Source organism: Ptiloglossa arizonensis, chromosome 9, assembly GCF_051014685.1.
Source record: "Ptiloglossa arizonensis isolate GNS036 chromosome 9, iyPtiAriz1_principal, whole genome shotgun sequence".
Classification (NCBI taxonomy): domain Eukaryota; kingdom Metazoa; phylum Arthropoda; class Insecta; order Hymenoptera; family Colletidae; genus Ptiloglossa; species Ptiloglossa arizonensis.
Genome location: NC_135056.1, coordinates 19,177,496 through 19,249,584, shown reverse-complemented (window position 1 = coordinate 19,249,584; position 72,089 = coordinate 19,177,496). Strand labels below are relative to the sequence as shown.

Genomic DNA, 72,089 nt, shown 5'->3' with positions numbered 1-72,089 from the left:
CTCGGGAGCCGTCTCGGAGGAATACTCGCGGAGATCGTTCCCGATCGATGCGGTTTCCTCGGTTCTACGAGGAACGCGTCCGGTGAAATCGGCGAACGAACGAGCGGTGTGCGTTTCCTTTTCTTCGGTAGGGCCGACCGTTCTCGATTTATCTTGGACGCGTCGGTGTTTTCCGCGTCGACGGTCGCGTGGAACGCCAGGCGGAAAACGTCGGAGTTCCTGCGGCATACCGAGCGGAAAATTACAAATAGTTGGTGAAATTCTGGCGTCCAAGATCCGATACGGGCCGGAAAGTGGCAAGAAGCGCGGCCCGTATGAAGAAGAACGTCGCGTCGCGTCGTCGTCGTCGTCCTCGTTGTCGTAGTCGCGAACGAAACAAAGAAACGAGGGGAACCCGCGAGAAGATAAATAAATGGAAGACGTACGGTTCGGTTCTCGTAAACATATTCCGGGCAGCGGAATGCGCGCCGCGGTCGGAAATATCGCCGGAGAGAGAATAATTGCGACCGTTTGGAATTCTACCTTCGACGGACCGCGTCGGATCGGGCATTTTCTCCGCCGGGGAGAGGGAAATGGCAAACGTAACCGGAATAAATTTCGCGGCGATTTTTCAGCGTTCGTTCGTCGGATATTTACGAGCCCGGAGCGAACGGTACGCGCCGGGAGAATCGTTCGTTGAATTAGCCGCGCGAAGGAGCAACAACGAACCGACCCTCGCCGGATGAACATTTTACGCTACCGATCGAACCGCGGTTCCGGATCCTACCGATTCTTCGGACTCGGTTCGAACCGACTTTCTTCGCGCCGGTTTCCCCTTTTACGATCGATTATCCTTTCTATTACCTTTGCGCCGTACGAACGGGGCCACTTGTCTCGAGAACGAACGAACGAACGACCGAGTAACCGAGGCATTCGACGTTTTAGAACGTACTTCTGGAATTCTATTGTTTCTCCAACGAGTTTAAGTCAGAGCCGTGCAATCTCCAGTCGCATCGGACCTTGGGATCTCCGGAAGGGGCGGCATTGATAATTTCTCGCTGTCGCGGTACTACGTTCCGGTTTTCCTCGCAATATTGGAAACTCTCTCGCGTGCAAACAAATCGAATCGCGTTGGAAAAGAAAGAAAAAAAAGAAAAGAAAAAATATGAAACGTCTCGCGCGCCAGTTTCTCCTTCGGTTCGCCCGTGCCCCTTTCCTTTCTTTTTTTCATAATTGATTATAAATTCTCGCCGTTACGGTGCTTTGTACCGGTTCTCCGTGCAATATTGGGAAGTTTCTCGTATACAAATAAATCGAATAAAACGTCGAGGGGTAAGGGAAAGCGTAAGGCGAGTTCGAGTTCCTCGGAATGGAATTTAATATTTCACAAAGAAGCTGGTTGCCCGAGCACCGTGGACCAGGCCGCGTTCGCCTGTTTACTTGCCCGCGATTGCCAAGAATGCGCAGCGTCGCGCTCGGATGGCTTTTGTTTCGCGAAAGGAAACTTCATCGACCCGGTACACGAGATTTCCGCGCGCAAACTTTCCGCGCGATCCCGACCGCGTATGCACACCGAACGCTGGAATCCACCGCGCCGGAATCGACTCTGCAAGACGTTTCGCGTTTCTTCCGTTACCCCGGTCGCGTTTCCTTCCTCCGTTGTGTCTTGGCGACCGCTTGGAAGATGGCCAAGCAAAACCTCGCGACAGGTAACACGGGAGAAGAACGGAGAAATTTCAGAGCGCGTCTGACCCGTGGTTCAAAGGCGTGGACGAAAAAGAATATCGATCTTCGACTGCGTTTTAAATGTACTCGATACTCGCGAACCTTGCGTACAAGGTTCTCGCGTTTCTCTTTATTTTCCGTGTCGAGTATCCATCGTTTCATCTCGGTTTAGATCAGTTCTCGTCCACGGTCGTGTCTTGGCATCAAGGTTGCAAGATCGAGCAAACGTATTCGATATCCTAATTCATCGTAAATTGTCGTTGACTCTCGCGTTACGAGCAACTCTCCCGATGTATTTTCTTCCGTAAGTTTCAATATCGCGTGCTGCGATCGTAGATTTTCCGTTCTACGAATTTCAGTTCCAGCTTCTTCTCCGTGTACCAGTGAGCATCCAGAATTTTCCTCGTAGTTCTCGTTCGCGTGGCTCCGACTACTTTTAGATTCGATCCGGGTTACATTGTCCCGTGCTGTGCTTCCGTGCGTCCAAATGTGTTTCGCGGAAAAAGGAAATTTCTATTTAGGGTTTTAACCCTTTGACAATCGGATCGAATGGATTTCTTCGAACAAAATACGGTAACGCGACTTAAATTCATTTCGCCAACTGTACAATATCTTGAACGATTGATCGAAAACCGGTACGTATCGAAAGACAAAACTACCGCTCGAGTTTGGATCTTTGAAAGCTCTGTACGCGCTGCGTATAAATTCAACGTCGTTTCGTTTCCTCGAGTCGAAGGTTCGCGTAAAAAATGTCTTCTCCGAGCTCGATGCGTGTCTCGTTTCCGGTGTGAAATTCGTTTGGATCGAAGGAGCGGTATTCTCGGTAAAAATTCGCAGAGACACCGTCCGCTTGGTCGTCGTCGAGGCGAGGTAATACCTTAAACAATTTGCGGAACGCCGAGAGGGCTCGTAGACGGGCGCGAACAGGGTAAAATTGCGGCGGCTGGTGCAGATTAGAAAGGCAAACAGTCGCAAAGTTGCCTCTCGGCCGGGAAAAGAGGAGCGAGGAGGCGCCGGGACGGCCGTAGCGCGAGTAAGAGAGAACCGCTTGAGGAGAAATTCAAAGCGAGCGAAAAATGAACGTGTCAAAGGGGGCTATTCGAAGAAAGGAAATCGTAACGAGTTTGCGCAACTTTCCGCCAAAGTTCCCGGCAAAGCGAGCCGCGAGCACCGTTTCCGCCCCGCGACGAGGGTAAAGCACGCTCGGCGGGTGCACGGAGCCGAGAAACGGAATTCAAAGCTGCGGCGTGCCGCGAGGGTCTCGCGATCCTTCGTCTCGCGATCAAGGAATTTACGCGCGCGTGCTCTCCACGCTCGTCCGCTCGTTTCCTCGCGCGTTCAACCGTTAGATCAACCGTCTCGCTCTTGTAGTATCGGATTTTCCGCGTTCGCTTAGGCCTACTTCGAGCGTATGCCTGAACAAGATAACGCGCGCGGTTGGACTTGAGTTAAATTAAACATTTGGCGCCGATCGGTCCGCTAGCTTTCCTGGAAGGCACGAGTATCCTTTACAGGGGGTCTTGCTCTTGCGCGACGACTGAACGTGAAAACGCATGGGGATGAAAGGAAATACATGTGGTTCGGAGAAAGTGAAGAGTGTTTGGGAAATGTGGGATTATGGAATTGTTTGGTACAAGAGAAAATGTAAATAGGACGTTTATTTTTAGATAAATATATTACAGTGATGCAGCGAAGTATGGTTATGAACAACTGAACAGATTGTATCGATCACGTCGTCACATCAACGGAAAAATAGGAAAGCCGGTATCGAGCTCATCCACCATTCCTTGACTTCTCAAGTACTGCATGGTTTAATGTCGTTGTATTCCAACAGGAAAGACGAGGTGACCGAATGTCTGAAGTGAGAGAGACCGAGGATTGGAATGCAAGAGAACGAATGGGAATGACTATACAGAGCGCGAGAAGAACACAGTATGAAATAGTATGACAAAGTATGACGACAGGAGTAGGTCCGAAGAGTGTGTCGCGGACAGTATGACTGTAAAGATGATAAGACGAGACAATTGAAAGACGTACCGAGCGAAACTAACCACCGACGCTACATCTAACACTATTATCACTGTAATTTATAATAAATATACATATAATGTCTTATTTCGTCTGCAGGTTCTTGGTGGAAAATGGGTTGAATTGTTTCTATAATAACAAAGAAACAACATTCAATGTTATTATTCACACCGTTCTTTTCCTGATAACTTTTGTCACATATCTCTATCCTTTACACTTTGTTTTCTCTTCTCTCACTCCCGCCACATGTCTACTCATTCACTTGTCTTCCTACCAATCGAGATCTAACTTATCGACGCTAACTTCGCTATAACCGAGGGTGCTTTCCTTACATACATATATCCATAAACCACGCACGAGTACAATAGTTATTTGGGGTCTCGTACGGGGATCGATCGCTCAAAGATCTCTTCTCGAGTGATTCGAAGAGAGAAAAACAACACTCTTTTCCACGCGGAATCGACTCTTCGATCGAGCGAGCGGCCTCGACGACGAACTCGGTCGCGTCATCGACGATTTTTCCAACGAGAAATCGATCCACGGTCCTCGGGCATCGAAACCAACCGCGACGATGCCTCGAAAGTTCGAAAAACAAAATCGGTAAATACCTTTGATCGAGCTCAAACGGACCGTGCGAAGAGAACGGTGAACGGGCTCGAATAACCTCGCTAACCCATTGATAATACTCTCGCGAAGATACAATGAGAGATAGAACACTTTTTAGTTCGCATTGCTAGCTGCAGCATCGATACACCGCTTTGAAGTTCGCACGATCGGTTTTTAAATCCACGGCTGTCCCGTCGGCGATTCCGGCTGGAAAAAAAAGTCTAAATACCGACGGGGAGGATTTCCGTTCGTGAATCTCCGACGCGAACTCGATCTTTCGACCGATGCTGCGATAAATACGATTTTTGGGAGACGGAGGATCTTTCGATTCGAGGTTTAACAGATAACGCGTATTTTAAAAAGGATGGTTCGAACGAAGTGTGTCTCTACTTTTAAATTTTCCATTAAATACACTCATCGTCGGTGAATACGTGAACTCGTTGATCGTTGATTACTCTCGCGAGTAAAAAATTTAACGCGCCCGATACTCGGAGAATCTCTGTAAATCTTCGAACAAAAATTGTCCGCGTTAAAGCGTCACGGACGAACGTGATTCGATACGCGAATACTCGCTCGTTAAAGGTTAACAAAAGTACCGGGGCCGTAGGAGCAAAAATATATCCAGTTAGCGTTTTATAATTCGTAGTGTCGCGCGCGTGCCGTATCCGTTCTCACGGGACGCCGAGCGTTTCCCTGGAATCGTAGTCCCGTTTACACACAGAGGGAATTCGAACGATCGGGGCCAATCTTTTCTCTCGATCGTAAAGCAGAATTATTCACCCGCACCTCTATAACCCACTTAACCCCGGCCTTCGTCCCCGTCTCCCCCTTCCAGAACAGGAACCCTCTTCTTCGCGCGCCTCGACCTTCTTTCCGATCGGTTTAGCCGACACCACGATCGATAATGAAATTCTACCTCCAGACGGTATGTGCCTTCCGGAATTCCATTGCGGGTCTCCAGACTGTCCACACCTGCCAGGACCCCGCGATTCCGAAACGTGACACGAATCGTTTTTCGAACGTTCGCTAAACGAATTGAAATTATTTTCGACCGTCTCGTTCTTTCCCGAAAGCTCTCCCAAAGTACTCTTCTCTCTGTTGCACGGAACACCGGATTCCCTTTCGAGAACATCCGTGCGAGAAGGATCTGCTCGAGGACGATACGTTCGACGAATTTTCGAGAATGAAACGGAAACGAGTCCGTGCGAGTAAGGGGTGCAACGATCGCACGCACCCCGCCGTGGATCGGTCGACGTCGCGACGCTCGAGAATCCGGGTCGAACGAGCGAAAAAGAGAATCGACAATAGCGGGGGTGAGTGGCACAGACCGGTGAGGCGAGGAGGACAAAGACACGTCCTGCGGGATTAAAGCAAAGCTCTGCGAAATTGCACGAAAGCCACGCAGTTTCAATAAACCCGACCGCCATGGTTAAAGGCGGCTCGTGATGGATATTGATTTTAATTTGAAATAAATCCGCTCTCTTTCGCGTGCTGGTTAACACGACGGGAACGAGGGACGCGGAGGGAACGCAGCGGTAAAAAAAAAAAAAAAAAAAAAAATCGGGGATAGACGAGTTTCATCGATGATTGGAAATGGGTTCCCGCGAATAAACTTCCGAATATCGGTGGGAAAAAGACGAACGAGGCGCAACTGGCCCCTCGAATGAACCATCGACGCGAAACGAGCTTAGAATTTTCGGGCAAGTTCTCGAGAAGAACGAAGAAACGGTGTCGAGGGTGGCTTCGATGTCGAGGGGCTGAATAATTGGAGAAACCAACGACTTTGGATATGCGTACTCTTTGAACCTCGATCGTGTACGATTTTTGTCAGTTTTTTATAGTAAACGATCACCGATTAGAAATTTAGGGAAGTCAATCTTTGGACGCTGCAAACGTCATACGTTCGACGCTCGAGCGCGAATATAGTTCATTCGCGAATAAATGTGCACGGAGACTTTCGCATAGAATAGAGTTCTATTTCTCTAAATTTGAAAGTAGATTGTTCTACAGAGTCGCGAACAAATGTACACGGAGACTTTCACATAGAATAGAGTCCTGTTTCTTTAAATTCGAAAGTAGATTGTTCTATAGAGTCGAAAAAAATAAAGAAACTCATCACCGTGTAAATTGAAGAATACATTTTGCAACCTGCACGTTTGAACTCTCTCTGCAGTGTTATGAAAAAATGTACACAATGCTCTTCGCATAGAATAGAGTCCTATTTCTCTAAATTCGAAAGTAGATTGTTCTACAGAGTCGCGAACAAATGTACACGGAGACTTTCACATAGAATAGAATCCTGTTTCTTCAAATTCGAAAGTAGATTGTTCTACAGAGTCGAAAAAAATAAAGAAACTCATCACCGTGTAAATTGAAGAATGCATTTTGCAACCTGCACGTTTGAACTCTCTCTGCAGTGTTGTGAAAAAATGTACACAATGGTCTTCGCATAGAATAGAGTCCTATTTCTCTAAATTCGAAAGTAGATTGTTCTACAGAGTCAAAATAAAAAATAAAGAAACTCATCACCACGTAAATCCAAGAATGCGTTTCACAAGCTGCACGTTCGGACTCTCTTTGCAGTGCTGCGAAAAAATGTACACAATGCTCTTCGCATAGAATAGAGTCCTATTTCTCTAAATTCGAAAGTAGATTGTTCTACAGAGTCGCGAACAAATGTACACGGAAACTTTCACATAGAATAGAGTCCTATTTCTCTAAATTAAAAAGTAGATTGTTCTACAGAATCAAAAAAAAAAAAATAAAGAAACTCATCACCGCGTAAATTCAAGAATGCGTTTCGCGATCTCTCGGCAGTGCTGCGAACAGTTTGCCGCGAAGGTTGACGCAGAGAACGAATCCACGTAGGGAGCATAGATCCCGTAAACGAGAGAAATGAAATTTCCTTTCCCCGGTATCGAATATCGGGGGAATTACACTGCCGTATCGCGCACGGTTTCTCTTAATTAACCACCCCTGCGAAGAAGAAGCGTTCCTGGTTCACCGTTTCGCTTGTTCGCTGAACCTCGGTGTCTTTCGTTCGCGCGGGAAAACATTCCGGGCGGGGAAACTCGCGTTAATCCGTGCACGGAGAGTTTGGAAACTCAGCCGGTGGATTTCACGTTACCGTTTCTCCGCGTTCTCGACGTCAAAATCCTCTGTCCTCCCCTGTACGCGTCGATCGAACGAAAACGATTATTTTCTCGTTTTCCTTTACTCTCGTCGTCGTCGTCTTCGTCTTCGAGTTCCGTGCTCCGATTTGCAAAGGAATTCTCGTTCCCGTTTCATCGGGAGCGAGACAATAATTTTTCAAAGGGGATAAAGACGACGAATCGCGAGCGAGGTATCCCGCGAACCGTACGGCGGGCGAGATAATTTGCATTTAAAATTATCCGCGCTCCTCCATCGTTGGGCGGTAGTTTCGAAAAACTCGCGCGCCTTGTCCTCCGTATTTGCACGTTGATTGGCTCGGTGCGTCGGTCAAACGTAATGCAAATCTTGGAGTCGGTCGTCTTGGTCGTCGTCTTGGTCGGGTTGCGCGCGGTGGTATAAATTGGCTGGGAAAAGGACTCCTGAAAACGATTCCCTGCGCGAACGACGAAGCGAAACGGGTGAACGAAAGAGAACGGTGACGAGAGGAGGTGGGCTGGTTGGATGGAGGGGCTACGGATTCCGTCGTGGAAAGTCGGACTCGACGAGATCTCCATGATTCTCCGAAAGGTATGGAACAATCTCGTCACGCCCGGCGCGAAAGAATCTTGACAATGCCGCTCGAGAGAGCGAACGGTTTTCTACCTGTTGGACCGTTCAGCGTTTTGCGCTATCAAATTCAAATTCCGAGGATGGAATTCGCCGACAGCGTTTCCGGGCGTGCGGCCACCGGTGTCACGGATTCTTTCGCGAGAACGATCGCAGGCGGCGTGCCGCGCGTTCGTTCGTTGTACGCGCCGCTTCGCTCGAGAATCGAATTCACGCGACGACGAAGCGCGTGGTACGCGACCGGTGAGTTTTTATTAAAAAATCGTCCCCTCTCCGCGCGTGCAACTCAACCGAAGAGCGGTGAGAGTTCGATGGGCGGTACGGAGAGTGTTCGCGCGAACCCATTAGGACTCGGTGTTTCGGGAGAAACGCTCGTTCGCGGATCGTATCTCTTCGCCCGTGACGCTAAACGTTCCCCGTGCTTGCATCAAACTCCCATTAATCATACTCTTGGCTCGACGCAACGGTCTGGCGACGACGTTTTTCTCGAAGCGTTTCGGGCTTCCCGATCGCGAGGTTCCCTTCGATCTCCCGGGGTCGCCTCCGAGACGAAATTACGTCCCTCTGGAACACCGAGTGCCGAAAACCCGAATTCGCGGCGTACTCGAGCTACTGCCGGTTTCGAAATATCGCGATTCGATGTCGATCGTGAACGACGAAAACTCCGAGGCGTCGCGAATCACCGTAATTACAAGCCCGAGGGACTAGTCGAAGGGTGAGCCGAAAAATTCCCGTCGCGCATTCTCGATCGACGTAATACTCGAAATTCGTAACGCGTGTTCAAGGTGGGACGCGACGAGGGTAACATTTTAGTTCCAGCGTAACCCGAACGCGGAAAACCTTTTTGTCGTTCACGGTATACGATCTTGTCATTCGGTCGGCGCACCATCTGCCAGCTCGAGCTACTCGACGATAGGTGGAATTAACACCGTGGACACTCCGATCCCTCGTACTCGAAAGGTTCCTCCCCTTCCCCTAAATCGAGGGCGACGAATCGAGCTCTTGAAAATCGGTCGGTCGCCTCTACCGGGTGAAACGATACCGTCACCGCAACGGTATCGGTTCGCGCGAGGGGTGTCTCGTTCGCGTCGCGCCTCTAAAGCGGACGATGGAAGCGGGATCGTCCAAGTCGAATCTCACGAAGTCAGATTCGACGTGATCGGGATCGACGAAATTGTCGCGTTGGCGGAAAACGTGGCGGTTGGTCGCGCGAATCGAGAACGGTTCGACCAACAGGGACGGTGTACTCGATTCCGTCGAGATGAGGGGTGACACGGTTGCCAGTAGTACCATCGCGTTCCTCTTACTTGCGGTCGCGCAACCCACCCACCGTTCCACCTTAGTTTCCGCTCGCGAACTTAGTTCCCTTCGCCGCTGTTGCCTTAATTACTAATTATTCTTGGAACGGTCGCGCCAGCAGCTAGGCGACGAGCTGGCCCCGAAAACCGGTCCGACGCAGTTAGGGGATAACTCTCGTAAACGAGCAGACGGTCCGACGCGTCGCTCGAGTTGGATTCCGATGTCCGTCTTCGTTGGGTAGCGACTACCCGATGCATCGAATGTCCCGGGAACGTTCCTCGTCGTTTCTCCGTAACGCGTGCGCGTTGTCCGCGTTCCGTCTGGTCAGTTACCGTGTACGTCGATAACGTCACCGTGTAATATGCATCGATCATACGTGGACGTAAATGTCCGAAACGCGATATACCTGCGCGATACGTCTACCGTACTCGCGCACCGCGAATATTCTTCGTTCGTTTTTACTCGACTTTTGCGTTCTCGTTCCATCCCGATACCAGAAAGAATCGAATCGACTTCGATTAACCGGTCGAGTTCTCCGCTGCGAGTTCTACCCACCGTGCTTGCTCTTTGACGGGCTTCGCCCCCCGAACAGTCGAGAATCTGGATAATCGAACTCCGGTTAATCGAGAACCAAAGTCATTCTATACGGTATAAAGGTCCGATTGTGTCACCGGGAGATGAACGAGCTTCGTCGAAAACTGTTTCGCAATCTCTCTGGTAGGAGACGCAACCTCCGTTACGGTTAAGGAAAACGTACGTGTAATAGAATTCTCGGCTTTCCCGCACCGATGCTCGCGCGATTCGAGCTACCGATAAAGCTAACGGTTTTAAACTCCTCCTGAACGAATAAGAAAACGGTTCGTTAAAAGCGGTTGCGGTAGTCCCTTGAGAAGATCTCGAAGGTGAAACTTTCGTCTCGATTTTCATCGTTCGGGGGTTGCAATTTTCCTCGACGATTCACCGTTCTCGGTAATTCGTTCGTCGGGTCGAAACTTGTATCGAGTTTTCGGGAACCATCGAACGAATTTCGGCTCGAGTTACTCGACGACCGCTGTCGTTGTTCCGTTGGAAATTATTTTCTCGGTAAGAACGCGATGGCTCGCCGAGAACCGTCACTCGTTGTTGCGTCGCGTTGCCGGCAGCTCGGTACAGAGGGTGAGGGCTCGAAGAGGGACTGGCCGAAGGGTGGAGGGAGCAGCAGCTAGACAAAGTAGCTTCTCGGGGCTTCCTTCCTATTATCTGTGCTTGGCGGTCCGCTCACCCAGCGTGCATACAAAGCAGTATTTATAGCCAGAGCAGCGGCGCGTGCGCCTGGAAGGCCGAGTTGAACAAATATTCGTCCCTCCGAGTCAAAACACGATCAACCCGCTTGCCAGTTCACGCGGCCCGCAGTTTCGGGCTTCGAGGAACGTATCGTCGCGGTCTTTCGCTCGTGTCCGGGTTCTCGCCACCTTCCCGGAATCGCTCGGGGCAACCTCGTGGCGGGAAGTCGCGACGATTTCCGGTAACGGCCACCGAAAAATACCCAACCGGCGTGTAGAGCCGATTCGAGGAAATTTCGAGGCGGTCACGAGCCACGGTAGACGCGACGATACAATATTTACGTTTCGATAACCGGTACTCGCGACAAGGTACAACGGTTCGACCGTGTACAGGTAACGTAAACATGGTACGGTGGAACGCGCGAGATCTATTTCTGCGGTGAATCGAGAACGCGAGACCAACAAAGAGACATTCGAGTAGCTCTTGTGTACGAACTATCACCGAAAAGTCACGATACTTTGCGAAAATATCCGACCTCGTCGCCTCGACACCGAACAGAATTAACCAATCGCGACGACGACCGAACTTTCCTCGACGAGACCGAGACGAGACGAGTCGAGTCAATCGCGACAAAGTCACCGAACGGATACATCCCAAATAAATTGAAGTTTACGGTAAACGCGTAATCGACGATCTTTCTTCTGAACTGGACTACGCTCCGTTAATTCGAAGCGTGCAATCGTTGTAGCAACGCAACGCGCGACGTTTCTGCTTCCTCGAGCCTTCGACGCGTTGAAATAAAGCGAGGCGGATAGAAGGTAGAAAAAGGAAGGCAGAGCGTTTCATCCGGGGTCTGCTGGTGGACTCATCGATAAGGCATCCTAGCAGGTCCTGTATAGTCTTGTACCTCGAGATATTCGAAGATCGGTAAGGGATCGTACGTGTACCGATCGGAGCAGTGAGTGTTGAAATATACAAATAATAATTTATACGATAATAGACACAAAACTATTTACTTTTACTAATTATTATCTTTTCTTTAAGCTTAAAAATTGGAATATACCCTCTTAATTTTTGATTTATTTCTCTGGCTAATTCGTTAAGGTGAATTAATCTATTTTTTATAACAACCTTAATAAAATCAGTACCTATGATTATCATATATGATTTCGTATAGCACGAAAGTTTCTTACGAGAAACGATCAGTTTCTTTCTGTCGACAAGCTCGAGAAGTACCGCCACTAGTCTGAACAACATTGTCGCTCGACAGTAGCCAAGGTTCGACTCGGAACAACCCTGTCCTCTCGCATTCGAATGATCGAGGTCGCGCGGGAAGGACCCTTGCTCCGTTTTCCGGCAATTGCGAGGAAGTTCGCTCTCGGGTCGTTTTTGCCGTTGAAGTTTAACGCAATCCCATCAGGGATAAGACGGGGTGTTGCTCCGAGGGCGGTAAATAGAAAGCGTCGAGAAAACGATTCCGGTTTGCACGGAAATGCAGCTAGCTACGTGGCCGCGGCGTTCTTATTTATTCGTTCGGTTGAACGTCTCGGTTGCACCGTAATAATATACGGAACAGCGATTCGGCGGGAGCTCCGCGCGGCGTATTTTTGTATCAGTTGCGAGCGGAACCGAGTTGGCGTCGGTGGAAGATCGTCTTTCGTAGCGTCGGGGTCGTTAACCCCCCCCGTCCCGGCCACGTTATTCGACGCGAAACAATTTCAGGACCGTATCGAATGATTAGACGGTGGTTGTAAAAAGCGGGGGCTCACCGGGGTAAAAAGCTAACGACAGCGAGCGCCCGGAACTGCGGCGAGAAAGATCGTTATCGGTTTCCAGTAAATGACAATCTCTGAATACCGGTTGCGTTAAGCGCCGGCGGTGGATCGTAAACAGGGTTGTATAATGTCGGGGGATTCCGTTCGGCCGGGAAGTTTCGAGCGTAAAGGGAGGAGGTGAACGGTTCTCGTTGAATTCGTTCGGTTGTCGCGCAACCTAGCGGAACTATCGGTGCCCGTAGTCCCGCGCGTGCATCGCGGTGCATACGCGGGTATCGTAAAACGAACCTCGTTGCACCGCGTTGCGTTTCCGAGCGCGTTCGTTCCTCGCTACCCACGACCCCCGCGGTGGAACCGTTTCGCGAACCAGATAAAGACGACGATCACCCGTCTATGGAAAACGTCGAAGCTAAAACCGAACGACCGATCGAAATCGAGACCGTTGCGCGAGAAATACGCGTATCCTTCCATCCGCCCCGATCCAGGGGACTTTCTCCCTAACCGTGTATCTGGGAGAACGGTTTCATCCGTGGTCCAAAGGAGGAAGCCTCGCTCCCGGCTCTCCGCGAGTTATACGCTACCCGATATTCGACTCGAGATGTAATTTTGTCTCCGGTAACCCGCATACCGGGAAAAGACTACAACGATCGTAACAATCGTTCCGTACAACCGAAACTCTCTCTCTGTCTCTCTCGATCGTGATACTCAGAGGTCGGCGAATTTATGAAATTTTACCTCCGTTCGACCACGGAACGATACCTTCCCGCGCGAACAATATTTCCCAAGGAAGACGAGCACTCGCGATAAAAGTCCCCCTGGCGCGGAACTATCCGAGCTTCGAGATTTCGTTTCGAGTCGGTGGAATTGCTCCAGTTACCGCGTTATACTTCTCGTCGCCACGCGGTTGCGCGTCTTAACGAATCCGTGAGTTTCGTCGAGGCGATCGAGAACGTCCGGGACGTTCACTAACCGAGACAACGTGAAAGTCGTGACTCTTGAAGGGCTCGAAACGTTTCGCGGAGTTACTCGCGGCTCGATTATCGTCGAAAACGTTCTTTAAAATTCAACGTGGTGATGCTCGTTACGCGCGGGTCTCTCCTAACCAGAGAAATCGAACGGTATCGTTCTGGCGCCCTCACTGTGTAACCGGTCAAGTAAAATAAACTGGAACGGCCAAGGATCTCGTTCTTCCGGAAATAATTTCGAAAAAACGTAGTCTCCGCGATTTTCGTACACTTTGGTAAGAAAAACTTGCAACAACGACGTTCGAAAGACTGGAGACGCTCCAACCGACCGCGAAAGGTTTCTCAAAGTCCAGGTGTTCCGCGAATTAGCATCGAAACGAAGATCGGAGAAAATCGAGAAGCGAAACGAATCGGGGAACGCGTCGGAGGGAATTGATACACCTTTCCGCGAAACTTTTTCCCTTCGCGAGGCTTCATCGATCTACTCCCGAGGAGCGATCCCGCGGGGGAAAACCGCGGTCCGATAAACTTTGCAAATTACACCGGCGCGGGAAGGTAACGCGGCCAATTGGAGGGCAAGGGCCGTGAGAAACAAAAACCGGGCGAAACAATATCCGGAGAAATGAGAAAAAATACGGTTAAAGTGACTTTCTACGGGCCGGCAGGTTGGTTATCATATTTCACCGGCGGTCCGCGTAAATCCGCGTAATTTAAATTTTAAAGTGCAAAACAGTTACTCCGGTGTTTTATTTCCGGCGGTTCTCGGCCGTGCTCGTTTCGCCGTGGCGAGTTTACCGAATCTCGGAGCTCGTTCTACCGGTCTCTCGTTACGAATGAAACGCGACAGGGATGGTCCGCGTCACGGTAAAGTCCTTTTCGAGAATATTGGCCGTTCCATTTTACCTCTTTTCTTCCGTAACGCGCCCGAGCCGACAGGAGCGCGATCCTTTCTCGGTGTTCTCGACCGGAGTTTTTTTGTTTCCACGAGAGGCCGGCCGGCCGGTCGCTCGATAGACGAAGGCGTATTGCCAGCTTGCGTTTTCTCGACCCTGTCGTAACGAACGATTGGGACCCCAACGCTCCCGAATTTAGGGGGACTGTAATTGTTACTTACGCAGAGATACAAGAAGTTCTACCGATTAATGCTCAACGTCGCCGACCGACGAGCAAACTACTGCCACTGCTGCGCGAACTACGGGCGTGTACTCCGTAACTCCGTCGTAGATTTTCTCTACTCTTGCGTGAGTGAGAATTATTATTGCGTAAAATTTACAAAGGGAGAAAGAAAATACCGAAGTAACCCGAGTTAATAATTTAATTGGTACGAGTTAATGATTTAAAACGAATCCAATGCCGTCGATCGACGACGCGTGCAGGAGTTGGACGGTGCTCGCCCTGCTACCTTCTCCCGTTCCTCCCAGTCGGCGATTTACAGAATGAAATCTGGCCACTGTGGGTATATCCGACGACGAGAATACAAGCGCGACGAAAAACGGTAAATTTTCATTCTACGATCGCCACTCAGAACCGGGCGTAGCCTTACAGCGTGTACAGGGCGAGCTTTATATTTTGCCAACAACGGCAATTGGCAGTCCAGGGAAAGGACACCCAGTCGTAGGGAATGAGAACGAATGAACGGCAGTCGAAGAAAAAGATGGCGCGTTGGAAAAAGCGGAGCAAATAAGGAACGGTGAAGAAATCCGAGGAAACGAGAGCGAACGACGCGCGCCTTGATTTTTCGCGCGTCCGAGTTCAAGTTTGAAACTCGTTTTTCGCGTCTCGCCGTTAAAGACTATATAACGTGCCTCGTTTCGAATAGGCGAGGTTTCGTTCGCGACATTGTTTTCACCGTAAAAGTATCGTCGACGCTTTGAAAACAAAAAGAAAAGAAAAAAATCGTTAATTCCATTTCGCGTTGAATTCGCGGTGTTTAAAGGTCGAGCGGTGCTTCCGGCGTAGCGGTCGCCAGCTCGTGTCGTATTTCGCGCTTCGCTGGTTCGAAAGGGGTTCCTCCCGGTTGGCGGGGATGGCGACGATCGTGGAACGAATCGAGTCCGGCGATCGTGCGAGCAGAATTTACCGCGTAGTGTTCGACCGGCGACCACGCTCGTCGCGAGTAAGTTAAAACGAACAACCGTGGAAAAATCGAGAGACCACCGTGGGTGGGTAAGACGCGACGGGGGACATCCTTCGATGGATACGATCGTCCAAAAGACTCGGAGAGTGCGGTACAAAGGAGACAGAAAGGAGTCGGAAGGGTAAAGATACGGCGCAGAGGGAAGGGAGACACGAGTACCCGTAAACGTTGGATGAAAGCTTTCGGCGAGGAAAAAGAGGAGAGGAAAAAGGTGTCGCCGAGGAAACGGAATCGAACGATGGAAAACGAAGGGACAAGAAGGAATACGAAAGGGAGGGGGGAGAGAAGGGACGAAGAAGGTAGAAAGGAAACACGTCGAACGACAAGTGCTACTTCGCACGTAAATTCCAGCTTCCAATCTCCTTAGCGATGCAGTGGCTCCGCTCCGGGGCGCACGGTCCTGGCTTCTTCCGCTTCGCATCGGGGCGTTCGCCGCTTTGCATCGCTTTCTGCTTTCCGGAGCAACACGGAAGGTTGGGCGCATCGCGACCCGGTTACTCGGCTTCCAACTCTAAGTGGGATTTATCGGTCCCCGCTGCGAGCGAGCAAGAACGAACAACGCGGTCGGCTTCGTCGCGCTGAAACACCGGCTCGATATCCGAGATTTCTCGAGATCAGTCGCCAAGACGAACCGGAACACCGGAGTCACGGCCGATACGGTGAGTTTAGCCGCGACGCGAAACGGTCTCGCGGTGTCTCGTCGCGCGATCGAACTACCGTCTCGAGAAAACCGACCGTGATGGTCGGACGGGAACACGATGGACTCGATCGATTTTATCCAACTTTCCCCGAGTCTCCAACATCCGTCTATGGAAACGATCGAATTGCGCGCAGAGTCAATTTCTTTCGACAATTACCGAATCTACGCATTTTGATCGCGAACCGTTTCGAAAGACTCTCCAAGCAAAGGCATTTTCTTTCTTCTACGTTTCTTTTCAACGCAATTTTGCACAAAGTTACCTTCGTATTTACTACACACGGTCCTGTAACTCTTCCTCCCGTGCTTGTTTGTAGCTCGTGCACACCTTGTTTTAGCCAGGTACGCGTAACGAGCGCTCGAATATTTTCGAGAGCGGTGTACGCGCAACTGGCAATTTACGGGTCGAGAGCGTTACGGTAACGAGTTCCGTGAACGGGATAGCGACTTACCTCGTTGTTTTTTCGCTATCGTAACCGTGTTGCCGCGTACGAGGAGGACGCAACGCCCCCGTAAGTAACGAACTTTGCGTATCCGCGATAAACGTAATCGGTCGTTTGAAGCGCGTTCCGCTCCGGTCGGCGTTTAAACGCGGAAACCACGCCCCGAATCGGGCGACGTCGTGTCGATAGTAACGGGCCGTTTGACGCGGACCGGAGGCGGCCACGTTGAAAGCACGTCGGTGGTTCGTTCCGGAAACCGTGCGTCCGTGTCCCCGGCTAAGGGAAACCTTTAGTTTCCTCTTGGAAGAGGGAGGAACAGGGAATTACCCTGGGATTCTTGGAAGTCGGCATACGGCGAGCGAAGGATCAGAGCTTCTTGGCAGAATTCTGGCAACCGGTTTTGTCCGGCTATCCAAGAATTCCGGTTTACGAGTTTGCCCCGGGGGGCTCTCGTGCAGAATGACGGCAATTTTCGAGACGATTCCGAAAACCTCGAACGGATCATCGAGATCGACGGGAGCTTCTCGAAGAGTATCGTTGTTTCGCATCGAGTTATCGATGCTCTTCCCGTAAATTGGATCGAAAAAGTAACTTCAAACGCACGGTCGACCAGATGAATCGAAACTGCGAAACAGATGTCGGTCGAAGACGCTAAAGTTCGAGTTCGAACATGGAACGACTCCGTTTTCGCTCGGGAACACCGTGTACGCGGACAGGTATTTTTCCCGATGAACCATTGACCCCCGTTAAATCCCCCTGTAGCGCGCGACGTTTCTCGCGGCGCCACTACACCCAATTACCCTCTCCGTTTTATATTTTTCTTGGCCGGTAGTACTCGCTGCGCGGATCTTATCCGTAGAGAGAATCATAAATAAACAGCGACGTCGAGGGAGGGCTTTAAGAGCGAAACGGCCAGGAAAGAGGATCAAAGGGAAAACGTAGCGCTCCGGGAACACGGAGAGCGACTCGATTTGAATGCAACGGCAACGCGAGGCCCCGCGATACGCAACCTACCTAAGACGATGCGCTGCAGGGGCTAAACCGAGCGAAACGAACCAAACGAGCTAGTTACCGAACTTGCGAACGCCCCGTGAATGGAACGGGATCGATCGGCCGCGGCCCGTTTCGATCGCGATCGAAACTCGGGGGAAACCAGAGAACCGAGAGAGAAAGAGAGATAGATAGATAGATAGAGAGAGAGAGAACGTTGCGGACGTAGCTCGAGTATCGACATCGGTCCCGGGGCTTTCCGTTAGGGACGACGTTGCAATTTGAGCATCGACGCGTCGCCGCAGTTCCGGATACCCTTGTCCAAGTCGGACGGGACTCCGATACAGGGCTGGCCTCTTCACAGGGTGTCCTTGCACTCGGACCCGCGCGTGTTGCTTCATCGGCTAATCGAACGCCACGGACTGCGAATAGCTAACCTATTTTGGAGTTGGAGATTGTAAGGGAACGGGGCTCTATTTCCCCGTGAATTTAGGTCTCGTTTCCGAACCGAGAGACGGGAATGAACGGTCGCGCGGTTTACCGCGTCGGGATCGAAGTAGATCGGATCTTTCCAGAACTACTGCATCGTCATCGACCACCTCGTGAACGTCCCTATAATTTTTTTCGCTCCGTTAGGGATATCAACGATTTCAAAATTTCAATATTTTCCGATCACGCGGACTGCCTCGCGACAGGGAACGATTAGACGCAACGCAACGTATCCGAACGATGTTCGTTTAGAAGCATTCTCGACGATGGTGGTACTACGGGTATCTCGAGACGTCCAGCGAATCGAGAGGAATCCGATACCGTGGACATCTTTCCGTCTACCCCCGTGGTAGTTTCGAACGCGTAGAAACGAAAGTATCGACCGGTATCGTTGTCCCGAGTAACGTGTCGCGTGCACGGGGAACATCGGTGTCGTGGTGGGTTTGTTTGCACGAACACGAAGTAAAATATCATCGGTGTCGGTGGTCCCGTGCGATGTCTCTCGCGAGGATCGACGCGTCGCGCGTTCGAGTGACACGCGGTACCGAACGTGTTAATTACATACCGGAGGGAACGTCGATGTTTCGCCAGCGGCAACAAAGGACAAGTTTGGCAAGACAAATCGACCGGGTAACGTAACGAATCGCAGCCCCCCTCGACCCTACCACGGCCAAGTTTCCCTAACGGTCGGGCTTTTGTCTCGAGTGTGTTCCCGATAATTCAAGGGCGGCTCGTTCTTTCCTACGAACTTTCAACCGCGTTCTTCTTCCGAACGGTTTCCCGTTTCTTATCGCTGGACGGGAATTTTTTCCGATGTATCGAGTCGCGTCGATCGGTTCTTGCTCTCGTGTCCGTTCGACGCGGTTTTTCCACGCTCGGAGAAATTGATCGTCGACCCGAAAGGGAGCTCGACGTCTCGATATCTCGCTCGTGGCGAGATCGTTAACCCTCGAAGACGATCGGTTCGCGAAAGCTACGAACCGAGCCCGTAGCTACGCACCCGCTCGAATTAACAATTAGCCAGCCCGCGTGGACCGATAATCAACCTACCGATGTCCAAGTGACGTTGCCCCAGTTGACGAGCCGTTACCTTGCCAATTACCCTGGGAAACGAACGTTTCTCTTTTACGCTCGCTCGTAAAAATAACGATCGACGGCGACCACGAGGAACGGAATATTCGATTAATATCGCTCCCCGCGGAGCTGTATTCTCCGAACGCAGCGTTTGGCTAAACACTGCCGCGAATAAAACGTTGGATCCGACCTCCTCGCGAAACTCGTCCTCGATAACGCGCGGGGTGAGTCGAAATTGCCAACATCGGCAAGATCGTCCCCGAATTGCTCGGAAGCGACCCCGTGAAAGCTGCGCCCAGATTAGCGAGATCCGACTTTTCCACGGGACCGACTGTGTACAGAACCGAGGGTGGCCATGGCGACCTTATCGATAGAATCTGCGACTTAGCAAACAACCTCGGTCGCGGCACGGACTCTTTTCCCGACTCGAAGGATTCCTCGGACGGGGCTGCATCGTCCAAGATACCGATTTATCTCCCCCGTTGGGAGACGACGCTCGATCGAAATAAATAAACGTTTCACGGTATACTGGGTAGATTCTGCTCGGTGGTGGTGAGTGTTCGTTGGTCAACGATTTCGAATCGGTGGGACGAGTTACGATCATTCCTGCGCGTAATGTGCGTAAATTTCAACGCGTTGAAAGGTATAGGTACAGGTTCGATACGTAGGAACGTGGCGCTAGTCGGAAAAAAAGACGCGCAGCCAACGAGAGAACGAATAATACGGCGTGGAGAACCGTAGATACGTCCCGAGTTCGACAAGGACAAAGCCCTTTCCTTCGAGGATACTCTCCGAGTGTTCCGGTATTCGCAAAGAAAGCCGGGAAGAGCGATGGGAGAGATTTTCTTTGAAACCGCCGAGAGTCCGTTCCGAGGTAACTCGAGGGAGAATCTCAACTTTGCAGGCTCCCTCGAGTGGCTGTCCGTGGCTCTCGAATCTCGCCCGTGATTCGCCGAAAGCGTTAAAAGCCGATCCCTATTCTCGCCTCGACTTTTTTTTTTCTTTTTTTTTTTCATCGCGATCGAGCGGTGCGCCGCGAACCGTTCGGGAACTCGTGTTCGAGAAACGGCTTTATCGCCTCGGATCCGTAACCGTGATTTTCGAGGTGGTCCTCGCGGACGATGTTTGCGAATCGTTTGCTACTTTGGAAATGGAAACCGACTCTGTGGATCGCGTTACGCGAAATAGATCTATAACCACTTTCGATCGCGTTAATGGACAAAGGGTAGTAAATTCGAAACGATCCGAGGAACGAATCCCGTGCACGCACCGTCGTGTATTATTCCGTTTGTCGGATCGAGTTCGCGAACGCTCGATCGTGGAACCGATCCAACATACACGATTCGAAATCGAACGTTCGATTCACGTACCGCGCGAAATTCGTAAGAATCGCGCGTGACGAGACCGGCTCGAGGAATCGATTCGTCACCGGTGAACGTTCGTTCGCGCGAAACTCCCTCGTTTGTTCGCGGCTGTTTGCCCTGTCCATTGAACGGGGCGCCGAAAACAGATTCCAATTAAACGCGTTTCCCCGCGAGGAAAAAAATTGGGGAAAAAAAAGGACACCACCGGATGGACGATGACCTCGATCCACCGAAACAATAGTTGCTCTCGATTCGTGAGCATTGAACGGCTCGGCTCTTCGCGAAGAATTTCGAGAGCAACGGACAGGATAAATGGAAAAGTACCGGTTGTCGTGGGATTCGAGCGAGCCTCGATTCGGCGATTCGCCGCGACCGCGGAGTCACTCGCGTGGCCCAATTAATTTCACCTGGCTCGAATCGAACACCTTTTGTTCCCGCGCGCGGTGCAACGCGATGCAGCCCGGTGCATTGTCGGTGTTTTCCGTTCGGCGTTGAATCCCGATCCCGAGACTCGGAACTGCCGATTAATCGATTCGCGATCGAGTCGAGCCTCGCGAGGCTATCGATGGATCGGTAGCACCGATACCGGGCAGCGTTACCGCAAAGATTACTCGCCCTGGCCAATTATTAACGACGAAACGGATACGGATTAGGCATCGAGTTTCACTCGAGCTACCCGTGTCAAAGTAATCGGCTCGGTGCATCGAAAGGTATGTCGGTGGTTCTCGAGCGACCTTCACCGGTACCGAGAGTAGTCTCGCGATTAACGTTTTGTACGAAGGCGTAGAATCTCGTCGGCGATCTCGCAGTTTTGTAATCCTTTGCTCTCGCGATCACGATCAACGACTCTGGAGAAACGCAGAATCGAGGGCGTCGTTTCGTACGAATTACTTAATCGTTGCAATCGGAAACCCGAGGCTCTCGTTATTTTACGCCGGGACACATCGGTTGTCTTCGATCATTCTTACGACTCGTTATATTCTATCGATTCCCTCCGATTAGACAGTGTTATTACTTCTTGGCTTTTATCCAAGTTTGTCCGGTTGCATCTACTTTCGTCGTTGCACAGTTTTCTCTCCCTACGTGCCTCTTCGCTCGTTCCCGATCGCTTCGTATCATTCCGCGTCGAAGAGCAACCGTCGAGACGATAACCAGGAAATGAATCATTTTCGTCGTTACCACTCGTCCAGATCGTGTTCCGAACTTCGTCGGTCGACTATCGGAAAAATTGTGTCGCTGGTGTCAGGGATGTCGGGAGCGGGTTCGGTAACGGGAAGTAAATCTCAACACGATTTTCGTTTACTCCAGTTTTATTATAAAATATAATAATACGTAACATTTACGCCAGGTCGAATATTTACGTACTATATGTATATGTATAATATGTACAGTCGGTGAAGTGTAACGCGAGCGGCGTTCGATTGGCGCGCGAATCGCCGCCGCTCGGAAAGTTCGCGTCCGCTGTCGGCGGACATCGTTAGTCTAAACTTGTTCGGGTTTGCGCGAGCACGCACCGTAGGAATAATGCAACGACCGTTTCCGCGATCACGCGCAATCGCGCGGTACATATATCCGTCAAAATTTCAAGTCCACCGTGACGATCGCCGCCCGGCAAACATTTGCGAACATCCTCGAACGATGGAAGGGATGACGTCTCTTTTATCGTCGAAAGAAAATTTCAACGATTTTTCTCGCCAATTTATCGCTCGTGTTCTTCTCGAGCACGTAGATCTTCGAGATCGCGCACGCGGAACAAAGAAACGCAAGAGACAAGCAACGAAAGCTTCGAGAACGCAACTCGCGGTCTTGGGCATCGAGCGGAGAAGAGAACAGCCATCGAAGCGACGAAGAATCGTCGTCTCGACGTTCATTTTGAAGACGTTCTCGCGAGAAGCACCGCGAGACGCGACCCGGCGCGCGATAAACGATATTTTGTCAAAGTTACGGACTTTCGTTGGAAAATTGGCCGAAGCCGACCGGATTCGATGGAACGCGAAAATAAAACGATCGCTCCGTAAAATGTTTCGCGTCGCAACGTTTGATTTTCCCTGGGAAAATATTGCCGAAACTCGCTACCGGCGACGAAAACGATTGCACAAGCTGGAACGTCAAACAGAATTTATTTCTCGCCGCAGCCAGACCGTGGACTCGCTCGTTCGCTCGCTCGCTAGCTCGTACCGTTATTATTTACTCGTAGATTCCTCTTTTACTAGTTTCGCGCGATAACGCGCGGATAGCTCGAAATCTCGTCGCGCGACGGTGTCGATGTTTCGAGCGGAATCCTTTTCGGTACCTTTGACCTCGCGCCTGAAATTATCGGGGAAAAACCCGAGGAATTTGAGGATATTTCAATTGGCGAGGATTTCCGCGTCCCGGCGCGTCGCACGATTACACGCTGACCCGCGCAATCCGACCGGAAGTCGATTCGGCGAACTCCGTCGTCGACGACACGCGCCCGGAGCCTCTTTCGGCTCGGTGTTCCGAACCTTTTTTCCCCCGTTTTCTCTTCTTTTTTCGTTTCTATCGCGTCCTCGAAAGGGCCAGCAATTTCCATGCAAATAAGGAGCAAAGGGTCGAGAACGGTTACAAATCCGTCGCGATCGATTCGGTGTACTCCCGTAACGGTGGAACGGTGGGACGAGTTTATGAAAACGATCGTTCGAGCGGAGCCAATCGTGATTTCGCCGTTCGTTCGATTCGGGAGGAAATCGTCGGAGCGACGAGCCCGGTTTCCAGTCTGTCGTGCGGCGAGGCGCGTTGCCCACGAAATTACGTAGTTGCGAGAAACCTCGATCTCTCCTCCGATCGCTCTCGAACGATCTAATTGGACATCGTTTCGTTTTCGACCGCTTCTCCCCTCCCGTCGAACCGAGACCGTACCTTCTATCCCCTTGCCCCGTTCCGCGGCTCGAGCGCTTTTTAATTACTCCGCGAATCGTTAGGGCGTATTCAAGGTCGTTTCTTCGATTCTTCCCCGTTCAAGTCCCCGGAAAACCCCGAGGACCTCGAATCCGTTCCTCGTTCGCGTCTTCGAGAATTTCCCCGTAAATTGTCGAGTGTTCCCGTGGCGAGCACGATTTTCAAATATCCCGTAACGAACGTTTCCCGGGTACGACGAGACGAGACGGTACGCGACGATTCATCGCGATGCAGTTCACCGCGACGGGAAATAGACGTTCAATTTTATTCGAGGACCAACGACGGTGAAATTTTAATATTCGCGAGACGTCGAGTCGATCGTCCGTTAATTCGATCGTACGCGCGACAGAAGGTGGAAGAATTTCAGACGGTTCGGTGGCACGCGTTACCGTTTCTCTCGAAGGGCGTCGTAATTCACTGCCGAGTACGCGAGCACTCCGACGACGAACGTACGAGAGGCAAAGTCTCGCGGGCAACGATATTTGTCTTCCCGACGCGAGAACCTCGTAAGAAACGCCCTTTTGGAAATCTATATCGTCCGCCGCAACGTTTCTACCCTCGGATCTCACCGTTCCCTTGCTTCGCGTCGCGACAACCACAGACGACAGTGGCGGTTGAACGTCGACCGAGTAGGCTTCGCGCTCGACTCCGTAATACGAGACGAGGAAAATTTAATCCGCGCGGCAGGGGAAACTATTCCGAAATTGCGTTTCGCTCGTCGCGGGCGCGGGTGTACGTGTATTCCTCGGAGGGTTTGTTCGTCTCTGGCGGAGCGCGTGACGCGTGACGCGAAGCGGAAAAACGAGGTCGGAATACATCCGGCAGGAATTCCAAATACGACTCTTTCAGACGTCTAGGTTCCCGAGCTCGTCGCGAATACCGCCGCGAGCGGAACAACGTGAAAACTCCCGCACACCTCACTGTACGCGTGTACGCACACGGGATGGAAGAAGACGGCCAGCGTCGATGGAACCGGAGCGGTGTGCGCTCGCAACAGGTCGAACCACCCTCGAAATCGACTCGGGAACTCGATTTCGGTGCGCGCGAACAACGATACCTACCCGCCTAGAACTCGCGAAACGTCCCGTCGGAAACTCACCCTTGCACACCCCACCCACCCACCCCGAGCGAAACGAGTTTTCCAACTTTTCTTTCGGTACGACTTTTGCCGATAACCCGCACCCGGGAATCCGTGCTCCGGCTACTTTTATCTTCGAGTCCGCGTTTTCTTGCCGCCGGGAAGGGACACGCGCGAATCTCTTCGCAAACACGTCGCGAGCTCGCGGAGAACCTACGATGGGAATAGTGGACGCCGGGCGTCGTTCCGAGCATCGAACGGAAACCATCTGTCCGCGCGAAACTTTTCCTACTTCGTCCCGTAATTTCCCGCGATCCTCGATACACGACTCTTCTCGGGATTTACCGAATCTCGAGTACCTACGTGTCCGAATCGGCCGCTTTTCGAACGTTTCAAACGACGTCGTCTCTCTTCAGTGGGAACCATTCGGGAAATTTTGAAACCGTGATAATAAAAATGTACGCGCATCTCGAAACGCATTGATAAATTCTCGAAAGGAGTGTACGCGGTAATCGCATGACAATAATCTGCGTTCGATCCGTGTCTTCACTCGACCGATAAAAATGTTCGCGTTGATTGACAATTGTTCGCAAAGAAATCATACGGAGAGCTCGCGAGTTCGGAGGATCAGAATGGGCTAATAGTCCATGCGTGCACTATCGAAACGAGCGTTTCTAGCTTGGGTTTCAAAGAATTCTTTTTTTAGCATTCGCTCCTGGTGCCGGGAACGAAGAGCCTTCGGCGAGGCTGCCGGCCGCGAAAGTGTTCGTTCGGTTGGAAAATATTTCCAGACGGGACGTTGAAAACGAGAAGTCGATCGTGATAATTTTCACCGGGACGGGCGAACGAATCGTAACGGTGAGTTTCTCGAGGGGAAAATCCAAGAAGTCGAAAAGGGACGCGCGGAGGATCCCTTCGACGCGGTCGTTTCGATGATTTGCGCGATTGTTTCGCACCGCGACGCTTCTGAACCGGTTTCTCGATCCTTCTACCGACACGAATCCGAGTTTCGTGTCGGAGTCACGTTCGACCGACACCGATATTTCACCATTGCGTATTCACGGTCTCGCGAGCTCTATTTCCATCGCTTTTCGTTACGGATTTGCGACGAGTTTTTTCGACGATCGTCCCTTTTCTCGTTTTTTCGCTAGAAAAAAATTGGAGTTGCGAGAACGCAACGCGAGCTAAACAGATCGTCGTTCGATCATTCGCGACCGACTTGGACACAATTTCGTCGTAATGCTCGCCATCGCTCTCGAGAGAAGGAACGAAGAAAATTCCACGAGAGCAACGACTTCGGGAGCTTGAATCCCGCTGAACCTTTCGAATCGCGTCTCGAGGTTCGCCGAACATCGCCAGGAAACTGTACCGGGACCGAACGGAACGTTCGAAAGCGAGCTAGGAATCCCTGGGGAACGATGAAAAGCGCGCGAACGTTGACGTTTGAAATTCAAGTCGAAAGGACAAGGAGGAGGACGTTCTCGTCGAGACGGATTATCATTTAAATTACTGTACGTTTAAGGGCGTTTTAAAGCTCCCCGCTGTTCCTCGATCGTTTAATAAAGAGAGAGAGAGCGGAAAAAATAAGAAACTTTCTCGTTTGCCACGGGGCACCGAGAGGGATGCGAAAGGAAGATACCGGCGATACCGTGCGCGTTGGAAAATTGCACGGCGTTGGGTCGAGGACTGGGAAAATGTGACGCGAACTCGTCGACGAAAACTCATCCGGGGTAGAGGGGGGTGTACCCCGTGGCTCGAGCTGAGAATCGCGGGAAGAATCGTTCCTCCCTAGGAAAACGAGGGGGTGCGGAGAAGGGTGGTTGGGAGGGGGCCGGATCGCGACGCAATTAGTCCACGCGCGGCTTAACGAACTCGGTTCTGGAATTACAATTTTTCGTCTCGCGTGGTCGGTGTGGTCTGGAAGGTTCGGTCTCCGCGGGCGGTGCAAAGTGAAACGCGGGGGACGCTGGCGGAAAAATGCGGGCACGGAGCGGGGAATGAAAGAGAGGTGAAAAACGGGCGGAAAAAGGGTCTGCGGCTTTTAGCGATTTTATGACGTTTTCAAAGGCGGCGTTGTTTTTGCCGCGACCGAGAAACCGCGCAACGCGACAGATCTCCCATTGAGTTCGCATTACCCGCTCGACGCGCCTTGGCCCCTCCTCTCTCTCTCTCTCTCTCTCTCTCTCTCTCTCTCTCTCTCTCTCTCTCTCTCTCGTTCTCTCTCCGCCCGTTGTCTCTCGTGTGCGTTTACGCGCGGGTACCTTCCTCCCTCTCCGTCCCTTCTCTTTCTTTTTTTTTTGTTTTTTTTTTTATCTCTCGTTCACCGCCAATTTTGATTTCGGCGATCGCGGATTTTGTTTCGTTTCACCGGTGCATCGACAAAGCCCGACGAACCACGATGAACCCGACGTTCCCCACCGCCGCGGCTGCATCGAAATCGGATCGAACGGTCCGAGCGCGCATTGGCGAGGAATCGACGGTGCGTACAACCAGAACGAACCTCTCGGCTCACCCGGCTGCCTCCGCAAACGCGGATTTAATCCGGACAATGCCAGACCACCGTCGCGGATCTCGTTCTAAGCTCGCGGAACCGAACCGGTAGAATCGATGTCCTCGATTCCTTCGCGCCATTATTCGAGCCCGGTCTGCGCGTGTAATTTTAATTGCGAGCCATCGGATCGGGCTGCGGAGGGACCTCGATCCCTCTCCTCGAGACCCGGTCTTTTAATTAGGGCCGGTAGACGGCTAGACGATAAGTTTACCGCCGTTCGAGAACTTATCGTCGAGCGTCTCGTTCGAATTACGGCCGATCGTTCGGTACGCGAAAACGATTTCTTCGAACGTCTGGATCGGTTTTGGAACCATGCGTGGAGAGAAAGTATCGTTTCGAACGTACCTTGGCGGTAGATCTCACAGTGCGTTCCGCGATTGTGATCGTCGCGACCGGAACCGTGATCGTGGAATTCGTCGCGATCTGTTTCAGACGAGAAAAGACACAAGAAGACTATCTCCTCGAGCGTTCCGCGTAACCACGAGCTACCGCCTTGCCACAGGTAGCTTCTACGTTCCGTTCGAAAGTCCATCGTGGCTCGAAACCGTTAGATGTATCCAGGAACGAGAAGAGTCTCGGGCCGCGAAGATACACGAAAGAGTGTAATCGATCGCACGACCGCGTTCTCGCATCGCGTTCTCGCGCGTGGAACGAGTCGAGGGCTGCCGAAAACGCGAGCTGTAAATATTCGAGGCGTCCCTCTCGCGCCGCACCGGCTGGCTCGAGAACAGTTTTTCCTTTCGACGGGAATAATTCTCCGGCGGGGTCCGTGCCACGGAATCGTCGAACGAGATTACGAATGCGCGCAGGGTGGGTTTACGCGCGCGTGCTACCCGTAAACGCGTCTGAAAGTAACCGCGACGTTGGAACGCGAGCTTCGAAACCCAGAGACACGAGGCGTTCCATCTCCGACGGATAAACGCGGACCGCAAAATGGAAGTAAAAGCTCGCGAGAAATCCGGTGAACTTCGTGGGTGGAAATAGTTGCCGCTTCGAAATACGCAACGCGCGCAACCGCTCCCGAGTATTTAACGGAGAAGTCGAGAACCGAGGAGACGAACCGGGAGGGATAAATCGTGCACGCGAAACGAACAAATGGAAAGAACCGCCAACGATTCGAACGAACAACGGCTGTCCTATGTTTTCTTTCCTTTACTTTCTTCCTTTCTTTCCTTTCTTTCCTTTCTTTCGCAACAACCGACATCGACCGACGCGTTCGGTTTCCTCTTGTTCCCGCACTGCCGGAACTCCGGTCTAAATATTGGATCGAGCTTTGAATAATTTCCTCCCGCGTCCGACTACCACCGCCGCGGCTAAATGGAAGAACATTCGACGACGATGATCGAGGTTTACGGTCCGTTGGAAAAGTCTTGCGCGCGATAGAATTCTTTAGTTTCTTTTTTGCACACGGAGAAACCAAACGCAAATGCACAGAGTGTGCACACATCGGTCCGATTCTACGGGCGAAAGTGAACGAAAAATCTGGAATAAATTTTTTTTCCTAAGAAACTTTCACGAGGAATCGACTTCGAGGAGCGCGACGGGGGTTCGGGTTTTCGTTTCGCTTTTACGCGTAGAATCTTCCATTCCCTGTTCGCGCAGCGGATCGAAGGGGATCGAAGGCGTCTCGCGTTCAAATAGATTTAAAAACGAGAAAAGAAAGTCGCGTAAGACCGAAGCGGATAGCGGTAGGGCGTGTCCGTATGCCTGTGTCCGCGCGTTCCGTTCCTCGGTTCCCCTTGCACGGAATCGAATTCATTTTCCAGGGTTCGTTCCCGCTCTTTCTTCGTAGGCAGGAGCGAATGGGAAATGGCACGCCGCGGTACTCGATCCGCCAGTTAAGTCTGCGGAAGTCGGTGTAGGTGCGCGTAGTTCGTGTCGGTTCGATTCGTTTTATCGCGTGCTCCGTCCGGCTCGGTTCGAGTTCTCGATGCTCGATTAATCGCGTCTACCTCGCGCGTACCCTCCGCTCCTTCGCCTAAACGCGTGATTCGATCCAACCAGCGACCAAGACCTTTCAATCCTGAACGATTGGTCGTTCAACGCATCGAGGTTCTCTCGTGCACCGTCTACCAGCTCCCCGTATTCGTCGCGACGATTTCGAGATTTTCCTCGTCGCGTAGACCACGCGAGAACGATCGTCGTCGATACGAACGACTCGTTCGCGATCGCGACGAATCACGATCGCAAAAGTTTCGCGTCGTTCGCGAGAACGACTTCGCAACGTCAACGAACCATCGTTTAATACTGTATACGTCCTCTCTCGCGGGCGCGAAACGCGTTCTCGCCTCCGTTCCGCTCGCGTTCGCGTTCCGGGCGACGCGAAACGGACGGAGGACGACGTCCGTAAGAATTTTCGAAAGTTTCGGTACCGTCGAAACACGGTTCCGTGGGTACGAAGACCTTCGGAAGAAAAAGATCGGAGAAGTTGCTCGCGGAACGGGCCGTCGACGGAAATTCCACGGTGTCGCGACGATTGTTTCCGTTCGCGACGATAAGGTACGTCCAACGACGTCGGAACAGAGACACCCGAACGTCGAAAGTTTTTCGTTCGACCTAATGCTAACGCTACACACGTAAACGTTCATCTAGAAGTACGTACACATAGCGCGATCGCGAGCCGTATATGTACACGCGCGCGTACGGTGGCCGTACGTACGTTCGGACAGACAGACATACATACATACAGACGGACAGACGTACAGACAGTCGTAGTTGCGTATACCCACGTGGAGGCTGTGGCGCGGCCGGGACGTCGACGTCGGGTCGCTCGTTTCGACGATCGTCGGCCTCGTCGCTACGTTTCGATCAACAGACCGTCACGAAAGAGAGGGTGGTCGTCTTCGGCGAGGCATAGGCGTGAATCGACTGCGAGTATCTCGATTGTCAAATGCGCAGCGGATCGGTGTGCGGATTGGACGGCTTGTGTTGCGCCGCGCAGAAGCTCAATCCGAAGCACAGCATCAGCAACGCCACAGAGCCGACCAGCAGGTGGCTCGACCAGGACACGGAACACTTTCCTGAAACAGACGCCGCACCTTCGTGAACACATGCGCGAGCACGAGCCCCGGCTAATTCGACTCGTATGCCCGGACGTAACAATCCCGAGTACACGTTCCGGAAACTTTCGCGCTATCTTTCTCGCACTGTGCCGCAACTACTGGAAGACTCCGACTGTCGTTTCATTTAGCGTTCAGACACGAGCAGAAGGGATCGTTTTATTTATTTTGTTGCATTTGTATACGTCGGTGTAAAGAATCGATGCTTTTGAAGATAATTAGGAAATACCAAAGTCGAGAGAACGCTCGTGGAAGCTGCCAACGTTCAAGGAACGTTTCACGAGCCACGATCGAAAGATAAAAACGATATCTATCTTTAATAATACTTAAAAACGATGTCTAAGTATTATTTTTAATAATTGTCGCGCGTCCCAATCTTTTGGTCGACCGTGTACCACGGTGAACCGGAAAGACGTCAACCGGTTTACGTGGTACCGCATCCGAGAGGTCTCTTCGGCTACCGTTGATATCTGCTCTTTATCGATCGAGTACGAAATATTTTTATCGCAGCCCTTGGAACGTTATCTGTAAACGCTGTCGACCACCGTGAGTGCCCCCCTCGAACAATAAAAACACGTACGAGATAATAACACACCGTAGGAGCACATCGATACGAAAGTTAGCAGTCGTCGGTGTACTCGCGATGGAGAACGTTTCCACGAGGGCCATCACAGCGACCCAAACGATGCTCCGAAGAGCGGAATAAAGATATTTCGTTCTTAACGCGTCGACTGCCGCAGTGTTTCTGCACGAAATGGTTCCCGACGCGATTCTTCGCACGGGCGCCAGCCACGAGATAACTCGGTTATTTTATTCCTTCGCGAAGAAATATTCTAGTCTCGAATACGCGCTAATTTCTACTCCTCTTTCGCATCGAATCATCGTTAGACCACTTAACAGTCTGTACTCTACGATTCTCGTTCGTCGGTTGGATATTCGCGCGGTAAATCTAGCGTTGAGAATTTTTATTTCGGTTCGATTTCTTTCACGAGGTTTATCTCGCGACGAACTTTAAATATTGATTCGCAACCGTTACATTGGCGCGACGATGCGTCGAATCGACGCAAAGATCAAACGTTCGCCCGTGTGTCGATACCCCCGAAGAGACGAACTCTCGGCACGAACGTTACGGGTTAACCGACTTTGAAAATTGAAAACAAATGAACGATTCGTTGAACTCGATTCGGCGCAACGGGTAGACGGACCGCGATAAAAATAAACCGGAATGTAAACGGGAAGGTGGAAAACGGAACGAGGAGACGCGCGAACACCGTGGTGATGTTCGTTCGGATGGTCCGTTGGACGAACGAGCGCACCTTTCGTTAGCATAAATTCACGGAGTTAAACGAGAGCGCGGAACGGGGGAGAACGGTTCGAACGCGGTCGACGAGGCGGCTCGGCTGAATCGCGAGGAAATCAAGAGTTACCGGTCGCAGACGCAGCTCGTACTTCCGCGAAGTTACAGCCGCCATAAGTCTCGGCAGGTTACGCAAGGTCTTGATAATGGCTGCAGGTCGGCGGCTGCTCGGCAAAATGTCCCGACCGCGGCGTCGCAACTCCCTTCGAAATGTGGAAACTTCCAAGAACGTCGTTACATTTGTAAGAGTAATCCCATCGCGCACCGGCGGCCTTTTTCTATGCATCGTCAGGACGAGAATCTCGCTTAACGACACCACCGCTGCCGCCACCGCCGCCATCGAAGCTCAACGTTCGACCAGAGACGAGCGAAATAATTCGCGAGGATCGAAAACGCGACGACACGGACCACCTCGGAGATCAACGTTCGTTCGATGGTTCTCGTCGTTCGATTCCGTGTCACCGTGTCTGGAAAATCGGCGTCCAAGTTGACGACGACGGTGTACACGGTGCGCGAACCACGCCTACGAATTTTCCCGCGAGTTTTCCGACAGCGAGCGCATCACACCGATCGAGAATCGCCGATTACCGACGCGTCGCCTCGACTACGGAGAAAATAGGACACCGTGGTACTGGTGGCTGGCACGGGTCGTTAAATCCACGCTCAGAGCGATACTCACCGAGATTGTATACGTTAGCACCCTTCCCGCAGGACTCCCTCACCTCCCGGTTGTCCCATCCAACGGGATACATCACCAAGCCGCCGCATATCATCACTGCTGTAACGAGAAAACGGGAACACGGTTACTGAATCGACGACCAAAACCCCTGTTGGACGCTACCAAAGAGATTCTAATCGATCGAAGAAATATCTATCGATTCGGAGCAACGTGAATTTCTCCGCGCGATATTCGGTGTAAAGATGTTCGTTCCAATTTAAATATATCGCAGATCGAGTCGTTATTTTCTCGTCGAGTTTACAAACTTTGATTTTCTTCCGTTTCAGAACCGAGAGGTACACCATAGAAAAGTTTCCAGGATAAAAAAACCGTTTTGTTTTTTCTTCGATCGCTGTACTCGGAAACCGCTTAAATCTAGTCTCGTTCTATCGCCGAGCGGGTTAATCCTTTGGCGGATCGCTAGAATACCGGGCATTCCACGCGTCTCCGATACCCGCTACGAAATCAACTATGTAATTCGAGGCTCGTTCGGTTCGGCGCGAACCTGGCCAATCGAGCGGAGAATCCGCGGGGAACCGCGTGATTTTCCGTAATCGGTCTTTCTCTGGTCGTTGGTTGCGTTTCTTGCGGTAACGAGGCCCGTTGCGTTCCGCGAACGCGATTCGTTCGCGACGTTCCGCGTAACGGGGATCCTCTCCGCAAAGAGGCCATTGTGCGTGCTCGATTTGCTCTCCGACGGTGAACGTTCTTCGACCGGTCGACCGAAAATGGAGATACAAATTATTCGTTGAAAGAACGCTCGAGCAAACGCGAGCAAACGCGAGCAAACGCGAACGAGAGTCGTTTTCCCAATAACGCGAGGAGAATTTTTTCCGGAACGCGACTGTTCCATAAAAATGGCTTAGACCACCGTGAAACGGAGGGGAGGTGGACCGATTTGCGAGCGGATGAGCACGATTGTTCGACTAGACGAACGCGAGTTATTCCTTTTGTGGCCGATCGGGACACCAGGCATTCCGTGTACGGTCGACAATGGCTGGAAAACCGAGCGTCAAGCGTCGCTGGCTGCGTTCACCGGGTTGTTTTCGCTATCCTGCTTTGCGTTATCGCCGGTTCGGCGAACAGCGCGTACAAAACCGGCTTTTTTTCGACTTCTTGACATCGTTATCGGAGGGAATCGATATCGGGCGCGACGATCGCTCGGAAAAGTTTCTCTCTCTCTCGGTGTTCCTCCGATCCTGTTGCGCGAGGCTTTGTTCGGATCGCCGAAATCGAAGCACGTTGACGAATACTCGAAACTCGATGCGAGAAACGTCGTTCGCGGTGCAGGTTTCGGCAGCCGTTGCACTCGTTGCGCGACGAGCTCCGATCTTTGAAAGTTCGTCGCGATATCGAGACGCGGCTGGTAACCTTACAAGACGAAAGTTTCGCGCGTTACGATGTTTCGTATATTCCCGACGTAATACGGGGCGATTTTGTAACGCAGCGACGTAAAAGTGTCCGGGTCGGAGGCTTTGTCTCGCCGTTCCGGGGATTTCGAGACCTTCCTCGCTCGTTACACGGTAAAATTTAATCTCCGGGTGTTAACGCGATATTAAGACAACCGGGCTTCTAGCTTTGCAAGGCGGAAGCGTACATATTTTAACGTTTTATATATTTATAACGCAGTACGCAGTAATTTTATAATACACCGACGAAGTCTTTGGGTCGAACTCCGTTGTCTCGCTATTCCGGGGATTTCGAAGCGTTTGCATCCACGCTTGTTGCGCGGTAAAATTTAATCTTCGGGTGTTTAATGCGGTATTAAGAGCACGGGGCTGGTAGGTTCGCAACACGGAAAGCTACGTGTTTCAGCGTTTCGTGTATTTACGGGGCGATGTACTTTTCTTTCCTCGCGCGTAATTTTCAACCTTACGATTTTCCACGACTTTCGACTAGGCGAGCTTCACCGATCGTTCTCGAGACGCGAGAGATCCGATCGCGAACGATCGTCGACGATTCGCGCCGGACGGATTAAACGGGAACGACATCGGGTTCGTGGCGCCGGTAAATAAATTATGCAGGAATATCCCGCGAGTACGGTAATACGCGGTAGCGGTAGGTCAGCGACGGTCGGTGAAAAGGCAATTTAAAGGCGACGACTGGGACGCGACGGGCCACGAACGACGGACGAGAAAATGGAACGTGTCAACGTTCGAAAGAAGAATGATATTCGAGTAATATCCATTTTCTTTGTGGACCGTTCGTTGTCTAGCTCTCGTCGGGAAACGGCGGGCGCGTCTCTCCATTACTTCGCAAACAGAAGACGTTCGTTCCTGTTAGCGTTGCGCTCCTCGTCGTATCTCTCGAACGTCTCGACGTCGTTGCTCTTCTCTTCCTTCCACCTCGAGCGTACCCCTTCGCCCATCGATCCGCGCTGGATCGCTTTCCGTGAAACTTTGCAAACGGTAAAATATTATCCTGGCTTCGCAAACGATACTGCTACGGCAAGATAATACCGCGGGATTAAACTGTGCTCGGGGAACAGGGAAAGTCGAGAAGACGCTCAACGTTCATCCGTAGACGGTACCGAGCGGCTGCAAAATTTATTTTAAATCGTCTCCGCGATTTAAGACCTATTCGCGGCGTGGGTACACCGCCGCGGTGGTCCTCGTTCCAGGATCATCGGGATCCTTGAATTTACCGTAATATCCATCGCGGAAACGGTTCCAGGCTCGCTGAATTCACTACCGTGAATCTTCGAAACGGTTCACCGTAAAATCTATCGGCCCGCGAAACTTATCGCGCGAGTCCATCGCCTGCTCGAGTACCCGGCGTTGAACTCGTTACCGAAACTCGCGCTACCCGTTACCAAGCTCGTTCGCAGGGTCCACCGTGACGAGTTTCGCGCAAACTTCATCGCGAATCGCCAGGCTGCAACGTGTCGAGCTCCGCGTTGATCACGAACTACCTCTCGGCTCGCGAATCTCGAGCCAACGACGCGTCTAGCGTTCATCGTGCCCCTTGGCTCGATTTCTCGCCCACGGCGATCCCGCAAAAACTTACCTACTCCTCCTAATCCGCCTCTATCTCGGGATACTTCTTCGTCCGCGAACATCGCGAAGATTACACCGGGAGAAACTTGGACGCTTTCGCGCTACGCCCTATATTCGCGGTAATTGGGACAAAGCTCGATCGTTAAACGAAGGACACGTGTTTGGGTGAAACGTGCATTATGTACGAGGCTATCGAAAGTAAAGGGACGAACCGTACGTTAGCCGCGTGTAACCTGGATCGCGCGTCCGTGTTAATTTTAATCTTCGAAAGTACCGTAACGTCTCGATTTTTCATTTAGCCACGATCCACACCGGAGAACTCTCCACGGCTCGAATCTCCAAGAAAACGTGCAAAAAGAAAAAAAGATCGCTTCTTTTATCCGGAATTACTCAAACTACCTCCCACGAATAGAATCGTCTCGATCGGGCGCTTTGAGTTTTTCGTTCCAACTTGCGTCAGAGTCGGTGAAACACAACTTTCGAAAAAGCGATTCGAAGCGTAAAGGGTACTCGACAAAAGGAGGAAACTTTGCGCTCGAATAGTATCGACAACGGGGATCGATTCGGAGAAACGAAAATGTGGAATTGTTCATCGAATTCACGGCCGATCATCGTCGAACCGATCCTTGCACGCGATACGTTCGTCGTTCGATGATTTTCGTGTGTTATCGATCCGTGCAACTCGTTCTCTTCCCTCGTGTAATTAGGAAATGGCGCAAAGATTCATTTCAGTCGAAGACTAGTTCTCTGGTAACTGCGATTTGAATCTCATTGATTATAAATTATGGAAAATATGTAAAGCTTGATATGAAAATGTAAGTAGCCCGAAAAATACTCTGAAGAAGTCTCGTGTTTGATCGCTGGAGGTGAGAATTAGTTTCTAATCTACAATTATCCAATCCAGTACCGCGACGAGAGAAACCCGAAATCTGGACGAGATTAAAAGTATATCCTCGATACTCACCAGCGAGCAGCTGCAGAGCGCCCAAGACTCTGGTGTGCTTAGGCGTTTTCAGTATGTGCGGCAGAAAGCTCGAGGCGGCCGCGAGCAGAGTCAGCGCGCCGATAACCGCTATCGCGACGCCGATTCCCATCGTCACGGTGCTCGCCTGCCACCAGGCGCTCGGTATGTCCCAGAAACTGAAATCACATACAACGCGCATTGGACCGCTGGAACTCTCGTTAAACTAGGCACGCAGCTTGTTCGCAAGGTTCCGCGGATACTTGGATTCGAACCGCGAGAAGCAACTTTTCCAAGAAACGCCCAACTTCGAACTGAACTCTAACTCGATCGTATCCGAGCCAACCGATCTAGCAACAATACGATTACGTACAGCGTGGAACTCGAACGCTATACACCTGCGGAATACCGTGAGATATCAACGTAACGAATCTCGGTGACGCGTATCGATCGACAGACGACAACACTTTTCGTAAATCTCGACCGTGATAATGGATTGCTCGATAGGTTTCGTCGTTCGATAAGAAACGGAGCTATTTGGGTTCGAAAAATAAAAATTTAGCTAAGTAGGTTCGTCGTTTTATTTTTCGTAAGAGGGTACCACTGTTTGATAAACACGTGTAAAGTTTCGTGTAGATTTCTCGACTCGTTCGTATAGTTACAGTTGTTCAAAAATCGTAGTATTTTCTTACAATGGAACGAACGATGAAACTCGTCCAACGACCTAGTACTCGAGATCCAAGTTCTTTACGTAATCGAACACCCGAGCTGTACTCGGACGAACGAAACAATGGTTCATCGAAATGGATCTTGAAACTTACGATACTTATGGTATCGGACGTTCGAAAGATGCATCGTCCTCGCGTCTGTGGTCGCGAGTGAATTCGAAAACGTGGACGTCCGGTGCGCATTTTCCGGGATTTTCGCGGCGCTTCGAAGACCAGTGGCGAGCAGACTCGTGGCAAAAGGATCGTTCGGAGTGTTCACGGTGTTCGTTGCTTTACATTCCATTAAAGCCGGCTGAACGTGGAACGTTCCGGCTGAATCGAGCGACCTGGAACGCGCGCGCCGGTTTTTCCGATGAAATGTAAACACCGCGTGAAAAAGCGCACCGGAATCGCGGAAACGGCTGTGTACTAGTTTTAATTAACGAGCTTCGACCGGAATGTTCCGGCGACCGGGAAGAGCGAGCGCGTTCCGATTACGATTTAAAATTCGATCGAGGCGGGTTAGTGTTCGTTCCTTTCGACTTATTAAATACTCGTACCAACGGTATCCGAACCGGAGAATTTTCCATCGGCTCGAATCGTATCGAAGTCGTTGGTCTGCCGCGATCCACGTTCGAAAATCATCGAACTCGATCGAGCGAGAACGTCAACGTCCTTTGAGCTGTCTTTAGAAAACACGCGTTTCGAAAACATCTAACCGCGATCTGACCATTAGAAAATGTTTACGAAACTTTGTACATTCCGCTTTGAAATTCTCGCAGAAAAATCGAACTCTATCTTCTTCGACGGAGAAGAAACTAACCGAGATCGTTTATTGCTCGGTTCGACCATATTCTTTTCATCGGGAAGCATTGCGCGGATTCTCACCGGTACCGAGCGGCTCTTATCGAAGAAGCGAGAGTTCGCTGGAGCGCGAGGGTATCGTCGACCACGCCTCGACGATCGCCTAATCGCTCGTCTTCGTTTCGCGAAAGAATCGCTCGAATCGCGAGTAAATCGTACGATGAAACCGTACCCTCGTGAGAAGCGGCAGCCGTTCCGAAACTCTGTTCTCGATGGTTCGCGTTCGATTCGAGGGTTTAAAAAAAAATGTAAAATTCGGTGAATTTTTTTCGGATTTCTTCGACGAGAAATCTCATAGAAATCTCTCGTTCCTTTTTCCATGGAACACCGGAGAACCAAGTTCTCGATGTTTCGCGATTCGAGTCGAACGAACGCGCGAAAAGTCAGTGTCGAAATCGTTTGCTCTCGAATTCGATTCTCCGGCTCCGAATCCACGAGTATTTACCGTTAATTTCGAGCTCGTGAGCTCGCTTCGTAATTCACCGACGTCGAAACGAGTCGCGATAATTCGAGGCGCACGTTCGCGCGCAATTGAAAACGCCGCGCGTAAAATTTCCCACGAATCGCGATGACAACCTCGATGGAACTGCTGTAAATCTCACCGCCGAAGAATTTCAACGTTCGTCTCGCGGTCATCCGTCGTTTTCCACGGTTTTCGAGTCTCGAACGTTCACGGAATTGCCGCGAAATTTCTCTGAAAAGCTGCAATTCGTATCGAACAACAACGTCCTTCGCGAGCAGAAATCTTTCACCGTTTACCGAAACTGTTTCGCAAAATAGCGAAACGTCGATTCGGTTCTGGAAAAATCCGTACCGCGTGAACGTTATCGAGCGGATTCGACTGTGAAACGTTTCGAACGAAAATTTTTCCCTAGACGAATGAGACGGTATTGTTGCAACGCGTAACTACATTTACGGGAAAAAATGCATTTTAATTCCAACGTTTCACGGCCGAGCACCCCCTCCTCCCTAAACGAGTCCAAGAAAGAAGTCGCTGTATTTCGATCGATCGCGCGAGCATTCGAACGAAAAGCAAAGGAAAATATCGAATCGAAAATTCTACGTCGATTTTACAGACTGCTCCTCTTTCTCTCTCTCTCTCTCGACTCTGTTTTTTCGAACAACGAACTTGGTTGTCAGCGGCAACGATTTTACGAGGAGCTCGCGAGAAACGTATTAAAGCTCGCGGAACCGCGAACGAAGTTTTTACAAGTTCTCGCGGCTACGAGCTTCATTCCCGCGAAATTATTTCTACCACGTGGCCCGAATTGAACGACCTCTCGCGAAATTAACTCGTCGATCGCTGGAAGTCGTTATCGGGGGAGTTATCGAGACATCGGGACACGATCGAACTCGGCGAGATCCTTCGAATCGAATTCGAGCGTTTCTTTCGCTCGATCGTCCCGTTGGTCGAACTTCGATCCGAAACGCGAACGAGAAAAATTCCAGGTTCCAGGCAATCTCGTAACGAAAGAGTCTCGATAAACGCTGGCTCGCGGAGCTCCTTGTTTCCGGGGATACGAGCGCTCCAAGTTTTACCGGTGTCGTTTCTACTCGCAGAAGTGGCTCCTTACAAACGAAAACACGGGACAGAGGGATAGTTGGCGAGTGTCGGTGAATTTGCACCGTGCAGTTCGGAAGTAATAAAAAAGGCTTAGTAATCGCCGCGACGGGCGCTGCGAAACTTTGCGTTTCGAAAATATGATCGTCTTATCTTTACCAGCCTCTCTCGGCCCGCGTCTATAAACGAGCGTGTAGTACACAAGCCGGTCGGTAAACGGACGACGGAAAGTTTACACATCCCCGAGCTGAGAAACAACGGCGAAACGTTCGTCGCGTTCGCCAACTTTTTCCACGGACTGTGACGCGAAAGCATCTTGACGCGGAAAATAAGTGCGGGGTTTCCCCAAGGACTCGAACGATTTAAATTCCCAACGACGTGCGCGAGCAATTTTCTAAAATTCGATATTCCGATCGTTCCGCGAATTAAGCGCTACGCGGCCGCTGCGTCTACCGAGAAAACCGATTCGATAACAACCATCGTCGCGATCGGGTTTTGCACTCGAACCTTGTACCACCCCGTGGGACTCGATTTTAAAATTCTTCAACGCACGAACGAACAAAGCATTCGACCGAGCGGATCCAGCCGGGACCACGTTCACCGCTTCGGAGCGACTTATGCAAATACGGGGAGGAAAATTGGGAGGTGCGATGCCCGCGGACACGCATCCGTACCTACCTGGAGTACCTGGCGCACTCGTAAACTATTTCGGGAGCAGCGTTCGGCGCCCTTATTCGTGGATAGTTGCAGCGCCGAAAGGAACTAAAGTACGCGTCCGCTTTTCCCAGCAGTCGTCCCTGAAATGCAAAACACACGCGCACACGTGAAACGTGAACGTGAAAACCAGTGAGGAGAGCCGCGCGGAACGAGAACCGCTCGGTCCGCTCGCGAGTTTTCGAGGCGTCTCGAGCGACGATTTCCACCGAATATCCGGCAAGAGGATCGCGCGTACCTCGAACCTCCTCCCGGAGCTGCTAATTTCGCTCGACGTAACCGTGCGCTTCTATCGGCCGAGCGTTCCCGCTCCGACTCTCGCAACTGGAACACCCGAGTCAACTTTTCGACGACCAATTAAACGCAAAGTCGATCGAAAGTGGACCACCTCTCCTACCCTCCTCGCTCTCCTTCGAATTTAACGCGAATCGCGCGAGCGAGCCACCGCACTCCCATTCCGCGTGTATTTTCGAGAGGATTTTACTCGAACTAATGGCGCTCGAGGCCGGAAAGGAGAGGAGCGAGAAACGAAGGACGCTCGGCTCTTTGTAGCCGCGGATTCGCAACGGTTTTGTATCAGGATGATCCGATTCGCGAGGAAAACCGTTGACCCCGTGCCAACTAGTTTCTTCGGCGAGAGATCAAGTTTCGCGGCTCGGTGTTGCGCACCGTTTCTCCGACGCTTTTCTTACCACTGCTCTGGTAAACTTGCCACCGAGCGAACGCGCTTCGAGACTCGAAATCGAAAAGGTTTCCGGCCCGATTGTTCTTTCGCTTTGGTAATCGTCCACGATCGAATTCACGCTTTCGCGAGTGTTTGTACAACGGTGTATCGATAACGCGTCGCGGAGGGTGATACGAACACGGAACCGCGTGCGAGCAGAGAATAGAAATAACGGACCGTAGGAGCAGTTAGATGCGCGGAGCGCGTAGAAAACGTACGCGAAAGAAAGAAATTGGCTCCGTTACCCGATCGGAACAAATAGCAACGACAACGAACGATCCGAGAGAAGCACAGAAATTTCTCGTTTGGAGAAGTTCCCTCGCGCGGTGACTAATTATTTCTCGCGCGACGTTATCCGACGTGGGAAAATTACCGCCAGTTACGAGCTAACGACACTTCACCGTGGCGACCGATCTAACCCTATACACGCTCGAAGTCAACTGTTCGAATCGGAGTTGCAGCTTGTTCGGAACTACGTCCAGTCCGGATGGACTCGCACAATGCGAACTTTACGGCGATTATGTCGCCAACGAGTTACCATCCGATGTTTCGAGACCGTGACTGGAACCGGACCGACGATCGTGCGCGATTTTTGCCACCTGGTTGATTTCGACCGGTGATAGTTTCGCGACAGGTGCATCGAGGCGTCGATTATCCTCGACGTTCACCGCTGGAGGAAGTTCAATCGTAACGGGTCTGTTCCCGAAAAAATTGCTAATCGAATCGATCGATACTCGCGCGAAGTATCGCGAGCAGCTCTCGAGACGACCGTGGTCCCGATAAACGATTCGCGGTCAACGAAAGTCTCCGCGTGGAAAGTGAAAACGAAGATCGCGGTGAACGGCCACGCGGGAAGATTTCTTCCCGGACGAGGTGAACCATCGTCGAGCGTGTTTCACGGGTTGCACGCGTGGTACGTACTCCGTCGGTGGCGAAGCGGTGAACGCAGGGAAGCAAATGTAAATTCACTTATGCATTTATTCATCCCGCTACTCGAGTATTTTCAAAGCCATTCGGAGCTCCCTCGTGCATTTTGCTACTCGAGGAGGGTATACGTTTCGAAGAGACGACGCTCCCGGCTGGAGGCTCGCGCGTCGAAATTATTCATCGACTGTTTTGTGCCCGTTTCCCGCGAACACCTCTTAACGACGATTCACCGCGGAGAAGCGGACGCGCGAACCAGCGAACGACTCGTCTCTTTCGCGTTTCCCGAATTTTCCTCGTTCTCCCGATTCCCGCGAATCCTCGCGCAACGGGCGACGCTCCAACGATAACAAAATCTCCAGCGAGCGGCTTCCGATAACCTCCCGATACGCGTCGATTTATCCAGCTTCCCGTAAACATTTTTCAATTTCGCTCATCGCGTTACGGTTATTGATAAAACTGGACGTCGCGTAGGTACGGTCGGTCGGTCGATCGTATATTTAACGAGCGGCCGTCGGGCTCGCAATTACATTTTCGTTGGATGCGTATTCGTCAACGCGGGAATCAATTTATTCTCGATATATTTCACGCGTTCCGCGAGGTAAACGTTTCGCGAGCGGCGAGCCTCCGCTTCTTCGCGAGACCGGGTTCGATCTACGAATTTCCGGCGTGTTTTTATCGCCGGCTGGATCGACGGGGATCGACCGAGCGTTACGAAAATAAAAATTTCCTCGCGAGGAGCCGAGTTAATGCGATCGTTAACGGTACATTTGTTGCCGCGTTCTGCTCGGGAAGTTTCCCAATCGCCGCGAGACTTTCGCATTTAATCCAAAGGTTCCGGACAGTTGCTCGATGCCCGCTCAAAGAACTCGTTTCGCGCTTTAATTTCTACCGAAAAGGTCCACGTACCGTAACGCGAAACGCAAAAAGAAAGAAACAAAGAAAGAAAGAAAGAAAAAAAAGAAAATTGTATTTTTAGTGCTCGGATGTACGGCTAAATAAAGAACTCCTTTCGCGCGATGCACCGAATGCGTTGAACCGCCCCGAGTACCGGAGTCTTTAAACTTTTCAGTCGAGCCGCGTCTTTCTTTTCGTCTCGTGCCCGTTTTTAATTCGTTCGGAGAGAGGGCCACCGGCTCTCGTCGTAACGATAAAACGTTAAAACCTAACGATAATTTCCGTTTCAACGTCGCTCGGTCGCGAACCTACTTATTCCGCGCTATTTCGTTCCGGGTTTTTCGGTGAGACTCGTCCGCGTTCGGATGCTCAACGGGGACGCTCTCGTCTCGCGAAACTTTCTCGTAGGTTACCCGATTGCGTCCAAATAACCAAGTAGCTTGGAATTCGAGGGATCGGAGCCGCGGTGGAATTTTTCGGTCAAGTTTCGCAACCGTGGACGAGGGATGCAGCAATTTCACGAGCTTCTTTCACCGACCGGGTTGCCAACGCCCAATTTGCGAAACAAGCCTGGCTCGAGCGAGACCGTTTTCCTTTTCATCGAGATGCGATCCCGGATCGCCGAGTCCGGGTGTCGCCACGAAGGAAGTTCCTTTACAATCTAATTCGAGCTCGGGAGAAGAAGCGGGTAGCATTGGCCAGGTAACGTCGAGCAGTTCCCGTGAGTTTCGAACTTGCCTTTCCAACGACGTCGGCTCCTGTCGCGGGCTGCCCCGAGCGTTTTCATTCCTCCCCTCTCGGTCGCGAGTTTTCCACCATCGCCCCTAACGAATCGCGATCCTCTGTAATTTACATCCCTCTCGAGTTACCTCGCACTTGTTGACTGCTCGCGATCGTCGCGAGTACCGCGGAAACGATTCGCGTCTTTCCACGATTTTCCTCGAATAGATCGTTCACCTGAGCGCGCGCGATTCGAAATGCGATCTCTCGAATCAAGGTCCAAGTAAACGCGCACCGTGCGATAAAAGTGCGTTTCGGTGACGGAGAATTGACGAGGAACGTATTCGAGAGCAAAAAATGAATCGAGTAGATTAGAATTTTATCGCGCGGAGCTCTGTTCTCCGGAATCGATTCCACTGGACGAGTGATCTATGCAATCCTTTCGCGATTCCATCCTATGGGATTGCTCTACGTCGATCTTTCCACAGCCGCGAAACACGCGGATGGTTGCTCGTTGTATATTACGCGCAAGGTAATTAAATTTTCAACCGACCTGGAAAATATTCCGCGAGGAACGACCGAACGTTAAACTTTCGCCGATCGATCGTCGGCGCAACCGGCGTGCACTTGTTGATTTCGTACATTGTTAACCTAAACGGGCGCGGCGCGTATCGCGATGCCGGGGCACCGACAACGCGGTACGTCGCGCGAAACAGTGTAAACAGTTTCATGCAAAATTTGTAATTCGCCAGTTTTGGAACTCATCAGTATGCTAATGCGCCGCTGGCACGCGTCGCGCGTTTCTCCAGGTTTTGGCATTCGTGCGAGCGACCGTGGTGCCGTCGAGTCAAAAATACTCGGAAATGCAACAGACTCGAGCCTCGCGAGGACAGAGGATCACGGCCGGCTGGAACTAATTTTACGGCAGAGCTCGTACTCTGTGTCGATCCCTCGAATCGGGAATCGTTTCGTCGATTCGAACATCGAGCGCGATTCGTTTCCCCGACTTTCACGCGAACTCGTATCTTTTTCTTTTTAATAACCGTTGCGCCGTTCTCGCGAAAATAGCAATCGAATTATCCGTGGACCGTTCTCGCGCGAGGATCGTCCTCGAGAACGATTTCACGGCGAGAAGAGTCCGTTCGATCGTTGGAAACTTTCGACTTTACCGCGTGCTCGAAGCTACCCTGTCCGCGGAGACTCGGCGATCGCACTCGCGCGACTTTTATCGCGAAAATGAAATTACCGGCTAACCGACCGACTTCTTCTCGACGCGAGAACAAAGAATCGCGACCGTTCGGAACTAATTTTACGACCGAAGGGACGCTTCCCATCGATCGGCCGACTCCCGCTTGGCCGCGAGCTCGAAAATTCTTCTCGACTCGATTTTTCTAATATCCGCCGCGTACGCTGCTCGTACACTATCGACGATAGCTGTTCGAGGGAATCGAATTACCAACGTACCGACCGACTTGTTTTCGCGCGAAGACAAAGAATCACGGCCCGCTTCGAACCAATTTTACGGACGGAGAGCATCCGTTTCATCGATCGGTACCACTTCGCTACGTGCTCGAAAGTTACGTCTCGATTTTCGAAATATCGTTCGTCGCGGTGTACGCGAATTCTCGACCGATAGGATTGCTCGAGAATCGAATCACCAACGGAGCGACTTCTTTTCGCGCGAGAGGAACCGCCGAGAGTATCTCTCGAAAACGCGTTCGCGAAACGCTCGGTCTCTAATCGGATCGCGCTCGATCGCGCAACGGAAATCGTCGGATAACGACGCGAAATTAGCGAACCGTTCGCGCGGCAGGCGAGTTTAACGAAGTTCGACGAAAGATCGTGAATTCCCGGCGCTCGAAGTTTCGCTCTTTCGTTTCCCAGGCAGTGGGGGTTCGACGCCGGGGAAACTTTCCAGCTATTTAATAGCGAAGCAATATCGGGAAACTTGGCCGCGTTACGCGTGTAATCTGCTCGCGCGTTTATCGCATTTGCTCGAACCGGCAGATAACGTAATAATTTAATCGTTAACGGTGCACGTCGACGACGCGCCCGCTACCGATACGCGCGATTTCACGGCCGATCGAAATTATTGATCTTTCCCCGTCGCCGCGTAACGAGATCGCGGACGCTCGACAATGAGATAACGATAATAACGATAATTTTATTACCGGGGTCGACGCCCCCTCGGTCGCCGAAGAATAATATCAAACGTTAACGACGAAATAACGTGTTTACAAAAATTGACGTACAAACGACGTTAATGCAACGTGCAACGAGGCGACGCGCGATACGATCGCCGGATTTGGACTCTGTTTTTTAACGGACGCTTCAAAAGTACGCGTACCGGTCGTAGTTAAACATCGAAAACACGAACGATCCGGTTAACGTTTTCCGCGAGGAATCAAACGTTCCGGTACACCGTGATCCAACCTCTTCAATTTTTTCTTTCTCTTTACCGTACTCTCGTCAATCGAATCGTTCGGTCACGACGAACGCGTTCGCGGTAAACGAGACATCCCGCACGGTGGTCGGTTTCATCGAAGATCGCGTGCACGTTTCCCGCCGGTGGAAAATCTCGGTTTTCGCGGCGCGTATTCTCGAACGAATGCAAAGTGTCCGAGCGCGAAACTTCGTGTCCAACGATCGACGCTCGTAACCCTTAAGAATGCTCGAATCGGTCAGCGGCGAAACGCGTTCCCGAGTCGACGATAAAATTTGATCGAGGCGTCCCGAACGAGTCAATCCCGGTGCGACGTATCGCGCGCGAGAACCGCGAACTTTGAAACCTATTAACGTTTTCTCGAGCTCTTTGTTCCCATCGGATAACGTCTCGCGTCTCCGGAGACATTAATACGGGTTGCCGTATCGCGATCGAGTTTCCAAGTTCCGCGACCGATTTCGACGCGAGTCTGGTTCCGCGTTGTCGCTCGGGGATACCTGAAAATTGACGAAGCTTCGCGCCAATTTAATGCTCGCACGATCCACGAACCGAACGTCCTCCTCCTCGCGAAGTTTCCGTCTCGCGCGTGCAAACTCCGCGATCGCGAGGGGACTTTCCGCAGCTCCTCCTCTGTATCTCCTCCCGCCCCCTCTCTCTGTGAACACACCCTCTCGCCGTACTCTGTCCGTCGAAGAGACGTTCGACACGAGCAAAAACGACGTCGTACGGTTTTACGAGTACGGGGCGAAGCTAACGGCTCGATGAAAGCTCGATGCCATCAAAGAACATCGAAAACCGTCGACGTCTTTTTAACGCCACCTTTCGCGAAAGCCGAGCTCCCGCGCCGAGGGCCGCTCGAAATAGGCATTCTTCTTCTTTTTCCAGAGACTCCTGTTCTTCGCGCCACACCCGACACGCTCACCGTCTACGGAGAAAGAGCAAACGTGGAAAGAGGCTCGCGACTCGGATCTTTCCGGGGCTAGTTTCGACGGGGAATTTTTACCGCGAGACTGGAGGAGGAGACGAGTACCTCACCGTGTACGAAACATTCGTCCAAGGTTTTCGTCGCGCGGGACGACGACGACGAACCGCGAAACGAAACGAAAACGATCCGGTGAGACGACTTTCGATATTTCTCGCTGCCAAAGCCGATTACGCGCGCAATGTTCTTTCGGCGGGGACCGTGGAAACCTGGACCGGACGACTCTCGATATTTTTCGGTGCCAAGAGGCGATTACGCGTACGGATGTTCTTTCGAAGGGAACTCTTTGTTCTCGTTCCGAGAACGGTTCTCCGATGTGGGTGATCCTCGAACGAGCAAATTAATTCCGAGACTTTCGATATTTTCCGGTGCCAAAGGTGATTACCCGCCCAATGTTCCTCGGACAGGGGTGAGGGTTTCTGGATAGAGACGACTCTCGATGTTTCACCGTGCCAAAAGCCGATTACGCGTACGATGTTCTTTGGAACGGAACTCTTTGTTCTCGTTACGAGTGACTCCGGTGCGCGGCCGATCTTCGAACGAACGAATCGATCCCGTGGCTTTCGATCTACCCCGGTATCGATACGCGATCGCGATTTTCTTTCGAAACGAATTCCTCGTTCTCGCGAAACGCGTCGTTTTTCGAGACTCGCGAGCACGAAATCTTTCGGTAACGATCTCGACGCGTTTCCACCCGGTCGAGTCACGGCCGACTAGAAGCTCCTTAAACTTTCACAAGCCCCTCGATACAGGGGATTATCAGCGCGAAATTCGAAAGGAAAATTCATCTCGTCTCTCCGAAGCGAACGACCAACTTCCTCGTCGATCGCGGTCTCTGTCTTCCGTTCCTCGTTCCTCGTCGCGTTCGAGTTTCGCGCGTCGCGATAGTTTCCAAATGAATTTTCCACGATAGGCATTAGTCGGTAGAAAGTCACTTCGTTCGTGCCGATCCACGAACGAACTCGAAAGAAGCGAACACGACGAAACGGGATAACGGGTTCGTTTCGAGAACTCGTATCCGTGTCTTGGTCCGTGTTTACCGAGCCGGACGAACGAACGTTCGATGACTTATGGACAACGGTGCACATTCGAAACGCGAACCTTTGTTGCTCGTGGATATTCGGATTAACGAGCATCGAACGAAATCGCTTTCCGGCTTCACCCTGCGCGTAGATACGCGCCGCGGAAAATCCAATAACTCGCGCGCGTTCACCTGAAACGTTGTAATCGAGATTTTCGCTCGTTTCCCCACCGTGCACGGAAGAACAATTTACAGGCGGTGTTTATTAATCCAGTCAAATGACCGTGTTTAATTTACAAAACACGCTGCCGGCGATATCCGTTCGCGCGAGCGATACAATTGATATTGAAAATTTGATTCCATCGAGCCGGGCATCAAGCGCGCTTCTGCGTTCTCCACCGAGATAGTGGTCGGTTTCCGATTTATTCGTACGCGGTTCGGCGAGTTCGCGTACCTCGAATCGTAGCTGGAAATCGGCACTGGGTAATTGCGCGCGGAGAACCACGATCTTTAACGATCTTTCGAGGCCGGGTCGCTGTAACGTTGCCTCCGGTTGCACCGCGTTAATCGACGACTGCATCGTCGGTGGTTCGTGCACTCCGCGCGTTCTTGTTCCACGGGATTCCGAGACGATTTACATTTGATAAATTGTTCACGGGAGATCGGATCAACGCGGCCGGTTTTGCCCGTAGAATCGACGCGCGGAGATCGCGGAACGTTGCACCGGGAAATATACCACCCTTTTATTTGGAAACTGGTCCGCGACGTTTACGAACGCGCGTCGATCGATAAAATAAAGCGAGCTCGAAAAACGCGCAACCGTTAACGAGAATTCGTAAGGAAATATCGAATTTCGAACAAAGGAACAAACGTTCGAATCGATCGGTCTCGAAACTCGCCGGGATTCTTTATTATTTTTCAACCGTCCCCGACAAATCGAATACCCGTATTAACGCACCGTTGGAAAGCTCGGATAATTACGAAAGTATATTTTCAGTTCGTTTGCGCGTTTGTTATTCGTTTCGTTTACTTTTCGCTGCTTTTGCAACGTTATCGGAAACGAGAGTACAATTCCACGATTAAAATTATAATCGACCCGGAATGCGGTCCATAACGTGGATTACCCTTTCTCGATAACGGCACAGTTTTCGAGCGAGAAGCGATTCGACGATGGAAACCGGGAAGCTTTTCGAAATCGCAAGAATATTTTATCGCGCGGATAAAAAACGATGAAAATTCCATTTCGTCGGTAAATATCGCGCGGAATAATTTTTTTTCGAACGACGCGCAACGATTCTTTGTCGCGCGACTCGAACGAGCGGATCCACGGGAAAGGATCGTCGCGCTCGCGCGTTTCGAGGCTTATTTTCCGCGATACGGGCTCGAGGGATCCCGAGATCGTGAAGTTTTTTTCGGACCGATTCGAGGAACGATAAATTTCGACGAATCGTCGAGGTGGTCGTCGCGACGCGAAAGGTTCTCTCGCTGCAGGCGCTCCGTCGCTTCTGTTGTCGCGTCGGAGCGACCGCGAGTTATCAACCGATGGATTCGCTCGCTTCGCGTTCGCCCAACGACGGATTGATTCGCAATTCCTCGGAAACGAACCGTCCGGAACGTCGACGTTGATTTCCGTGGACAAAGGGCGGAACGATCGGTAGCCGCGATGTAAATTCTTCCATCGGGCGAACCTACTCGCGAAGGAGACCGCTCGGTGGTAAAGGGACCTGCCGATAACGATTAAAAAAAAAAAAAAACGCGCAGCGAAGCTCGTCCGAGCGAAACGCTTTGGCGACCAACGGTACGGAATCTATCGTCGTCGATGGATGACGGTACACGCGTGGAAAAATAAAGCTAGATTTTCGCGGTAAAGGGACCCGTTGATAAAAATTTAAAAGAGCGGCAAACATCGTTCGAGCGAAACGCAGCGACGAACACGGGATGGAATTCGGCACCGTCGATGAACGATGGAAACGCGTGAAAAAATGAAGGGAGAATTTCGCGCTAAAGGGACGCGTTGATGAAAATTTGAAAAAGTTAGCTTGCATCGCCCCCGAAGAGAGAGACGAACGCGGACCGAATTTCGGAACCGTCGATCGACGATACCGACGCGCGAAAGAATAACGCGAGTACTCGGTGGTAAAGGGACGCGTTAATTGAAAAAAAAAAAAGAAATAACGAACGTCGCTCGAGCGAAGCACGGTAGCGAGGAGCACCGCGTAGAATCCAGGGTCGCGATGGAGGCCGATAACGACTCAGGAAGAAGAACGCGTCGACGATAAAGATTAAAAAAATAGCATCGTCCGGCAGCGAGGCACGCGTTAATGGAAATCGCGAAACCGGGTGCAAGTATCCACGTCGGACGATAAATCGCGAGTAATTCGATGTAAAGGTCGATCGTTCGATCGCGGTGAAATACGATTCGAGAGGCGTTATCGGTTACCACCGTCGACGCTGATTTTCTCGAGCGACGATCGGAAATTACGGTTTCGGGGCGAGACCGGGGACGATCGCTCGCGCGTGTCTCGTTTCTCGATTGTCGCTCACCTGAATCCAGTAAGGCAGGTAAAATCCGGAACAGGCGAGGATCGATGCCACGGTGGACAAGGTTGCCCACAGGACGCAGAGCACTGTCATCTCATCGGTTTAAAAGCGTCGTCTCCGCTTACTCCGCTCGTCGCGCGTTCTCTCCGTCCCAGCGCACGGTTCCGCGCTCGTTGTTCGAAGCGTCGTTGCTCCTCTACGCGCGCATCGTTAACGAACGTTTCGAAACTGTCGGTTGCCGAACTGGATCCTCGAACCGCGCAGAGTACACTCACCGGACGATTCGATTCCTCGTCCGCTTATTCGTTGCTCGCGAACGAAACGGGTCCGACGTCGAACTCTCGCGAGAGAACGGACGGTCCTGCGCGAATGCGCTTCGATAACGGTGAGCAACCGCACGTTCACAGTTCTCGTTTCTCCAGGTTGCGCGTTTCGTAACTCGAGTACGCACTGCTCGCGCGGACCGGTCGTCGCGAGGTCGCGTCGCCTCGCGTCGCGTCGTTTCAACGACGATGCGGTGACTCGTCCGCGAGGAGAAACATCCGCGACTCGGTCCGGTATCTCGGCGCGCGGCAGCGCATCGTGCGCGCTCGTCGAGAGGGGGTTCGGAGGAGGGAGAGACGAAAATAGAGGGCGGTTAATAGGTCGTTTCACGTTTACGGTGCACGGAACGGTCTCACGGTCAAGGTTCGCTGGAGGCGACACGGTCCGCGTTGGTCTCTTCGAAGAGCGCGTGGATCACCGCGATACCGAACGATTCTCCCGGAGGTCTCCCCGATCGCGTCGGCTCCGTCAGAGAACTGGTTCCACCGGTGGCGGCATGTTCCCGAGGAGTCACGTTGGCAGGGAAACTTGGCCGTTTTATCCTCGCCCCGGTCGCCGCGAGCGCGCCGCGGCACCGTTAATTATAGACGGAGCGAAGAAGCCTCGGACCGCCGGAGCGGAATCACGTAGCTCGTTCCGACGCTCTCGATAAAAATTCACCGCGTCGTTTCATTCTCTCTCGTATCGCGGAGAAGCGCACGGCCGTGTACACCGTCTTCGTCGTCTTCGTCGTGCTCGTGCTCGTGCTCGTGGTCGTCGTTGCCGTTGTCGTCGTCGTCGTCGTCGTCGTCGTCGTCGTCGTGGTTGTCGGTGTCGTCGTCGTCGACGATGCTCGAGGACCGAGGGACAGAGGAGTAGACGGAGGAGGTGAAAATAGAAGCGGTGGCCGAGAAGAAAGAGTCGAAAGGGGGAGAGAACGCCCGAAGAAAGAAACGTCCCTTCGGGACGGTCACACCGGTCGAGAGTTTAATTTTAGACGTTCCCGCGCGCGTTTTTCTCCCGACGTCGTTCGCGAGGTAGACAGACGGACAAACGGAGAGAGAGCGAGAGCGCGTGAGAGAGAGAGAGAGACAGGGTGGGGGGGATAGAGAGAAAGAGAGAGAGAGAGCGATAGTATCGAGTACGGACGCGAGAGGGAGAGACGACCGAATTCGTGGTGCTCGGCGCCGCTTCGTAACTGCGACTGAACCGAACCGAGCGGTGCCGAGCCGCTCGCCAGCGCGTCTATGGCGCGTCGGTGCGCGGTGCTTCGGCGTCTAGGCGAGTCGTAGTCGCGCGCGGTGCCAATCCTCTCCCACTCTGGAGCCATCTGGCAAACATGTGTGCGCGGCGCGCGTGCTGCGGCTGCGGCCGCGGACGCGGCCGTGGACGCGGCTTCTCCGCCACTCGGCCGCGCCGGTGCGTCACCCCGGCCAGAACGCGCGCACCGCCGCGCAATCTGCCGCCCGCGAGCAGCTCGCGTTCCCTTCGAATCGCGATCGCTCTTTCGACCGGTGCGGAGAACACACACGCGCCCGCCGAGGACAAAAAAAAGGAAAAAGGAGAAAACGAAAGAAGAGAGAACTCCAACGAAGACGGCTAACTACCGCCGAGCTTCCTACCTGTTGATGGCTTTCTCGCATTATCGGCGCAATTTTCCTTCCACTCGCGTCCTCGTTCGTCGTCGCCTACCCGTACTCTCGCGAGGAAAATCCTACGTGAGTCGCGATTCGCCCGGAATAGCGGTAATTTCGCGAGAACGAGACTCCAAGATTTACCACCGAGCCTCTCCTTCCCTCGTTATTTTTCCCGATCGGAAAACCTCGTCGACGATGCAGAGATTCGCGTGGAATCCTACGCGACGATCGTGGTCGGGTAATAATAATACCGACGCGGGTACGAGACTACGCGCGAAAATAGCGAAATAAGTAACGACCGATACGGGAAACGATACATCTGTCCCAACGAGAGTAAACATCGCGAGACGCGTCAATATTTTTCTCCCAACGATTGTTTTCGCGTAAAAAACTACGACCGGTTAAAAAAACCGAACCGGATAATCGGAAATCCACCGTAATTCGAAATAAATCCGGTTCACCGTCTCCCGAGTTCTATCGCGTTGTATAAAAATTACGCGTTTTCTCTTCGGTGTCGAGAACGCACCGCGGAGAACGAACGATCGTCCTCGAGCGAGGCTTCTTTTTTTTCTTTTTATTATTTACATTTCGATACAGCGTTTCGAAGCGAGCGCAATAACGTACAATCGGAGGTCGTTCAATTTCCGAGGAAGCTACATTCGCGAACGCGCATTGACCGAGAAGAACGAAGAGCCGGAGGGACCCCGCCGAACGAAACGAAACGTAGACAAGGTAGTTCGTTTTAATCGTCCGAACGAAGACATCGACTCGTTTCTTCTTTATTCGGCCAAAGCGAGGAACGAAGTAATTTCATGCAAATTCTATTCGCGACTTCTTATTTTTATCGCCGACGTACGGTTTCTTACGAGCCGCTCGACCGCGCGTAAATTATTTCTTCTCGAAACCCAAGAGGTCGGAAGGGGAACGTTTTTATTTAAACACATTTTTATCCGCGCGGCAAGTTTTCGGTTCCGAATTTCTTATTTTTATCGCCATCGTACGGCTTTTTCCGAGCTACTCGGTCGCGCGTAAATTATTCATTTACCGTCTGTTCATTTCCCGCCGCGAGCACCATTATTTCGACGGTTTTTCGTTCGCGTTGGCAAATTTCTAACCGGCTCGTCTTCGGGTTCGATCGGAATCCTTTTGGAATTCGCGAAATTTCGTTTCTCGCGTCGAAGTTCGTCCCCAGTTTGTTTCTGTTGCAAATTATTTCGATTCCGCGAGCTCGCGCCAAAGATTCGTTATCGCGCGTGGCTCTGCGTTGCGACATCGAGTACAAAGTTTTCTCGCGGACGATGTTTACCGTTCCAAAACTTCCGACACGGTTCGAACGCGGATCGGTGAATCCGGTCGTTCTCGAGAGCGAACGTTTTTCAGTGTACGCGCAGCTCCCGAAAAGGAAATGATAAATTGTACGAACGGTTAACATTGATTCGCAGCCGTTGGTTCGTTCGCGGCGTTAGTTGCGGCCGACCAGCTGTCGGTGCCCGAAAGAGTGTATTTTCGGGCGCAGTCGTTACACCGAGGTTACGCGAAAACACCGGAACCGCAGCGCGCAATTAATGTAAATGTTATACCTGCTAATGACTGCATTGTTTACAGTTGCCGTTTCGCGCGCGTATTGAACGCAAAATCTCGCGGATCCGTTACTCGTCGACTACCGCCGGAATTGCGAATCGTTCGGCGTTAATAACGCGCGTTAACGATTACGAGAAAACGTTCGACGTATTCCTCGGACGCACTACAGATTTTTCCGTAGGAAAACTCGAACCGTTTCCTTCCGGTTCGCTGCTCGAAGCTGTCGACCAAATGTTCGAGCGAACCGACCGGCTCTATAAATCCGTCGAGGTCCACTTTACAACGAAGAGGCAACGATACCCCCCTTCAAAGAGAACGGGACTCGTTCGATCCAGAGTCAAAGACGACCAACGAATCGCCTTTAACTGGCTATTTACAGAGAACCACGGGACCACGGTTTTCCTACGGGAAAAGAGTACTCACGGGAGAGACTGCCGTTGAGATTCTTCCGCAAACGCGTTAAAACCCCCGAGCGTTTAGTCGTCCTTTGTTACGCTACCGATAGAGACGGTGGCCACCTCGGGGCTACCGTTCGCGTCTATCGAGGAACTCTTCGTGCACGGTATCCGCTCCCGCAGAGTCGGAGACATCTGGCCGAGCGAGCCAAACCGGCTCCAAAAATAACGATTTCGGTAGATCCAAACGCTCTCGTGCGCTCGTAAGTGACTCGTCTCCGGCCCGCGAGGCGATGTTCCGAAGCCGCGGGCACCAACTTCTGACACCGAGGCGCCCAACGACAACGGAACGCAGACAATGGCTCGTTAAACACAGGGAATTCCCGGAATTGCGCGCGTAGGACATATGCCGACGAAGAAACAACGCGTCTGGGAGAGCGTCGAGATCGAGGCTGAATTTCCACTTTCGCGCGTAACGAGCCCTTAACGGTGCTGCGGTTTACCCCGTGCATCGCGCGTCTCGAAAGTTCGCGGGAAGCAACCGCCCGCGAACCTGGATAAGTGTATTCACTCGGCCGTATCGGGAACGGAGAAATGAAATTTACGTTTGGACAATCGCGAGACGAGTGACACGTTCGTTGCGATCGAACGTCGATAGGAAAAGTAGGGAAGGTACTCTCGAAATCGAGGGGACTGGAGGTAACGCGGGTTTCAAGATATTTCTTGTATCTTACTCGTGATCGTGCGCTTAAAAGTTACACGTGCACGTTATGCGAACTTCGTTTGAACACTCGTTGCTTAATCGTATCCAAGAGGATCGAAGAACGCTACTCGAAAGCCGAGAGCGACATCGAGTGCGAGTTCTACGCTTTCGATCCGGAGATCGCCAACTATAAAAGTATCTACCATCAGTATTCGCCACTACGGAGTTGTCCAACTCGAAACAACTCCTCTCGTAGTGGAATCATCGAAAGACGATCGTGCATCGACGATAATCACGACGCAAATTTTTCGCGTTCCAAGGGACTCCGTATCCTCCGTAGGCATGTTGAATCAAAGGTGGAAGCTCGATCGCGGTCATCGACGAAGACAAAAGGCCGCGGTACACCCGCGAAACGAACGTTCTCGTTTTTCAATTGTTTCGCGAGATCCCTTCCGCGCTTCGATTCGTGGATCGACGCGAACGAACCAATTTTCACCCTCGAAAAGGGGGTTGCTCGCGTCCTCGTCGAATTTCCGTCGTCGTACGGGACGTGGAAAAACGCGACGATCACAAGGCACGCGATTCGCGTGGTTCAAACGGAAACCGGAAACCGTGTCACCGCGGTCGACTGGCATTTTCCTCTCGTCCGCGTCGCGTCGATTCCGAGCGCACGGCTTGATCCGCGCGACTCGTCTTTTTTCCTTCCTTTTTTTTTCGATTTTTTCCATTCTCGTTGTACTCTTTTTCGTTCGTTTCCCCGGGGCGACTCCTCGATACAAGGTTTCGCGTTCACGCACGAAGAACGACGGAAGTTTCCGCGGGCAAATTGGCCCGACGGGAGATTCGACGGGAAAACGGTGTGGACGTAATTGGCAGGGAACCGGGATGCGCGCGGACGGGATCGATGAAAAGCCAAACAGGAAAGCGCGAAACGGGACGTTTCGAGGGGCGTAAAGGAGGAGAGGAAAAAGGACAACGAGCCACCGACAGGGGAACGGGGGGACGGAGAGACTGCCGCGGAGATCGAAAAGCGTTTAACGATCGCAGCGCGGCGAAACGTCCCCGAAAACTTATGGTTAGCGAAACACGATCGAGGGAATCCCCGTTCGGTGGTGTTTTATTTTTTTTTTTCTTTTTTTTTTTTTGTTTTCTTCCATTCTTTTTACCTTTTCGTTCCCCGTACTACCGGCTCCGGTCGAAACTCCGCGATTACCCGAGGCCGTGTTCTTTTTTTTTTTTGTCCTCCCACCCTCTCCCTTCGTGGACCAACGACGAGTTTCGACGAGAGACCGGTAGACTTTGCGAAGGATTATTTACGATCGGTGGCTCGCAGTCCGCGGTGAGTTAAACGTTTCCGAAACAAAAGGGAGCGTGAGTTACGGACGGGAACCAACGACGCATTATTTTCGGAGTCGCGGCACGCGGCACGCGACACGCGACACGCGACACGCGGACTATGTTTCGACAAAGCCACTTGTCCGAAACAATATTTTGACGTTGTAACGTGTCGGCGGACAACGTGACCGATTGAAAAACCGACAAGCTCTGAATTTTTCCGCCGAATCCGCGAGCCCCGCGTCCACCCAGCTACCGGGTTTTTCTCTTGTTTTCTTTTTTCTTTTTTTTTTTTCTTTCTTTCGTTCGTTTTCCTTTTCCCTCGAACGTGGAATATATTTTCTCCTCTCCTTTTTTCATCACCGCTGCCAGCTACGTTCGTCCACCGTGGACGGGAGAAGGACGGCGAACCTCGTTATCGTTGTCCGACACACGCTTTTCGCGCAATGGTTTTACCTTCGTGTCGTCTGGTTCTCCATTACTGCCAATTAAATCTCGTTCCAGATGAAACATTTCACCAAGCAGCAGCTGCGAAGGAAGTTTTTAATTGCGATCGCGGCTGAAGCGAAAATAATGCTGTCCTCTCCCCTGTTCCAGGTTGAAACGTTTCGCGTCGATGGAACGCACGACGATCCGTGTAATAACGCTCGTCATCGAGTACGTCACGGTTACGAGAGCCAGCGAATCGATATCGCGCGTCGAAAGGAATGGAAACGGTACCGACGTAGATATTCGCTCTATGACAAATTTCACGAATTTCAACGGCTCGCAATAATTTTCCGCAACGCGACGGAGACCCGCGTCGGGTTTTCGAAGGCCTGTAAAAATCCACGGGGAAACAAACGGTCAACGGTTACAACCGTGGAAAGTACATTGTACGTTCCGCGGTGCACGCGAGCTCCGAAGATCGATCGTTTTTCGAGCTATAAATTCTTCCAGAAATTCGTCCGCGACCGCTATTCGTTCGTTCGCGTCTTCGCTCGTGTCATCGTTCATTTATTTATCGGCGGTGAGAAAAAGACCCTCGTAATCCGCGGGTCGATTTTGTTAAAAATTGAATCGGGTTCTCGGACGAGAGCGCGAACCTTCATCGAAGTTTATCGAAACGTTTGGGGCCAATCGTTTTCGCGCTCGGAAAATATTTTTTCCACGCTCGAAAATTTACCAAGTTTAAAAGTGTTTAAAAAAAAAAAAAAATAGAACGGTTAGGTACGTACGATACGAACGAACGATAAAAAAAGAAACGAATCGGGAAGCTGTTCGGATCGAAACACAGGACATCGAGCGCTTCCGAAATGGAAACGGAAGGAAGCTCCGGAAGTGGATAATATTCCCACGTAGGCAATCGCGGCGAAAAAGTTGCACGGTCTACGGGTTGATAAACCCTTTGTAACGACGTTACGTCGGAACTGCGAACGCTCTTGGAATTCGTTTTCGGATCGCGTTGCAACCCGGTACGCTCGAAACGGGAAACGAACGCGCGTAAAACGCGGAGGGATCGAACTGGAAGGAGGAGGAAGCGTTCGAGGAAAAAAATGGAAATCGAAAGATAGAAACCCGGGATAAAAGCGAGGGGGGGAACAGTTCCGGAAGAAAAACTCGGCGTACAAGGAAAGGAGAAAAGTTCGAGGCGAAAGAGAAACCCGGGACAAGGTTTCTCTTTCGCGGGAGCAAGAAAGTGGTGCGGGAGGATGCACGTGTAGGCGCGGAACGGAGAAGAGCTGCGAGAAAGAGAAGCTGTAACGAAATGTTCCATCTCGTAGAACGGAATAAAACTTTCCATTCTGCTGGATGGTACGCGTGAAACGTACTCTCTCTATCTCCCTCTCTCTCTTTACTCTTCCCGTTTATCTTTTTCTCTCGCCGAACCTTTCTCGTTCTACGCCGAACCGCTCGTAACCAAGGGCCGCGCGTTTCTGCTACGCGCACGGTCAAAGGTTGCACGGATGAAAAAAGTCTCATTTAGATGTCAATTTCATCGAGTTTCATTGTTTCGAGCCATAGTGTCGGCGCAGGATCGAAATCCTCCCGCTTCGGCCCCGAGCGAAGTTTTTACTCGAGGGTGGCTCGAGCTCCTCGCCGCGAGTATATTATTCCCTCGAGCTCCCTCGTATTAATCGCGAATCGTTCGGCGTTAATAACGCGCATTAACGGTAACGGTGCGGGAGCAGCGAGAAAATTCTCGCGAAGAAAACTCCGACCGTACCCTCGTTACGAACACCGGTCGGTCTCGAGCTGCCGATTCCGCGCGTAAAACGAGGAAGAAAAGAAACGACGAAATCTTTTCGTTCGGGGCTTTCCTTTTCGAGAAAATCGACCGCGAAGGTACCGAGAGTCGGTTAAACGAATTTCTTAACTGGTCTATTCGCTGCTACTAAATACTATTAGCTACGAATGGAGTACAATACCGGCCGTGTGCTCGACGGAATTTCGATTTTCCCGAAAACGGAGCGTCGAGCGAAAAGATTTTACACCGTTCTCACTTTTCCACGTAGAAACACCCGTTGCCGGGTCGTGCCGAGATTATCGATACGGCTTCGACCACGAGCGCGATTTTACGCGAAAACTGACCTGCTCGCGACGCGTGCATCGATTCCTCGAACTTCTCGGTATCGATTCGCGCGAATCGGCCCACGAGGAGGAACCGTCTTTGTTCGCGGGACGAATCAACGACCGAGTTCGCGTCGAAAGCTCGATTTCGTTCGAGTGTTGTACTCGCGATTAATCAGAGCCGTGTTCGTTTCGGCGCGGAGTTTCTCCCTTCGGTGGTAATCGCACGGGAGGAAAGCAACGACGCGGTGAGCTGAAAGCTAATGGGAACGACATCCGCGGCGCGGGTTTCCCCATAAACATGGTCGGACGGTCGGTAAAGATATTAAAGTCGGTGGCTGGCTCTCGTTAGCTCGTATTGCGAAGATCGCGACAGCTGTTACTGCTCGTGTTCGACAATGGGCAACGGGGAGCGCGACGGAACGACCGAATGGCTTTTCCATCCCTCTGCGTCTTTTATTCCCTTAGTTCGCGTGACGTCTTCTTCGATGCGCGCAGAGTTTACGGCGATGCACGCGTCTAAAGTAATCGTTTATAAAGTAAAGGTAAGATCGGATGCGAAGAACGAATAGAAACTCAACGAAGACGGAATAAATTTTCACGGTGAGTTTCCACGCGAGTTGGGGAAGGTTAGGGAATTTCGTGGATCGAGCGAAAGAAGAACGATCGGGAAGGATGTAATTCGCAACAGAGAAGGACGACCATCGACGAAACGGTGAGATCGTTGCGAACGAGATACGTGGATAATCGCGAGAATATTGTTTCGAACGCTAGGCAAATCTTCCCTCGTTCCCAAAGGGGTCGAAATCTCGCGGTCGCTTCGCCGCGCTTCAAGGTGCCGCGAGAGATCGCCATCTTGCGAAAGAGATTACGACGGTGGTAGTTTTACGATCGTTGGGCTCGGTCCCGGAGGATGCGAGCCGATAACGCTTTTACCGATTCGATGGCCCGGTTACGAAATACCCCAGACGCCGTGAAACGATTCGCTTCGGGTTCGTTTCGTGAACGCGGAACGACGATGGCCCCCGAGTACAACGAGGCATCCGACGAGCGGCTGTTTTGAAACGTTAATTAAGTACGTGACCTTCCGATCGAACTACGGGGGATGCAGCCACCGAACCGACGCGGAAAGTTGCGGCTCGATCGAACGAGCAGCTGCGTTACCGCGGAAGGAACTAATACCCACGGAATGGATACCATTTTTAACCGAACTAACCGAGTATCGATCGGGGGAAAGGGCACCTTGTACCCTCGGCGTCTCGGTCGTTCATTCCGCGACCCTGTTAGTTAATTAAAGATCTCCGTCTGGTCGGTTCGAAACCGACGAAAGATGACGCGGAAAGTCTCTCCCGGCAGCATCGAAGGTATCCCGTCGTTTTCGAATACCCTGCGCGAGAAACGAAAGAAAACGTAAATAACTTTGTATCGAAATAGCGTTCAACGATGGACAATTTTTAAATCGTTCTTCCCCAAGGTATTTTCAAGTCCGTAACGCGGCGAGAGAACACGGAGAAGTAGAAGAGTAACCGGTAGGGTTTATCGCAAGAGCTTCTATTACGGAAGAACAATAGGTTACGACACGAGTCGAGAAAGGGTACTCTCGCGAAAAATCAAAGACGCAAAAACCGTGGACTTTCTTCTCCCGTTCTCCCGGGAGCGGTCTATTCCGGAGTATTATCGACTAAGTGCGGCACTAAATTCGAGGGGTATATTGCCCGATGGTATCTCGGTCCCGGTGCCTCGAAACGGCAAGAACGATCGGGGCCCTGGCACGGCCAGCTCGGACGTATCCGCAAAACGAGGCAGGTCGCGGAGTGCATCGGTCCGAGTAAGAACGATCTAGGCGAATTGCGCCACCCTCGATAAGAACTTCCCTCGCTCGGAAATCGCGCGACGTACCGACGAACCGCGCCCTCGAACCGTTCCCACCCCTCGCCACCGTCCATCCATTATTCATAATTCGGCGAGCGGATCCCGGAAAAGCGATGTCAACAAGTAGCGAGCGTCTCTCTTACGGTTAAACGAGCCGAATCCCGAGACCAGCGATCGCCAACATCTGCCCGACACGCCGCGCTGTCTACGCTCGTTATCCTCGGGACGATCGGTCAGGAGTATCAGTTTTTCGATCGTTCGCCTGACCGAAACGGCCCCTCGGACCAGACGAGAGCAGAAGTTACGCTTCGAGCGAGCACGCTCTTCGAGATCGATCGAGAATCTCCTACCGATCGATCCGCAAGGACTCGACTTTCGGTTCGAGCCTCTTCTCGGACCTCCCGCGTTTCCCCGGTCCCTGGAGCGTCGTTCCTTCTTCTCGGATACGCAACTCGGACGTGGCCTCGACTCCTCGCGAACGTCCCGACGAGAAACTTTTAACTCTCGACGACACTTTTCCACCTTGGACTCGCGACGGGACAACCCAGGTTCCGGTGAATTTTCCCGCGAGATGTATCGCGCGTACGTGTTTGGACTCCGGTCGGAGAGTCGGACGAATGCGTCCGCGATTCGCCGATACGGTGTTCGATGACTCAATGTCGCTGGAACCGATCGACGCTCGTAAAATCGAAGAAACACCGTAGATCGTCGAACGTCGCGCGAAACGTACATCGATGAGAATTGAGCCTCGCGGTAAGTTGCGTCGAACGAGCTTTGAATTTTATCTATCGAAACTTCGACAGAGTTTCGTCGCTGATCAAGGGCCAATGTTTAACGAGACTCCCGGAAAATATCCTCGCGAAAATACAGAAGCTTCCGACTCGTTGAAGCATTCCTGCGAATCGGTCCTCTCCGTGGTTACTTCCGTAGGCTTTGGAATTCCTTTCGGTCACGAGCTGGATGTTTCTTTTCGCGTGCTCGTAGAAACGGTAGCACGATGGAGCGAGGTCGGTTACGGATATTTGTCGACACCGGGTGAATCGGAAATGGCGCGCCGGGAATCGTTTCCTGCGTTCCCCGGATGTTTGCACAAACTCGCACCGATGCGGAAAACTTCCGCGGAGGACGGGACGAGTCACCCGTTCGGCGGAGCGTGTCTTCTCGCGATCAACAACGAGGAACGCGTTACCATTGGAGAAGAAGGGATCGAGAGGTCGTAACGCAGCGTTTTTGGAAGCGACTCGGTGTCTCTCGCGCAGTCTGTATTCTGTCCGTACGGTGGACACGGTCGGTGGAAAGTGTAGTTTTATCGCCGGTTTCTCGCGGCTCTGAGGCGAAGCTAGCGAGCCGAGCCGCTCTCGAGATAAGAAAGAGTTTATTAGAGGAGCGAAGGGGCAAGGACGTAGCGAGGTCTCCGCGGCTCTCCGGTGCTCGGTGGACCAGGAAAAGACCCTTATCGCGGGACGAAAAGCCGGTGAATAAATACAGTTTCACCGAGTTCCTGGCACCGGTGAACTTTCCGATTCTTCCGCGCGTCGGTGAAGCGCGACGAGGACGAGACCGAGTACACCGAGCGGGACGGAGCGCGGCAAAGAAACGAAACGGGGCCGCGCGTTTAACCCGGGCTCGAACGCGCGCCAGAGTTTCACCATTTTACCCGGCCCGATGTTTGTTCCGGGAGTTTCTTTTTTTTTCCTTTTTCCTCGTTTTTTTCGTCGCCGGGGTAAAACTCGTACAGGATCCGACTCCTTTGACCGAGTCGCACGGTTCCCGATCGAATCGTTCGTCACATCGGGAACCCTTTGTCGCGTTTCTCTCGCGGAGATTCGAGTCGTCGGAGCCCACGACGCGAGACCCGAAACGCATCCTGCGATTAGTTTTCTTCTTTTTTCGTCTTCTCTCGTTCGAACGGGAAACCGACACCGACCGATCCGCAGGATCGAAACGACGCGAGTTCGATCGAGCGCTCGCGTGGATCGTTGGCGCTCGTCGAAGCGGAGGACGTTGCGAGAGATTATCCAACGCAACGTTCGAGTCCCACGGTTCGATAAATAATCCCGGGGGAAAAATCTCGCGCCAATTATCGCCAAAATTGGGCAGCGACGCGGAAAACGTTCTCGCGATAAAAATACGTCCCCCCGGTCCCCGGTGGGGCAGCATCGATCGCTCCTTTTTGCTCCTCGCGACTAATCGTTCCAGACGGAAGAATTCATTCCCGGCGAGCGTTTAATTACCTACTTTTTCCTCGCGTGGCCCGGCAGCCTCGTAAGCCACCAAAACGAACCGAACGTATGTTTTCGAAGGCTAACGAACGATTATCGCGGATCGATACCGGCGAGCGACGTTGGATCGGACGCTGGAGGCGTCGCGCGCTCCGGCTGCCAGCTGCCGTACACTCGAATTGTATTCATTTTTTCCGATCAATTACCAGAAACGATATTTCCCTCGTTCCCCGTATTGAAACCGTAGCGATGTCCACGACGCGAAAAGGACCCTCTTTCTTCGCCTCGTCTCGCGATTCATATTCGTTCGATACGTTTAACGCGTACGCGACGCCGAGACTAACGTTCGAAACGTAAATAAACCAGTCGCTCTTTACACTCGCCGTTGTAAAAATGGCCGACCGTTGTTCCCCGGAATTTTGGAATTTCGTTTAATTTTTCCCTCTTTCTTCTACATTTTACGAGCGCGGATTCATCGCGACGACCGCATAAATGTCTTCGAATGCGAAAATTTACGAAAACGGCGCGACGAACGAGTGCGCGGATTAATTGAAAAAGTGCACCGTACGGTGTAAAAAAAGGGGAGAAAAATTTGTAAAAATGAAACGCGAACGGAGAGAGATCGAAAACGTGAAAAATGACGAGACGAGGGAGAGAGAGGCAACGAGAAGAAATTGGCACGATGGTAACGGAACGGAGGAACGACCGAGACGACGCGAGGTCCGATAGAGAGACGTTACGAAATCCAGACAACCCGGCGTCCGTAATTACCGAGGATCGATCGAAGGACAGTATGGTTTCGCGTCGCGACGTATAGGCGACAGGTAACGGGGAAGATTAGGTGGGTGGGGTCGATCCAACCCCGTTGGCCGTCGGACCTCCGACCCGAAGCATGTTAATGAACTCGTTCACAGACGCAGTTTATCGTGCGCCCTTTAATCAAAGACCAACCGGCAATTATAATTATCTCGGGGATTTGTCGCGATCGTTGTCGCGTACGGTGGAACGGGGAAGAACGCGCCTCGTGCGTCCGCCGCGTCGGTTGTTTACTCGACCTCGCTGTCGGAAAACTTGGAAGGAACGCTACCAGTTACGCTACTCCACGAGGAAGGGGTGTACCGAAACTGTGAGTCGACTCTTAACCGGTTAATGGAATCCACGAAAAAGTTGCAACCGACACGGATTCCAGGAGAAATATCTCTCTTTGCGTCCACGGATTCGACGATCTCGTAAACTTTCACGCGTTCTTCGTATCCTTTTCGACTCGAGCTGCTATTATTTTTTCATAATTAAAGTTACGGATGCAACTCGGTGTACCTGTGTTTCATCGATCCTCTCGTCGCATCGTAAAGTCGGAGAGCGCCAGTTTCGCGAGAAGTTTCCGAATCAAATACCTCGAGCGTACCGTCGAACCTAAGAATACATTAAAGTACTCTACTAAGCTCGAGACAAAGGACAGCGAGGCGTGTACTTGGGTAACGAGCGAGCAGGAGAAAGAAGAGTTTCGAGCATAAGAAGAACACAAAGATGTAATCAGGGAAATGCACGAACGCGAAGGATCGGGGTACGCGGACGATACTCGGTCGACAACGACCGACGAGGAACGACCGGTACTGGAGCGGGACGAAAACAGCAACGAGGTAAACGTAACGATCGAAGTATAATTCGAGGACAACGAACGAGACGCGGCGGAGGAAACTTGTGGATCGAGTCGAGGAAACAGTTACCGGGCTCCCGATCGCGAATTCGAGCAATCGATAACATTGTCGGCTTCTCGAGAGTATCGAAGACCGGTGCGTAGAAACTCGTTACGCGCGCAAGCGATACAAAAAACGCGGTTCGTTGGCCCACGGTCGCGAAGGAAGAGCGTCGATCGATCGCTCTCGTACAGTTTCTTATCAGTAAACGATGTAAGTAAAATTTCACCAAGTTCCACCGCGACGGAGGACACAGTTCTCGGAAACCGAGACACAGATTTTATTCCAACCGAGGTTCTTGTTCTCGAACGAGTCGACTTCCGGGCGCGAATTACGGGACACCTTGTACAGCCCGGACGAGGCTTACGCGCGGGCGACGTTTCCGCGTGTTTCGCGTAACGTCGTTTGCGCCATTTAGCAGACGTTTTACCATCCAAAAGAGCCGCGTAACAAGAGCACGGGTCTTCTCTCTCTCGAGTGTGTTTTCCTACCGTGTTTGCGCGCGTTTCCCTACCCCCGTTCTTTCCACGAACAGCAGCAGCAGCAGCAGCAGCGGCAGCAACGGGCGCTGACAAAACGTACACGTATGAAAACGTCGGGCGAATACAACGAGTTGGATTTCATTATTAAGGAATTGCTCGGGACGGGGCGCGCGTTTCAAGAAGATACTTTTGCCGGCTCGAGGAGCGCGAGCCTCCTTTGATGCACCGTGTTTGCAGCGCGCTTTGAAAAAGTCTTATATTCTCGCGGCACAAAGTCTCTCGCGAGCGGCGAGAATTTCTCGAGCCGTTCGAGTGATACTCGACCCTTTACTACCATCTAAACCCTCCGCCGTACCCGTTGCCGTTGAATCGCGGCACGCTCGACAAAGCAAGGATTGATCTTAGGCCGGCGCGGAAGAATATCCTTTCCGTCTCACGGCTTTCTATTAAATCAACCTTGTTTGCGGTAAATCGCGTTTCCCCGACCTCCTCCGCGATAGCCGTTTCGCGTGCACCGTAAACGTAACCGAACCGTAACCGCGAGCCTTTAACTCGTTCCGGAGCGACGCTCACTTGGGACGATCGGTGAAACAATAGTTGGAAACGGGACAGAACGATGCGGAGTAGCTTGGACGATTCGATGCACGACGATTCGATTTCAAGTCGATCGGACGACTCCAAGTCGCTCGATTTAATTTACAAGACCGTGTCGTAGCTCGTCGATCCAGCGTCGATGGTTTCCAGCCGAAAAAAACGTAAAACGTAACGTGCAGCGGAACGCAACGTTCTACGGGAATGTCGTTCGAACCCCGTCTTCGCTCCATCTCGAATATCGCGAAAATCTCCAACGGGACGGCTACGTTATTCTCGCGTTACCGCGAGAAAGATTCCGCGACGATTTCCGACGATTCGGTGTCCGGACGCAGCAATTTGGAAAGTCCACGCGACAACGAAAAGCCGTCTTCGAGGTTAGATCGCATCACATTCGATGGTGGGACGCGAACGTCGGTCCAAGTTTCGCGACAATTTGAATATATCCGATTAATCGACGAAACGTCGGAACGAGCCGGTACCACGTAGGACCCGTATACATGTCCCCGAACCGATTGCGTTCGATTCCCGATAACCAGCTCGAACTTGCCACGGGTACGTGAGCGAAATTTCTCGATGCAACGGCCAAAACTTTCCCCGAGATTGACGCTTCAAGCGTCGTCTACCCTCGTTGCCCGCGTCCCGACGTCGCGCTCGCGCGAGACCATAAACTGCAGCCCTTGTGTTCGGGAACCGCTTCAACCTGTATTAAACTTCGTCCGCGTATTTATCGTCCGAATACAAAGTTTCCGATTAACCGAGGGAAGACCGGAGAAGGAGGACCGATCCGCGCGAATTTCCATCGTCGCGGCGATACACCCACCCGGCACTCCTCGACGCCGACGAATCCTCGCGACGCGACGCGACGCGACGCGACGCGACGCGACGGATCAAAGGGAACCTTAAACTTCGGTTACCAACTGGATACGATTGTGCACCGAGCACGCCATGATATTTCCCGCGGAGACAATCGAACGCGAAACGACAAAGTTCCGAGAACACAGAACGCCGATATGAATTCATGCACTTTCCCGACTAGCGCAATGTGCGCCGGAAGAAAACGATTCTCCCTGCCGAGAGTTCGAGTAACGCGACTCGATGCACTTACAGAGACCACTCTCGCATCCGCCTACTTTGATTTTCGATAGAAATTATTTACGGTAAATAAATGTATATTGCAACAACAATACTCGGCACAGACGTAAAAGTCAATAACAATCGCGTAGAGGAACGGACAATCGTTGAAATCGTCGGCCTTTACATATTTCGCAATATCTTGATGTTTATTCGTTGTAATAATTAACAACCATCGTAGGACCATAGTTTCAACAATTATTAACAATATCCTAGTACAAATAATGGCTCAAAAGCCGTCAATTTGTTGAAATATCCGGTTAGATCGAACAAAGGCGATCGAAGTAACGGTAAGTCACCTTCCGGGGGGAGTATAAATAGAGCTGTCGGTTACCGAAAATTTCATTCGGCCGGGAGCTCCCGAGGTGGACGGAGCTCTGCCTTTGGGGCACCTGGACCCACCGCGGACAGCAATGGAGTCCGGCTGTCCCTCTGGTAACCGGTACTGACCGGTACTGACCGGTACTGACCGGTACTGACCGGTACTGACCGGTACTGACCGGTACTGACCGGTACTGACCGGTGATGGGCGGTGGTCAGTACTGGCGAATACTCTCTAATTTTTTTTTTTCAGTTTTTCTTTGTTTAATGTATTTTATTTGTTCCGATGTATCTGTATTTGTTCCCCGATTTTAATTTCTACTTGTTTTTCCATACTTATTCTTTTGTCGATGCTTCGTTTACTTTCTTTCTTACTGCGTGACTGTATTTAACCATTAACCCACATATACCGTGTTACTTTTGTCACGACTCGTTTAATGTGTATTGTAAATTTAATTTGGCTAGCTTAGCTAGGTACATTGGAAAACGAAGAACGAAGAGGACCGCTTCGTCGCTGCATCATCGGTTTAGTTGTAAGTTTAGACCAAGTTAGTTTTAAGGCCATCGTGTACGACTGTCTGTGAACTGCCGAGCAATTATCCAATCTTTAGCTTATCTTTGCTCGCTTCCTCGTTCCTCGGTCCGGTCACCTCTGCTTGTTGCGTAAGCAAGTGACCGGCCGTGTAAGTAGTCCGAACGGTCGATCGCCGTCTCTTCCGGTGCGTTCGCTTCCAGAGAGGATACGTTGCGAACGCAGGAGCAGGCATTTTTGCCGGTCCCTGTGGAAGCCTCCGGAATAAGACCCTCTCCTGGTGAATCTCTCGTGAGTCAGGTCCACGCTTAGCGGCTGGCACCAGAGTTGGGAGAAACGGGGCACTCCTTTACGGAGTGGATGGCGTCGCTCGTTTTCTCTGGAATCGGACCCACCGAGAGGAAACGGGATCGAGCTAGTAGGACCAACTCCACGGTTCGCGTCGCGTCTTTCCCAATTTTGCCTCGTTTTGTGCGACGATGTAATTGCTCGGCAGAACTGAACGAGGAGATCGAAGGAACATTGATTCCTTCCATCTCCATGATTCAGTAATTTCGTTTGTACTGCGTATCGAGGGAGATCGATGGAACTTTGATTCCATCTATCTCTCTCCGGGTCTCCGCTCGCAGCAACCTCCACGCGGTGAGACCTGGTAATCGGTATTACTCGCGACGAACGATAATTATTCGTCGCGGGTAGTACCGAGCTGATTGGCTGCGAATTTAGAATAGTTAGACAATAGATAAGAAACAATTACATATTTTAATACAAAACGTTGTATACTTTGGTTAAATGTAACAATATGAATGTAACTTTAATGAAATTCAATAAATTCATTAAGTAAAACACGAGTAGCTTCTTTCCTCTACCTACTTTGCTTCCACTCCCTCTACTAATATGTGATCCGTATTATAAATCAAAGGAACAAATTTCCAAGTTTCAACTCACGGAATTTCTTGGAAATTACGTCATTTCCAAGAATCCGCGAAAAATGAATACCTCCTCGGCGATCATGTTCTCCTGATATTGAAGTCTGAAAATCGGGCGAAAATTTCAGAAAATGTTCTATTTCGGCACTCTTGGTATCAGGAGAACATGAGAGTCGAGAAGGTGGCACAATTCCGCGGATTCTTAGAAATGACGTCACTTCCAAGAATTTCCGCGAATTGAAATTTTGCGGGAATTTCGAACGACTTTCTGGACTTTTGTCGAAACATTTCGTCGATTTTGGAACTTTGGTATCAGGAGAACATGATAGTCGAGGAAGTGGCACAACTCCGCGGATTCTTAGAAATGACGTCATTTCCAAGAATTTCCGCGAATTGAAATTTTGCGGGAGTTTTAAACGAATTTCTGAACTTTTACTGAAACTTTTGGTCGATTTTGGAACTTTGGTATCAAGAGAACATGAGAGTCGAGGAGGTGGCACAATTCCGCGGATTCTTAGAAATGACGTCATTTCCAAGAACTTCCGCCGATTGAAATTTTGCGGGAAATTCGAACGAAATTGTGGACTTTTGCTAAGACTGTTCGTCGATTTTGGAACTTTCGTATCAGGAGAACATGAGAGTCGAGGAGGTGGCACAACTCCGCGGATTCTTGAAAATTCGTTGTTCATCAGTTGATGAAGTGATTCATACCATTACAGGAAAGGGAGAGGAAAGTTGTAATTAAAAAACTCGAGATATTCGGAATATATGTCGTTTATTTAATGTACCATACATATTTCTTCCAGTTACAATTATATTCCTACTTCTCATCGTCATATTTTAAGTGTCATACATTCATATGCACCATAAAAGTTTTCTACGTTGCAATGTACAATTTTTCCTACTCTTTAAGTAATCAGTTGTAGTACTTATAATTTAAACGATAAAAATTATTCTAAATTCGCAGCCAATCAGCTCGGTACTACCCGCGACGAATAATTATCGTTCGTCGCGAGTAATACCGATTACCAGGTCTCACCGCGTGGAGGTTGCTGCGAGCGGAGACCCGGAGAGAGATAGATGGAATCAAAGTTCCATCGATCTCCCTCGATACGCAGTACAAACGAAATTACTGAATCATGGAGATGGAAGGAATCAATGTTCCTTCGATCTCCTCGTTCAGTTCTGCCGAGCAATTACATCGTCGCACAAAACGAGGCAAAATTGGGAAAGACGCGACGCGAACCGTGGAGTTGGTCCTACTTGCTCGATCCCGTTTCCTCTCGGTGGGTCCGATTCCAGAGAAAACGAGCGACGCCATCCACTCCGTAAAGGAGTGCCCCGTTTCTCCCAACTCCGGTGCCAGCCGCTAAGCGTGGACCTGACTCACGAGAGATTCACCAGGAGAGGGTCTTATTCCGGAGGCTTCCACAGGGACCGGCAAAAATGCCTGCTCCTGCGTTCGCAACGTGTCCTCTCTGGAAGCGAACGCACCGGAAGAGACGGCGATCGACCGTTCGGACTACTTACACGGCCGGTCACTTGCTTACGCAACAAGCAGAGGTGACCGGACCGAGGAACGAGGAAGCGAGCAAAGATAAGCTAAAGATTGGATAATTGCTCGGCAGATCACAGACAGTCGTACCCGGTGGCCTTAAAACTAACTTGGTCTAAACTTACAACTAAACCGATGATGCAGGGACGAAGCGGTCCTCTTCGTTCTTCGTTTTCCGATGTACCTAGCTAAGCTAGCCAAATTAAATTTACAATACACATTAAACGAGTCGTGACAAAAGTAACACGGTATATGTGGGTTAATGGTTAAATGCAGTCATGGGGTAAGAATGAAAGTAAACGAAGCATCGACAAAAGAATAAGCATGGAAAAACAAGTAGAAATTAAAATCGGGGAACAAATACAGATACATCGGAAAAAATAAAATAAATTAAACAAAGAAAAACTGAAAAAGAAACAATTAGAGAGTGGTGGATATTACTGACCACCGCCCATCAGCGGTCAGTACCAGTTACCAGAGGGACAGCCGGACTCCATTGCTGTCCGCGGTGGGTCCACCTACCTAAAGGGAAGACGTCCGTCCACCTCGGCAGCTCCCGGCGGAATGAAATTTTCGATAACCGACAGCTCTATTTATACTCCCCCCGGAAGGTGACTTATCGTTACTTCGATCGCCTTTGTTCGATCTAACCGGATATTTCAACAAATTGACGGCTTTTAAGCCACTATTTGTACTAGGATATTGTTGATAATTGTTGAAACTATGGTCCTACAATGGTTGTTAATTATTACAATGAATAAACATCAAGATATTGCGAAACATGTAAAGGCCGACGATTTCAACGATTGTCCGTTCCTCTACGCGATTGTTATTGGAATATTATTTGTACTAGGATACCACTATATTTGAAAAGCTCTCCTCTATTTTCAAAGACCAATTGAAACTTTCTAACATTTTTACAAAAACTCGTATTCTTCGAAAAGTAAGAGTGATACAGTAATTCTGCTTTCGAGTTCTTATTTGACTAACGTGGCTCTACAAGGATCATCCATTGGTTATTGAAAGGCAGAAAAATGTTTCAATCCGTCAGCGTTATCTGTACTCTTTGTCTGTGTTAATGACCTCGTCGATGGAACGTCGTATCTTGTGTAAGAAAAAAAATTGATCCACGCGGACGTAACGCGGGCGTAGAAAATTGCCAGCGACTTCCGAGCGAGCGAAATTAACAAGTTACGTGTTCGATGCACGAAGGAGAACGAACCTCGATCCTCGCCAGCCATTGGCGTCCCCGGAATTGCACTTTCGCGCGCCTCCTTCTCCCCCAGATGAGGAGGCAATAAAAATATTGTTTACGACGGAATAAAACCCGCGTCGTGTTCCATCCAGCATCGGCCACGGTGCTACGAGCCGCGAATAAAAGTTCCACGAGGGTGGTGGGACAGAAGGGATGGCTGGAAGGAGGTGGAAAAAAAAAACCAGAGGGTGGATCGTTGGCAGCGGCGAGTCGCGAAACGTAACGCGGCGACGTTCGCGTAAAACGAGATGAAACGGCCGAAGAGTCGAAGACTCTCGCGGAAATGAAGCGAAAAGCGTGCTCCTCCGCGGAACCGAGTTTCCCCTCGGCCGTAAACACGAATTCGGGTACAATCTTGCGCGCGTTCTCGAGCGTCGCGCCGATAGCGATTCGTTCGCGAATCGACGTTATCGAGTCCGAAAGAGAATATCGAAGACGGAAGTTTGGTTTTCTTCTATCGGAGGGAACGACTCTTCCGCCCGGCGACTTCTCAGTCGCGCGGAGAACTTCTTTTCAAAGAAAACCCAAGAGTCACCGTTCGCTTCGGGACAGAGGTAACGTACTCTTTTAAGAGCACACGGAACCGGACAAATGTATTCGAACAGATGCTTCGCGATATTCGGAATTGTTACTCGGATGGCACCGAATCGGTAAACTCGAGCACA

The 72,089-nt window shown here is 51.3% G+C and overlaps 1 protein-coding gene across 1 annotated transcript; it reads right to left on the bottom strand.

The window, feature by feature from the left end:
• Nucleotides 1-30,018: 30,018 nt before the first annotated feature.
• Nucleotides 30,019-51,818, bottom strand: LOC143151223 (LHFPL tetraspan subfamily member 6 protein). The gene is made up of 5 exons (XM_076320150.1): nucleotides 50,334-51,818; nucleotides 40,043-40,161; nucleotides 36,236-36,411; nucleotides 32,237-32,335; nucleotides 30,019-30,161 (listed from the first exon to the last, which is right to left on the bottom strand). The coding sequence occupies exons 1-5, from the start codon at nucleotides 50,421-50,423 to the stop codon at nucleotides 30,028-30,030; spliced, it is 618 nt and encodes a 205-aa protein (XP_076176265.1). The 5' UTR covers nucleotides 50,424-51,818; the 3' UTR covers nucleotides 30,019-30,027.
• Nucleotides 51,819-72,089: the final 20,271 nt, after the last annotated feature.

Coding starts and splice junctions, on each gene's coding strand:
- LOC143151223 (XM_076320150.1), bottom strand. CDS start 50,423: ATGACAGTGCTCTGCGTCCTGTGGGCAACCTTGTCCACCGTGGCATCG. Junction 32,336..36,235: donor CGCTCTGCAGCTGCTCGCTG/GTGAGTATCGAG, acceptor TTCTCGTTACAG/CAGTGATGATATGCGGCGGC. Junction 30,162..32,236: donor TGCTAACGTATACAATCTCG/GTGAGTATCGCT, acceptor CGTCTGTTTCAG/GAAAGTGTTCCGTGTCCTGG.